This window comes from Scyliorhinus torazame, chromosome 8, assembly GCF_047496885.1.
Source record: "Scyliorhinus torazame isolate Kashiwa2021f chromosome 8, sScyTor2.1, whole genome shotgun sequence".
Classification (NCBI taxonomy): domain Eukaryota; kingdom Metazoa; phylum Chordata; class Chondrichthyes; order Carcharhiniformes; family Scyliorhinidae; genus Scyliorhinus; species Scyliorhinus torazame.
Window position 1 is genome coordinate 51,979,637 of NC_092714.1, and position 72,089 is coordinate 52,051,725.

At 49.1% G+C, this 72,089-nt stretch overlaps 1 protein-coding gene across 3 annotated transcripts; it reads right to left on the reverse strand.

Moving 5' to 3' along the window:
• Positions 1 to 12,852: 12,852 nt before the first annotated feature.
• Positions 12,853 to 59,435, reverse strand: LOC140427842 (NXPE family member 3-like). Of its 3 annotated transcripts, XM_072513607.1 has the most exons (7): positions 59,229 to 59,435; positions 48,426 to 48,481; positions 45,173 to 45,349; positions 26,226 to 27,016; positions 22,624 to 22,697; positions 17,571 to 17,780; positions 12,853 to 13,503 (listed from the first exon to the last, which is right to left on the reverse strand). In XM_072513607.1, the coding sequence occupies exons 3-7, from the start codon at positions 45,284 to 45,286 to the stop codon at positions 12,950 to 12,952; spliced, it is 1,743 nt and encodes a 580-aa protein (XP_072369708.1). In that variant the 5' UTR covers positions 45,287 to 45,349; positions 48,426 to 48,481; positions 59,229 to 59,435; the 3' UTR covers positions 12,853 to 12,949. The 3 variants fall into 3 exon arrangements, with proteins under 3 accessions (XP_072369708.1, XP_072369709.1, XP_072369710.1); XM_072513608.1 differs by lacking the exon at positions 45,173 to 45,349; XM_072513609.1 differs by lacking the exon at positions 17,571 to 17,780.
• Positions 59,436 to 72,089: the final 12,654 nt, after the last annotated feature.

Consider the following 72,089-nt stretch of genomic DNA (forward strand, 5'->3'; position numbering starts at 1 on the left):
CTGGAGTTTGGAAAGATAAGGGGGGATCTTATTCAAACTTCCAGGATACTGTGAGGCCTGGATATAGTGGACGTGGAGAGGATGTTTCCACTTGTAGGAAAAACTAGAACCAGAGGGCACGTTCTCAGACTAAAGGGATGATCCTTCAAAACAGAGATGAGGAGGAAGTTCTTCAGCAAGAGGGTGTTGAATCTGTGGAACTCTTTGCCGCAGAAGGCTGTGGAGGCCAAATCACTGAGTGTCTTTAAGACAGAGATAGATAGGTTCTTGATTAATAAGGGGATATGGGGTTATGGGGAGAAGGCAGGAGAATGGGGATGCGAAAAATATCAGCCATGATTGAATGGCGGAGCAGACTCGATGGGCCGAGTGGCCTAATCCTGCTCCTGTGTCTTATAGTCTTATGGTCAAGTAAGTACAACCAGATTGTGCCATCCAACCCAAAGGTTTTTCAATCCACCGGATGGACCGCACGATGGCCTCAGGCAAGTCCAAGGGTGAGGTGTTTGCCTCCTCATCAACACCTCCTGATGCTCGGATGTGGTGTCCCGAGCGTGCCATTGCTCCCAGACCTGGAATACCTGACCGTGAAGTGTCACCCCTTCTACCTCCCATGTGAATTCACCTCTGTAGTCATCACAGCAGTCTACATCCCAGCCCAGACAGAAAGCACTTGACGAACTACATTCCAACATCAACAACCAAGAAACAAATCACCCTGAAGCCCTGACAATCGTGGCTGGAGACTTCAACCAGGCCAACCTCAGGGAGGTCCTACCCAAACTCCATCAACATATCTCCTGCTCCACCAGAGGTGCAAACACGCTGGACCACTGCTACACGAGCATCAAAGGAGCCTGCCGCTCCATTCCCCAACCTCACTTTGGCAAATCCGACCACAAGTTGATATTCCTACTTCCGGCTTACAAACAGCAACTCAGGCGTGCTGAGACAGTCAAGAAAACCGTGCAGTGCTGGTCCGAGGAATCTGAGGACATCATCCACGACTGCTTGGAGACTGTGCACTGGTCAATATTCAAGGCCGCGGCAGCTAACCTGGACGAGTACGCAACCACCGTCACAGGCTTCATCAGTGTGTGTCGAGGACTGTGTACCAAAGAAGACAATACGGGTATTCCCCAATCGGAAACCCTGGCTCAACCAAAAGGTTCACTCCCTGCTAAAGTACCGGACGGAGGCGTTCAAGTCTGACGACCCTGACCTATATAAGAAATCCAAGTACGACATACGGAGAGCCATCAGGGATGCAAAAAGACAATACCGCATCAAACTTGAGTCCCAGGCTAATGACACTAACCCATGACGACTATGGCAGGGCCTACACAAGATCACAGGCTATAAAGCAAGGCCAGGCGGAATATCTGGGGCTGGAACATCCCTACCCGATGATCTGAGCAAGTTCTTTGCCCGCTTTGAGCAGTCAGCCAATGTATCAGTGCCACCCGCCCCAACAGCCCTGGACACACCCATACCCACTATTACAGCCTCAGAGGTAAGAGCTGCCTTCTTGAAAGTGAATCCACGGAAAGCGACGGGCCCCGGAGGAATCCCTGGGCGAGCACTCAGAGCCTGCGCAGACCAGCTGGAGAGTGTATTCGCAGATATCTTCACCACCTCCCTCCACCTCCTTCAAGAAGACCACCATAATACCAGTACCAAGGAAGAACAATGTAGCCTGTCTCAATGACTACCGACCGGTGGTCCTGACGTCTGTTATCATGAAATGTTTCGAGCGGCTAGTCATAAGACAGATCACTGCCAGCCTCCCAGGCAGTCTCGATCCACTGCAGTTTGCTTATCACCGCAATCGGTCCACAGCAGACGCTATCTCACTGGCTCTGTAATCAACACTCGAACACCTCGACAACAAGAACACCCATGTAAGACTGCTGTTCATCGACTACAGCTCCGCCTTCAACACCATTATCCCGACAAGACTAATAACCAAACTCCGCAATCTTGGACTTGACCCCTCCCTGTGCAGCTGGATGCCCGACTTCCTCACCAACAGACCGCAATCTGTCAGGATAGGCAACAGCACCTCCTCCACAATAGTCCTCAACACTGGAGCCCTGCAAGGATGTGAGCTCAGTCCTCTACTGTACTCCCTATGCACACATAACTGTGTGGCAAGATTTAACTCCAACTCAATCTACAAGTTTGCGGATGATACGACTGTGCTGGGCTGTATCTCAAACAACGACGAATCAGACTACAGGAGGAAGGTAAATCACTTGGTTGCATGGTGTACCGAAAACAACCTCTCTCTAAATGTTGGAAAGACCAAGGAACTGACTTCAGGAAGCGTAGCGCGACACACACTCCCGTCTGCATCAATGGCTCCAAAGTGGAGATGGTCGATACCTTTAAGTTCCTGGGGGGCACCATCACAAACAGTCTGCCCTGGTCAACTCACGTTGATGCAACAGTCAAGAAAGCCCAACAACGTCTCTACTTCTTACGGAAGCTAAAGAAATTTGGCATGTCTGCATCGACTCTCACAAACTTCTACAGGTGTGCGATAGAGAGCATCCTATCCGGCTGCATCACAGCTTGGTATGGCAACTGCTCGGTCCAAGATCGCAAGAAACAGCAGACTGTGGTGAACTCAGCCCAATGCATCACACAAATTTGCAACACCCACATTGATTCTGTATACACCTCCCATGCCTCAGGAAGGCAGTCAGCATTATCAGAGACCCCTCCCTCGCAGGCATTGCCTTTTTCCAGACCCTTCCATCAGGCAGAAGGTACAGAAGTCTGAAGACTCGCACATCCAGGCATAGGAACAGCTTCTTCCCCACAGCTACAAGACTCCTCAATGACTCCCCCTCGGACTGATCTGTTCCCTGAAAGAATACTATTCATGACGCCCTTGTTCCGCACTGTAACCAATCACTGTTCTGTCAATGTACCATTTGTCAATGTTATCTGTTGATTATTCTTGTGTCTGTGGTGATGTGCATCCATGTAAATGCATGTAGGCTAGCTAGACACTAGAGGGAGCACAAGAGACATCACACACACACACTCAACCAATAGATCAGTTAGATAGGACACGACCAATGGACATTCACGATACACACAGAGGTGACACCACCACAGGAGGGCATGACACCAACCCATACATAAAGTACACCACACACATGATCTGCCTCTTTCCAGTGGAGACAGTCAGTGAGTAGAGACACAGGGTTGATTCAATATTACACCCACCACGTGGATTGCAGCAACTGGTTAGTCAGTCTGGGTAGCTATAGTAGGATTAGCAGTAGTGTCGAACCCGAGTAATAGAAGTGTAAATAGTTTAATAAACGTGTTGAAGTTATCTCCACGTCTGAACCTTCCTTTGTCAAGTGCACCACAAGGAAGCCGCTTATGTTACTCCTACAACATAACAAATCAGTGTCTACTATGTATGTGACGTGTACGTTCCTCGGCCACAGAAAAATACTTTTCACTGTACTTCGGTATATGAGACAATAAATCAAATCAAACATGAAACAAGAGGAGCAAATCAACACAGCATTAGTAGAGTACAGAAAGCGCAGGGTGGAGCTTAAGAAAGCAATTAGGAGAGCAAAGAGGGGATATGAGAAATCTCTAGCTGGTAAAAGTAGAGAAAATCCCAAGATAGTCTATAAGTATTTCAATGGGAAGAGGATAAAATGAAAGGAAATGAAAATCGCATATTGTCACAAGTAGGCTTCAAATGAAGTTACTGTGAAAAGCCCCTAGTCGCCACATTCCCGTACCAGCCTCCCGAACAGGCGCCGGAATGTGGCGACTAGGGGCTTTTCACAGTAACTTCATTTGAAGCCTACTTGTGACAATATGCGATATTCATTTCATTTCATTTTCATAACCAGGGAAAGCTCGGGCCCATTCGGGACCTAGCGGGAATCTGTGGGTGAAGCCAGAGTACATTGGTAGAGTGTTGAATGAATATTTGAATGTAGCTTGCTGACGGTATGATACGGCTCAGTGCCGAGTCTCAGATGAGGTTCAGGCACTGTCATTCTATTTCAAACCAGGAGACAGGGCAAAACAGAAAACGCTGTGTCTGAACAGAAAATGCAGGAATGAATCCTGTTGTAAAGGTTGTTTGGTGTTTCACAGAGAGGTCTGGACATAAACTGTTTATGAGCAACCCAGAGCTCTTTCTGTATCCAAGGTGCTGCCATGCATGGGTGCTGTCCGCAGGCTGCCTCCTTCCACACTCTACCCCCCAGTCTGATATCATGTGACCCTCTAATACCATATCATGGATGGGCCTGTTCTCCAGTCTCACAGTTAACCCTTTCTCTGCTGAACACTCTTTTTGTCCAATGGCTGGCTGCTATCACTTAACGGCATCTTACAACAAATCCCATCAAATAAACATAACTTTCAGATTCAGCACTCCCAGCAAGGAACCAAGAACGCAGATCGGAAACTCTGGTAGATGAGTAACATCGGTTTCTGGCTGCTTTTTCAATTAGTTAGAAAATGGTGCGAGTGCGCACTGGGCTATCTAACAAGAGCTAAGTGGGCTCCTGGTGCATACACAAAGCTGGAACACAACACTTCACATGTTAATTTGATATATCTGTTCAAGCATATGAATTACCTTCTTCGGAAACCCCAGAAGCAACACGATTGCCCATGCACAATACTAAGCTGAACACTTTTGAAAGATACAGTCAGAAAGAACACACGGTAATAACTATTGTCACTGATTAAGAAACAACAAAGATTCTGCCTCCAAAATATCAATGTTTTAATGGGATTGAACAGCACACCCAGTTCCTGACCTCTGCCTAGTGACCCAAACAGCAAGATTCATTCAGGTAAAAAAAGAATCCTGGGACATTGTGAACCAGCCATAATACAACATAATGTCGAATTCAAGTTGCCAATGCAGAGACATGTCATTTGGTCAAAGATTACACACTGTAAGATTCAATGGACTGTTGCACTGCCTCATTTAATATTTAGTCAGGGAGTTCACATCATGGTTGATATGACCACAGCAGCACGGTAGCATTGTGGATAGCACAATTGCTTCACAGCTCCAGGGTCCCAGGTTCGATTCCGGCTTGGGTCGCTGTCTGTGAGGAGTCTGCACATCGTCCACGTGTGTGCGTGGGTTTCCTCCGGGTGCTCCGGTTTCCTCCCACAGTCCAAAGATGTGCAGGTTAGGTGGATTGGCTATGATAAATTGCCCCTAGTGTCCAAAATTGCCCTTAGTGTTGGGCGGGGTTGCTGGGTTCTGGGGATAGGGTGGAGGTGTGGATCTTGGGTAGGGTGCTCTTTTCAAGAGCCGGTGCAGACTCGATGGGCCGAATGGCCTCCTTCTGCACTGTAAATTCTATGATGATAACTCACCCATACCCACCATCACAGCATCACAGGAGATTCACGCTCCTCACCGACCAACGGTCGGTAGCTTTCATGTTCAATAACACACAGCGGGGCAAGATCAAGAATGATAAGATCTTGAGGTGGAGGATCGAGCTCTCCACCTACAATTACGAGATTTTGTATCGCCCCGGTAAGCTCAATGAGCCCCCAGACGCCCTATCCCGAGGTACATGTGCCAGCGCACAGGTAGACCGACGCCGGACCCTGCACGACAGTCTTTGTCACCCGGGAGTCACACGGTTGTACCATTTCATAAAGGCCGGCAACCTGCCCTACTCCGTCGAGGAAGTACGGACAATCACCAGGGACTGCCAGGTCTGTGCGGAGTGCAATCCGCACTTCTACCGGCCGGACCTTGCGTGCCTGGTGAAGGCCTCCCGCTCCTTTTAGTGCCTCAGTGTGGATTTCAAAGGGCCCCTCCCCTCCACCGACCGTAACACGTATTTTCTCAGTGTGGTCGATGAGTACTCCAGCTTCCCCCTTCGCCATCCCCTGCCCCGATATGATGTCTGCCACCGTCATCAAAGCCCTCAACACAATCTTCGCTCTGTTCGGTTTCCCCACCTACATCCACAGTGACAGGGGATCCTCCTTCATGAGTGATGAGCTGCATCAGTTCTTGCTCAGCAGGGGTATCGCCTCCAGCAGAACGACAAGCTACAACCCCTGGGGAAATGGACAGGTAGAGAGGGAGAACGGGACGGTATGGAAGGCCGTCCAACTGGCCCTACGGTCCAGTAAACTCCCGGCCTCCCGCTGGCAGGAGGTCCTCCCTGATGCACTACACTCCATTCGGTCACTGCTGTGCACCGCCACTAACAACACACCCCATGAACGCCTTTTTGCCTTCCCCAGGAAGTCCACATCCGGGGTGGCGCTCCCAACTTGGCTCGCAGCTCCAGGACCCGTCCTGCTCCGTAGGCACGTCCGACTCCACAAGGCGGACCCGTTGGTGGAGAGGGTGCAGTTGCTCCATGCGAACCCCCCATATGCCTACGTGGCGTACCCTGACAGCCGCCAGGATACTGTCTCCCTCAGGGACCTGGCGCCAGCTGGTCACACACACAATCCCCCGCTCAGCACCACCCTCCCCTCCCCTGGTCTTCCCAACAGCAACCCCCCCGGGACAATCCGTCCTCCCCCTGCCCACGCCCGAGGGTGAAGAGGATTCCGGAACGCTCCCGGAGGCTCCAGACATCAGACCAGCATCGGCATCGCCACCACCACTACGTCGCTTCCAGCGGCACATCAAGGCCCCAGACCAGTTGAACCTCTAACTGGTCCTCTGGACTTCAAAAGACATTTTTTTCCCTCGCTATCAAAAATTTTAACGTAAATGTAAAAAGAAAACCATTTGTTGTATATAGTTCTCCACCACCCCGCCTAACTCAATTTTAACAGGGGGTGAATGTGGTAAACCACTGTTGCACCTCTATTAGGTGCTGTATGGTAGGACCTGTACTACAGGTACGTCGGTAGTCCCTTCCTGCTGGCTCCGCCCAGTAGGCGGAGTATAAATATGTGTGTCCTCCATGCTGCAGCAATTTCGCCAGCTGTTGTGGGAGGCCACATATCTTAGAGCAATAAAGCCTCAGTTGTACCCAACTCAATTGTGCAATTGATCGTGCATCACCTCCATTGCGTTATGTGGCAGGATCAACATGATAAATGGGATAGACTTCGAACAGATCTTGCAACTCAAGACTGGGCATCCATGAGGCACTGTGGGCCATTAGCAGCAGCAGAATTGTACTCGACTATAATCCACAACCTCATGGCCCGGCATATCCACCACTCTACCATTACCACCAAGCCAGGGGATCAACCCTGGTTTAATGAAGAGTGCAAGTGGGCATACCAGGAACAATTCTAGGCATACCTAAAAATGACATGCCAACCTGGTGAAGCGACAACATCGGACTACTTACATACCAAACAGCATAAGCAGCGATTAATACACAGAGCTAAGCAATTCCACAACCAACGGATCAGATCTAAGCTCTACAGTTCTGCCACATCCAGTTGTGAGTGGTGGTGGACAATTAAACAACTCACTGGAGGAGGTGGTCTTTTGCGGCAGGATAAAAACTAAAATTTGCCAACAGTTTTGCCTCTGGCAGTCTCGATCAATCTGAACCAAGGATAACCTAAGCTAAAACCCACAATGTTGGTAACAGAGTTACCAGGTCAAAGGCAGCAGTGTAGCTGCAGTAATTAAGTCACATTCTGTGGGATAAAGGAGGAAAAGTGGAGTTTCTTGTTACGATCCATGTTTCCTTCAAACACTTTGGAGTCGCATTCACAACAATAGGGCAGTGTCCACGAGTTCCCGGGTTGTTCCGTTCTACTTATTATGAATGTTCAAGTGTTCCTTGTGTAGGATTGATGTTTTTGTGACAATATTGTGAGTTGCTGAGCAACTGGACTCTGTATGCTTACCTGCTTGTCCATTAGAAATCTCCCAAATATTACACCGTTACACTGTCAAATTCAGGATAAAACTTTATTTGCAAATAGAATAATTACACGGACATTGAAGAATGCATTTTTTAAAACCAGGAACATTAAATCTTAGTTAAACCAGATTCAAAAATTGAATAACGCCGCCTGGAATATGTGCTGTTTTGTTCTCAGCGACATGTTGCTGAGAGCCTGAATAAATGTTTCACAAACAATGTTTCCATAAACCACCCATTAGCTTCTGTTGATGGATGAAGAAAAATGGTACAGGAGTCTGAAAATAGACCCATTCGCAGACTATATGTTTGTTCTGTTGTAAGACCATAAGACATAGGAGCAAAATTAGGCCACTCAGCCCATCTAGTCTGCTCCACCATTCAATCATGGCTGATATTTTTCTCATCCCCATTCTCCTGCCTTCTCCCCATAACCCCTGATCCTCTTATTAATCAAGAACCCATCTACCTCTGTCTTAAAGACACTGTGATTTGGCCTCTACAGCCTTTTGCGGCAAAGAGTTCCACAGATTCATCACCCTCTGGCTGAAGAAATTCCTCCTCATCTCTGTTTTAAAGGATCATCCCTTTAGTCTGAGAACGTGCCCTCTGGTTCTAGTTTTTCCTACAAGTGGAAACATCCTCTCCACGTCCACTCTATCCAGGCCTCACAGTATCCTGTAAGTTTGAATAAGATCCCCCCTTATCCTTCTGAACTCCAGCGAGTACAGACCCAGAGTCCTCAACCATTCCTCATACGACAAGCTCTTTATTCCAGGGATAATCCTTGTGAACCTCCTCTGGACCCTTTCCAAGGCCAGCACATCCTTCCTTAGATACGGGACCCAAAACTGTTCACAATATTCCAAATGGGTTATAACCAGAGCCTTATACAGACTCTAAAGTATATCCCTGCTCTTGTATTCTAGCCCTGTCGACAGAATGCTAACATTGCATTTGCCTTCTTAACTGCTGACTGAACCTATACGTTAACCTTAAGAGAACCTTAAACAAGGACTCCCAAGTCCCTTTGTGCTTCTGTTTCCCTAAGCATTTCTCCATTTAGAAAATAGTCTATGCCTCCATTCCTCCTTCCAAAGTGCATAACCTCACACTTTTCCACATTGTTTTCTATCTGCCACTTCATTGCCCACTCTCCTAGCCTGTCCAAGCCTTTCTGCATCCCCCCTGCTTCCTCAATACTACCTGTCCCTCTACATATATTGGTATTACCTGCAAACTTAGCAACCGTGCCTACAGTTCCTTCCAGATCGTTAATGTCTGAGAGATGTAACTGTTTGAAGATTTGAGTAGATTTAAGATGAATAATCTCATGGCCATCTGGTACGCTGCCTGTTATGGTTAGAAAGCCCAGTGGTGCCTTGTGTGTGCAGAAATAGGCTGTGATTACTGCCCAGCTGTCTGTCTTCGCGAGTATGGAGCTGAGCAATGACAGAACCTCGGCGAAAACAGACAATGGGGGGGAGGGGGGCGATTTTCTGCTTTTGGGCATGCACCTGATGAGCAGAACTTGCTCAGGAGGGAGAGTGTCCCAGCACTGCCCAAGCGCTGCCCTCTGACAGTGCCCCTGGCACAGCCCGAAGCATTGCCCAGGTATTACCTCCTGGGGTGAAGTGCAGGGCAGTGCTGAGGGATAATGCCGGGGGGGGGGGGGGGTGCGTTTTCCTTGGGGTGTTCCGTGGTGGGAGGGTGGGTGGGGGTTGCATGATGGAGGTGTGTTCTGGGTGGGGGGGGGGAGGGGTTCTGTTTTTAATTTCTTTCATTGAGGTGCATTTAATCTTTTAAAACCGAGTTACTGGCAGGATGGACAGAAACGGAGCACTTTTCGCCAACGTTGCGCCTTGGGACCCGGTTCTTCATTTTCTTTCAGTTGTGTGCCGAACGATACGTCGGGGAAAAGCGCTTCCGGGGTTGGGGGCCTCTTCTCTGCTCCACCCCCCCCCCCCACGCTGCACCACTCGGCCTTTGTCTGGGATAATTCCGCCCTCTTGCCCCTCAATTTCCTTGTCCTCCACTGCCACAGCATCAGAATTTTCTCCCATAAAAGGGTCTGTGATCTCTTTCCCAGCTCTTGTGCACCTGCAGCGTTTTTAAGCAGCCGAAGGATTCAGACAGTGGAAAGAATGAAACAAGACATTTGCGGAAGCTGGCAGCCATTCACAGCCTGCGACGAAGGAGCTGCACATAAAATGTCAAGTTGTGTCCAAATGTTAACTTTTCGCTCTCTAGGTGCTGACTGCTTCAAACGTTTTTCTGTTTCGTGATTCGGAATAAATGGCGTGAATTTCCGCAGGAATTCTTCTGCTTACTCACTGTACCTGATTTTCTGCCGGCCGGATTCTCACGAAGGATTCATCCCTATATAATTTGCCTACTTCATGCTTGTAACAGGTTAAATGGTAAAAAATTCCCAAATGTCCAAAAACCAAATGTCCAAAATCCTGCTGATTTTCTCATTTCATTTAACTCGAGCACATGTAGGAGCGTGTGGGAAACCCCAATGTGGTATTACCATACCTGGAAGAACAGCAAGCATTAGTGAAGTGACTAGAGTAGCCACTGGAGGAAGCTACAGTTATAACTATATAAGGCAGTGTGGGGGAGTGTAGGCAGGAGTTAACTAGAGAGAGATAGAAGTACAAATAGTGTAAGTGAGAGCAGATCATTGTTTATATCAATAGTAAGATTAGCTGAAGATGAGTGTAGTTTAAATGTTAATAATCAACTGTGTATTCATTAGGAGAACGTGTCAAATTCAAATTAGTAGTGTTAATAAATTTAAGCTTTGTTTCAGTTCAAGCTATTTTGTGGTCTTTTAATTCGAATTAAAAATCTGTCTATCTTCTCCTTTAATTTACTCACTGTCCCAGAATCCACCGGACTCTGGGGTAGTGAATTCCACAGATTCACGGCCCTTTGAGAGAAGTAGGGCTGGATTTTCCGCTCCCCGGTGCCAAAATCGCGTTCGGCGACGGGACGGAGAATCTGTTTTGGCGCCGAAATCAGGAGCGGCGTCAGGTTCTGAATTCTCCGCCCACTGAAAAGCAGTGTGCTCTAGGAGTACGCTGATTATCCACTGCCTCAGGCCATTGCCTGAGGCCCGCCCCACAATGCTCTGTCACCGACCGGCCGAGTTGCCGATGGCGTGGGTTACGTGTGCTCACACCGTTCGTGAACTCGGCGTGGTGGCTGTGGACTCAGTTCGGGGCCGCCACAGTCGGGGGAGGGCTGATTGGCGGGCAGGAGAGGCTTCATTTAGGGTTGGGGGACTGTGGCCGGGAGGTCCGGGGCGCACGGGCGGCCGCTGGGGGGCACTACTTTGGCGGGTCCAGGTCCGTGGGCTGCGTCTGCCATGGAACACGAGTTGTTGGGGGCCGTATCGGCAGCTAGAGTTGCGAGCTCTATGCTGCCTCCCTGCTCGCCTTTGGCAAAACTGCTCAATCTCTCTTCAGAAGACAAACCCTTTGGGCGGGACTCTCCACCTGCCGATGCCGGAACTGTGGCGGGCGCCAGGTTCATGCCAAATCGCAATTCTCCGGTGACTCAACAGCAGCGTTCCACTTCACACATACCGCAAACACCATTTGCATATCATTAACTGGACTGGCTGAGGGGGGACTCTGCCAGTGCTGGGGGGCTATCAGGGACATGGGCCATGGGGCCGGGGGCCAGTGTGCCAGAGTGACTCCCCATGGGACTAGGGCGGTGACCAGGCATGCACCGCCATTACCCTGGCCTGCAAGGCAAACACCTTGTGGCACACCCCACTGACCATCGACATTGGACCCTGGTTCTGCAGACTGCCACCGGCAATATGGGTGCCCCCATCCCGTCACCCTCGCACCCCTGCTACCACTCCCGCACCCCACCCCCATCTATACACCTTCCAAACTGGCCGCAACCCGCCGGCGGGGTATCACGCGTCCCACCCAAGGGCAACTACCACAGTAGCCCCGACAGGGTGGCGCATGACTGGTGCAAACCATGCCCCTAGATTCTCTGTGCACTGAGTGCCAGAAAATCTGTAGTGAAAAGTCGGCTGTGCGTCTGGGGAGATACACACCCGTTTTCAGTCTGAAACTGCCTCTTGCAAACTTTGCGAAAATTCCGCCCACTGACAAGCAGGCAGTGAGAGACCCTGGGCAGGATTCTCTGGATCCCTCGCCACGTGTTTCTCAGCGGCCTACCGTTCGCTGTTGGCGGGATTCTCTCCTCCCACCCGCTTGTCAATGGGATTTCCCATTGAAGCCACCCCATGCCGCCAGGAAACCTGTGGGCGGGGGATGCACTACCATTGGGAAAAGAGAATCCCAACAGCCGGAGAATTCTGGCCCTTATATCATCGCGAGTCTGGGGTCACATTTCCGTGCTACCAGGAAGCTGCGCACACCCAGAAAGATTGTCCTGTCATCCACTCCCCAGCCTTGGGCTAATGCAGTATCAAGCGACTTGAATGCAGCACCAGCCTACAGATATGTCCCGAGGCGAAATGTGGGATGGGGCGGTTATGCTGGTGGTGTATGCCTGGGTCTGCAGCAGCCCACAATGTTTGTGAAGCCAAGGAGGAAACCTCTCAAAAATATGATTAGAAAGTCTTTTGCGTATCCCATCACACCAGTCTATCCCTTTAAGGGCCATGTGTAAGTTTGGTCATTCCACCAATATGTCCCTTAAAATTCAATTGGGGCTGAACTGTATCCTGGCTGCCTGATTTGAATAGTAGAGTGGTTAACTACCTGAAACAAGTGGACAATTTAAAAAGTCGTTCAAGACTGTTGGACTGAGTGTTCCCTCCAGTTGTGGTGTTGCTCCAGGCTGAAACATCCACTCACAATTCTAACATTCTTGGCTGAAAGGATTTGTTCCTTATTTACAATGAGCCCTCATTGGCGATCATGCCACCAAGGGAGAACGGCAATGCTTGTATGTTGAGCTAAAGCAGTTCCATAAATTAGAATTTTGATAACATTGTTATTTTACTTTGTAATTTAAATAATTTGATATTCCATAATTCCCCAAAAGCAGCTGGTACGAATCTAAAATGGCATTTATCTTTTTTTCAAAGGACACACATAAGAAAGAAACACATCTACTTCATTCTTTATAATGACCCTTTCAGGGTGCAGGTTATGTGGCAGGTAATGTGCAATGGTCATCTCCCAGGCATCCACAAACGCCACATTGATGCCCTCAAACATCTTTCTCATCACTAAATCAAGTTGGTAGGAATACCAGTCACTATTGTAGAGACTGACATCCCGTGGGAGATCCTGGACATTGGCCGTCTTTATTACAACCAGTGTGTCTGGACTCCTATCCAGCAATCGCAGGATTGACCTGCGGATGTTCTGGACCCTTCGGATGTACGGTTCCACTGGGAAAGTGTTGAAATGACACCATATGGTGAAGGCTATAATTGTGCTCCTTCCTCCTTTAATCTCATCCAGTTTGTTTGCAACAAAAGGCAGATCCTGAGTCGCAATGGGGGCGATTCGGATTGGTTTGCCATGGGCGTAATACTCCACTTTGATCTTGTTGTCTATATCCAAAGCGAGGTGAGGGCCGGTTTTTTGAGAATTTCCAAGGTCAAACTTCCTCAGTCCTAAAACAGATAATGCAATTATCTGTAATTAATACCAAGTCATATTTATTGCAGATGATAATTAACAGGAATTAAGTCAGAGGGCATATTTGAACAAAAGAACATCAAAATGGAACCTTTTCAATCATCTTACACTACCCAACCTGAAGAAGTTTCATTAAATAATGGGATTGCTCATGCACCACAATGCATTATACCTTCACAATCAACCCACACTGATATTTTCAATATACACAGAAAAATCTTTGCAACCAGTAGACTCTAAGGTCCTACTCAATTTGCTCAAGCATATATCTTTTTGTGATAGATTTATGTGATGCAGTATAAATGCTCTGCTATTTTCGACTATCACCAATGAGCAATAATGGCTTAATCTTTCCATAGTTCCTCCCTGTTGAGGGATTTGAATGTGATACTGTATGATTTCCATCTATTCCCTAAAAACATCAAGGATGCCAATTTTCTGTGTTTATCACAAAGGATCTTATGGTTCCTGTTGATGCTCATTTAATATTGTCCAGTAATAAATCATCGCCACATTTAATTTGAGAGAGTGAGCAGCAGATGTTCGGCCCCATGTTTACCTTCATCCAACTCCTTCCTTTTAAAGTTTCTTTCTATAATCCATTATAAGGAGATAACAAGAAAGATTCTAAGATTCTTCCTAAAAATCTATTTGTCAAACATGGGCCAGAATGTTCCGACCGTTGGGATTCTCTTTGCCCGCTGGCAGTGCACCCTGCCCATGGGGTGGCTTCAATGGGAAATCCCATTGCCAAGCAGCGGGAAGGCAGAATCCCACCTCCATGCACACCACCGAGAGACACAGACTGTACGACCGGAGAATTCTGTCCATGGTCTTTGTAATTTAATTTCATTCTGAGGTTGTGTCCAATAAAGACTGATGACTATTTTTCTTAAATTAGCTTTCACTGATACCTCTTACTATGTGTCAGTAATGCAATCAGGATGGATGAACAAGAAGAATAAAACCTAAATTAGACATTTAAAAAGGATGCAGAAATAGAGATATCTAGTGATTGACATACACAAATTTTTGAAGGTGGCAGAACAAGTTGATGAAACTAGCATATTGGATCCTTTACTTTTTACATTGCAGTACAGAGTGCAAAGGCAATAAGTTATGCTAACCTTTTATAAAGCAATGGTTAAGCCCCAGTTGGAGTATTATAGATGGGACATGCAAGGGAGAAAAATGGGAATTGAGTCCAGAAATGAGATTGAAGATGTAGCAGGCAATTTGGGGGTTAAACTGACTGAGGGAAAACCCTGCTAGCACAGAATCAAAGGGATGTGGCTGCACCTGGCTGAGTTACATTGTCCAAGTCAGACTTAAACCCGTTAGTGGGAATATACAGGTTGCCTCAGGTCCATTGTTCTCTGGGTCACTTCTGTCTGACCAGCTATTAGCCCATTACTGAGTTTGATGGACTCTTTGTCTGTCAATGGGAGGTTAGTTGCATATCAATAGCATGGCTCTGTTCTCTTGTATAAATGGGAATGGGCAATCAGACAGCCCAATTGGTCAATTGGCTAGGCTAAATAGAGTGTTCAAAATCTTTTTTAAAAGTTGTGTTGTGTGATGTATAAGTAATTCCCCTTTAGAACTGGGTTTCTCGCGTATTTTCTTTGTATGTTTTCTTTTTTGAGGGTGGGTATAAAGGATCCACGATTGGTTCCTGCAGGGTGCAGACGGGTCTGGTATTCGAGGTGAACAGGCTGTGGGGTGTCAGTGCCCCTTGCACTGCTGGAGTTGAGGGAGATATTTACTGCTGCACACCAAAACATGATGCAGAAGCCTTAACCTGAACACTCGTGGTAATTGTGAGCAATCACTGCATGTGAAGGTGTGCACCATTTTACCATTTTCTCATGGCCTCATCCTGTTTCTGCCTTGGTCTCTGGTGGGGCTATAGAGGTATCTAGCTATGTTTAATGATTGTATCGAGCCAGTTACACTGCTGTTACCCTGTCCCTCTCTGTATTCATGTACGTTGAGCCCTTTTCCCTTGCTTGCTGTGCTGTATCCTTTTTGTAGTATTGTTGTTTGTTAAAATGAAAAACCTCAATAAACATGTCTTTAAAAAAAAACTTGAGTTATATTTTTGCGACAAGACTTTCCTATTCTCAATTTCTTTTGGGGTGCTAATCTGGCACTGCCAGGGTGTCAGGGGTACTCCCAGGTGCCAGGCTGGCAGTGCCAGAGTTACACTGCCAAGGGTCAGGGCCTGAAGGGGGGCCAGGGCCATGAAATGGGGGTGAAAGGGGGTTATGAAGGGTGTGAGGGGTGAAGGGGAGGTATGAAGGGGCTTCATAAAGGTTGTGGGAGGTGTGAGGAGGGCCTGAAAGGGGGGGCCCTCAGAGACCCCCTCGCAGGGTGTGCCCACTTGGGGGGGGGGGGTTGGGGTGGTAATACCCAATGTGGGTGTGGGGGACTCTCAAGCTCACATAGAGATTGGGCACCCTTTCAAAATGATGCCCTGATCTCTAAGAAGTCGGTTTCACTGGCGAGTTCTGCTCCCACTCATGAAAATATTTCTATGCGTGCGATTCTTAGGCCTCATTGCGCTCTCGTTCGAGCGAAACAAGGCCGGTGAATAGCGGGAGAGGCCAAAAATGAGAACCACGCCAGGCGTCACACAATCTGCGATGCAACCGGCCACTCCCATAAGCAAAATCGGGATCTTGCCGTAGTTTGGTGAGAAACCAATTATCACCGTTTAAGTCCTATTTCCATACAATTAATGGAAGCCACCCCATATCCAACAGCCTTCCGTCATTCATTCCACCACCGCGCACTAGAGTGGCACGTCCACCGTCCCGGGCTCTTTACCTGTGAGCAAATATGTCTACTCCCCTCCTCGGCTCCCCACAGAAGCCCTTCCACCAGGTTCACGTTTTTCAAAAGGAGTACTAATCGGCGCCAGCGTGACCACTTGCTGGGGAGGCCGCTGAATCATGGGAGGCCATTGGATATGGGGTGGCTCTCATTAGTTGTATGGAAATAGGGCTTAAATAGTGATAATTGGTTTCTCACTACGCTACGATGAGATCCCGATTTCGCCTATGGGAGCAGACCGGTTTCATCGCAAACTGTTTGGTGCCTGGCGCGGTTCTACATTTTGGCCTCCTCCCGTGATTCACCGGCCGTGTTTCGCTTGAGCGAGAGTGCAACGAGGCCAGAGAATCGCGGCCAGGGAAGCTACGCCATGTACCACAAGCGCTCCATATTTAACCCCATACAATGAGTATTCTTCTTTTCATATAATCTAATCTTTTTTTATTGTCACAAGTAGGTTTACATTAACACTGCAATGAAGTGACTGTGAAAAGCCCCTGTCGCCACATTCCGACGCCTGTTCAGGTACACAGAGGGAGAATTCAGAATGTCCAAATTACCTAACAGCACTTCTTTCGGGACTTTTGGGAGGAAACCGGAGCACCCGGAGGAAACCCACACAGACACAAGGAGAACGTGCAGACTCTGAACAGACAGTGACCCAAGCCGGGAATTGAACCTGGGACACTGGAGCTGTGAAGCAACAGTGCTAACCTCTGTGCTACCGTGCTGCCCAGTACTCATCATATAATTATGGATATTGCAGTGCAGAAGTCATATTTTGCAGGTCATATTTGAGGGGTTTATTTATAGATCTTCCAACTATAATTACTCATCCGGAATTTCCTCAGGGATTTTCACAATTAGGTTCAATGGAAGTAAAAATCGGGAGAAATGTACAACAGGTTGGTGATAAGCTGTTTTACATTATCTCGCCAAATCAATGTTACCCACATTGTGTTCAATAGTTATTCTGCTCAATTCAAAAATATTTAATTTGGACACACACCCTATTTACGAATTGTGGCACATGGATTCTGGTTTAAAATGTGGCATGCATGAATGACAATCTGTCAAACCCATGGCTTAATACATCCAGATAAGTGGATGGTGACTGAGGAGTTGTTGAAAATTAGTTTGAGGCTGAGTTATAATTAAAACGTAAAGCAGATTTTGCCAAAATACACAAGCAATGGTTAAATCTAACCTGGCAAAAATTCTGTCAAATATTCAAACCACTGACGTATGGTGGAATCTCCGAAAATGTACACATTTTTCCCACGGAGACAGTTTGTAATACTTTCATGAGTGTAATAGTGCTGAATGTTACAGCTTGTTGACACCCACTGGTCCTGATAATAAAACCCAGATGGCGAAAGCAGACGTTTTCCAGGGATGCATTCGCCATGATCTTTACCTGCAAATAAAAGATGCTAGGCTGAAAAATAAGCTGGATATGGAAGCGCTGGTGCAGAGTATCATCCCCTTCCTTCCCACCATTTGGAAATTTTTTTAAAAAGCTGCCTTCTCCCACCTGAGGGCCCATGCCAACTGTTTCATGGCATGGGCAGCATATTATGTGGGTCAATTGACTTAGTAAAAAGCCCAATTGATCCTTGATTACCTACTTAAATATGGTGCGCACAGTAAGAAGTCTTACAACACCAGGTTAAAGTCTAACAGGTTTGTTTCGATGTCACTAGCTTTCGGAGCACTGCTCCTTCCTCAGGCTCCTTCCTTCACCTGAGGAAGGAGCTGTGCTCCAAAAGCTAGTGACATCGAAACAAACCTGTTGGACTTTAACCTGGTGTTGTAAGACTTCTTACTGTGCTCACCCCAGTCCACATCATTAAATATGGTGAGCAGACGGCTGATTTCAGTGCCTGCCCAGCCCCCACCTTTTAGGAGTGAGGTCAGGGGTGGGCAGGACAGTGGTGGGGTGGGCACACACCCGGTGAGCACCTGTCTGGTGTCCACCCGTCCAGGGTGCACCTGCCCCATTTTATGTGCACCCCACCAAAAACACACACAGTGGGTGCATGTAAAATGCAGTCTCTTCGCTGTAATTTGGGTTCTGGACCTTTTATGACACCTGAGTACATGGGGCGATGGTTAGCAATGCTGCCTTTCAGCGCACGGGACCCAGGTTCGATTCTGCCCTTGGCTGACTGCGTGGAGTTTACACTTTCTCCCCGTGTCTGCATGGGCTTCCTCCGGGTGCTCCAGCTTCCTCCCACAGTCCAAAGATGTGTAGGTAGGTGGATTGGCCAAGCTAAATTGCCCCTTAGTGACAAAGATGTGCAGGTTAGTTGGAGTTAGGGGGATAGGGTGGGGAAGTAGGCCTTGATAGGGTAGGGTCTTAGTCGGGTTGATGTAGACTCGATGGATCGAATAGCCTCCTTCTGCACTGTAGGGATTCTGTGGATCATCTTGAATCTCTGTGCCTATGATAGGTCAAACATGGCTGAGTCCTTTGTCAACCACAGTGTGAGGGAAACTTCAGTTGAGGAAAAAGGCAGATATGTCAGAAGTGATGTTTTCGAAGGTGGCATCATCAGACCAGATGTGGCACATTCACACGGTCTATCTCCAACACCTCTCTACATTTCCTTGACTTCTCAGTCTCCATTTCTGGCAATTGACTGCCCACCAGCATTCATTACAAACCCACCAACTTCCTTCATGGAAGGTGGTGGCATAGTGGCGCTGTCAGTGGCTAGTGACCCAGAGACCCAGGATAATGCTTGGGGACTCAGGTTCGAATCCCACACAGCAGATGGTGGTATTTGAATTCAATTTTTTTTAAATCTGGAATTAGGGGCGGGATTCTCTGACCCCCCCCCCCCCCCCCGCCGGGTCAGAGAATCGCCGGGGGCTGGCGTGAATCCCGCCCCTGCCGGTTGCCGAATTCTCCAGCACCGGATATTCGGTGGGGGTGGGAATCGCGCCGCGCCGGTTGGCGGGCCCCCCCTGGCGATTCTCCGGCCCACGATGGGCCGAAGTCCCGCTGCTGGAATGCCTGTCCCGCCGGTGAGAATCAAAACACCTCTCTTACCGGCGGGACAAGGCGGCACGGGCGGGCTCCGGGGTCCTGGGGGGGGGGGGCGCGAGGTGATCTGGCCCCGGGGGGTGCCCCCACGGTGGCCTGGCCCTCGATCGGGGCCCACCGATCCGCGGGCGGGCCTGTGCCGCGGGGGCACTCTTTTCCTTCCGCCTTCGCCACGGTCTCCACTATGGTGGGGGCGGAAGAGAACCCCTCCAATGCGCATGCGCGGGGATGCCGTGAGCGGCCGCTGACGCTCCCGCGCATGCGCCGCACGGCAAAGTAATTTCCCCGCCAGCTGGCGGGGCGCCAAAGGCCTTTCCCGCCAGCTGGCGGGGCGGAAATCAGTCCGGCGCGGGCCTAGCCCCTCAAGGTGATGGCTCGGACCCTCAAGATGCGGAGAATTCCGCACCTTTGGGGCGGCGCGATGCCGGACTGATTCGCGCCGTTCTTAGCGCCGGTCGGCGGACATCGCGCCGATTGCGGAGAATCCCGCCCTAGAAGTCTAATGATGACCATGAATTGCTGATTGTCATAAAAGAGCATAACTGGTTGAATTAATGCCCTTTAGGGAAGGAAACCTGTCATTTTAGTCTGGTCTACATGTGGCCCCAGACTCACAGCAATGTGGTTGACTCTTAAATACCCTGAGCACAAGGGCAATTAGGGATGTGCAATAAACACGGGCCAAGCCAGCGATGCCCACATTTCAAGTATGTCCCTCCTTAGACAAAAAGACTGAAACTGCAGATAGTGATGTAGGAATATCCTCACCAATACCCTGCATAAATGTAGTAGGATGTCTTTCCTCTTATTCTGCAATCCCTTTGTAACGAAAGCAAACATATCATTTGCCTTCCTAAATGTTTGCTGTACTTACATCTCTTTCTGTGTTTCATGAGCAAGGACACCATTTCCCAATCTCTCACTTTTAAAAAATATTCTGTTTTTTCATTTTTCCCACCAGAACTAACAATTATGCACTCGCCACATTGTATTCCAAATTCTTCTGCACTCACTCAACCTCCCTATATCTTTCTGCAGCCTCTTCACACTCCCTTTAATGCTTACTTCCCACTTAACTTTTTTATCACCAGCAAAACTTCACACATTATACTCAGTTCCCTCAACTAGGTCAGTACTATAGATTGCAAATCAATAGGTGAGGCCTATGCTCCTCGTGCACAGCGCTAGTTATAACCTGCTAGTCTGAATATGACCCGTTTATTCCTACCCTCTGTCTTCTGCCCAATCCAATCCAGGTCAATGTATTACCCCCAATCCAATATGTTGTTCCCCCATCCACAAGAGTCTCACAGACATACTTGATTTCGTACTTTGCGGGCGATTTAACGGAAAGGTTTCTAAAAGTGTCAGGTTTTTCAGTGAATTTCCCGGCGGCTCTGCGAGCTTCCCACCTCTATCTAATGACACTGGGGAGTTTCTCACTGGTTTAACCCACACGTTGGGCAGGATTCTCCGGCGCGTCTGCCCGGCAACCGGAGAATCCCACTCGAGGTCAATGGATTTCTCCATTGTCTGCCTCTCGCCCGTGGCGTTCTAGCGGCTGGCGGGGCGGAAGAATCCAGCCCGTAGAATTATTTTCATCACTGGGGAGCGGAACTCAGAGATTGGACCGCTATTTTGAAATGGTGCACAGATCTCTAAGTGAGCTTGTGGGTGCCCCGACACCCCCCACCCATAGACAATGTCACCCCTCACATACATGGGCAATTCTCACCCCCTCCCCACAAGTGAGGATACCTTAATAAGGGGTCCCTGTGGCCCCCCTGCTTCAGGACCCCCCCCGACATCCCCTTACAGGCTCCCCTTTCCAGGACCCCTACCGGGGGTGAGCAGGGCCAAAGGTTAAAAGCCTAACCGCTTTCCTTATCAGAACAATTATTGTCTTGCTGTAATAAAATTGCCAATTTGTTGTAATTCTGTGCAGCAGTTTTGATGTAACTGTGCTCACAGAGGCTGCATGGGTGGGCAGGCTGGAGTTGTGGTAGTGTAGCCTGAACAGCTCCAGGGTGGTATAAAGTAGAGCACCAGAGGAGAGGAGTCGGATGCTGCAGGTGAGTCAGCAGAAGAGGCCAAAGAGGTTGCCCTGTGATTACTTTGTGGATGAGTTTGCTTGAATGACCAGATCACCTGTGTGGGACTCACGGGGAAGAGGAGCTTGAACTAAGAAGGGTCAATTACAGGGCATCAAGAGAAGGCAAAGGTGCCATGGACATAGTTCACTCTGATAGAGCCTCCTCCAGTGAGGTAGAGGGAGGGAGAAGGAGGAAGAGTAAGCAAGCAACTATATGAGTCAATGTAGTGAGTGTCATAGTGATGCTGACCCCCTTGCCAGAAGGCTAGTGAGGGTAAATACACCCAAGGAGGAGTCAGTATATTAAAGGAAAAAGGCCAGCAGTGATGTGAAGAGGCACTTAATTGGCCATGTAAGTCACTCCAATGGCCTCTTGAAGGGAGGGTTCTATTCCACCTTCCCTGACACTGGTAGAATTCCATGGAGTTGGGAAGAAGATGAACACTCTGGTCTCCACCTTCTCTCACTATTTTCCACCCCCACACCCCAGCTGTGTCTGGAGGGCTGGTAAAATTCAAAGCATTGTGTGTGATGTCATAAGAAGTTCAACCAATGCATGAGTTTGACATTGGAACAATATTAACCAAATGAACGAAAACTTGTGAACAGAAAAAACATTTGGTCAGAAAGAAATCTTACTCCCTCTGAACATGCTAACTGTATTCAAAATGCTATTCAACTCAGTAAATAATTAGAAGCATCTGTTGTACCATCAATTCACAGCAAGACGATGAGAACGAGTGAACAGAGGCTTTATTAACCGAGAACTTGCCTGCCTGTGAGTTCAGTAACAATGAGTGCCGCCCACAGGCGGAGCCAGAGGCGGAGCCCACCGGGTCTCCTGTACAATACATGGTGGTAGATCGTATCACTATTTCCTGGTCATAGACCGTAGTACTATACAGACAGGGTAAATCATATTACCATTTCCTGGCCATAGGCACAGTACTAAACAGACAGTTTATACTATGGTGAATACATTCACCACAGCATCTAATGACACTTTATTCAAAAAGAGATCTAGAAATTTTTGAGTGTTGTTGGCATGGAAGAGTTACTTGATATTCCACCCTAGTGTATGAATTTGCCAATCGTCGCAGCAATATATATTTCTCTTACCTGTATGAGGTGAAGACTCCACAGTTATATAACCCGGACCATTGGGCAATATATGCTTCTTGACATTGGTCCCACTGAAAATATATTATTAATGTTGCAAGTCACTGTATTATATCCAAGGATGGAGTGGAATAGCTCATACAGTTCGAGGTTTGAATTTCACATGGGCGGCACAGTAGCACAGTGGTTAGCACTGTTGCTTCACAGCGCCGGGTTCGATTCCCGGCTTGGGTCACTGTCCATGCGGAGTCTGCACATTCTCCCCATGTCTGCGTGGGTTTCCTCCGAGAGCTCCGGTTTCCTACCACAAGTCCCGAAAGACATGCTATTAGGTGAATTGGACATTTTGAATTCTCCCTCTGTGTACCCGAACAGGCGCCGGAGTGTGGCGACTAGGGGATTTTCACAGTAACTTCATTGCAGTGTTAATGTAAGCCTACTTGTGACAATAATAAAGATTATTATTATTATTGTTCCATTCCTCAAGATTCAGATGCCAAAGCTTTGGTTTGAAGTTATTTTAGTAGAATGGTTTTATACATCACTCAAATTCTTGGATGATCAGCTTTGAGGCTCATCAAAGTAGAATTGCAACCTTCCACTAGTTGTGTGCATTTGCAGGGCATGACCCATGAAGGAGATGAATCCTTAAACTAAGTTAACTTTAGGGCCATTACTATACCCTAAACTTAGCCTGTACCAGGGAATCCTGCCAAAAGGAAGATGAAGACCTGACATTGTAGGACACATTGCATTGATGTTAAAATTAATTATAACCTCAGTGCTGACAGTAAAATTGAATTTTGTTTTCTTCAAAAATTGTGGGCCAGATTCTCCATTCCTGAGACTAAATGTTGATGCCAGGTCAGGGTCAGTGACAGCAAAACTGCGCCACACCTGGACCAAATCACCGACCGTTAAGGTGCTAGCACCGGTGTCACGTGCAACACGATTGATTCCAATGAAACATGGTGTTGGATTCGCCGAGGTCAGAATTGGCACTCGAGGGGCTGAAAAGCTGCAGTCACAAATGAATGCTCTACTCCCCACACACACCATCCACACAAACCATTCCAACCAACAAGATGGCTCTGGTTGCTCTGGAGTGCACCCATTCCGTTTGTGGGTGGGCTGGGGCAGAGGGTACCTGGGGGGAGGGAGGAGGCCTGGGGGGAACACCCATACGACCCATGTCACTAAGCCATAGACAGTCAGCGGTGTGCGCAACCGCATGGCTGCCTTGCAGACTGCAGCAATGGTGTTCCATGCCCATCCACCCTGACCCCACAGCCCACCACGGCCAGCTGCATAACTGTCAGTACACTACGGTGAAGTGATGCTGGACACTTTCCATACCCCTTCTTTACCTCTCGCCAAACACGTCGCCTGTTTCACGATTTTTAAAAGCACAAGTGAACCTTGCCATCAGGAATTACCCTCAGTGGAGGCAAAGCGTCACGGAGGCCCGGACAATATGGGGTCAGGCCCACTAATCATATGCCAACAGCATTTATTGTACGTGCGGAGTGAAACGCATTGACACGACTGTGGAGGCATTGGATAATAGCGATTTGGCGTGAACCCGGCAGCCGCTATGATTTTGGTGTCGAAACCGATTCTCTGCCCAATCGTGTTTTGCAATCCCAGCATCGGCCGATGGAGAGACCCGCCCTGCATTTTTCCCTCCTTGGTCTGAAGCTGGTTGTGCTTATTTCATGATTCCGTTGCTGTAGGTGCCATGGGAGCACTCCTGCTCTGAGTCAAGAATTTGTCTGCATGACTTGCGCAGAGGCTGTTCCTTTCATGATGAGACATTGAACCAAGGCCCCTCCAGTGAAACAAAATGGGAGAATAGGGCATCTCTCTCTCTCCCTGTGCTTGTCATTTATTCCTCACTGACCTTCAATAAAACATTATCTGGCCTCATTGTGCTCACATTTATCATAGAATCCCTACTGTGCAGAAGGAGGCCCTTCGGCCCATCCAGTCTACACCGACCCTGTAAATGAGCACCCTCCCAAGGCCCACTCCCCCACCCTAACCCTGTAACTCCATAACCTCACCTAACCTTTTGGACACTAAGGGTCAATTTATCATGGCTAACCCACCTAACCTGCACGTCTTTGGACTGTGGGAGGAAACCGGGGGCACCGGAGGAAACCCACACAGACACAGGGAGAACGTACGGACTCCACACAGACAGTGACCCGAGGCTGGAATTGAACCCGGGTCCCTGGCACTGTGAGGCAGCAGTGCTAATCACTATGCCATTGTGCTGCCCCTAGGCATCTCATTTCCCTACATTGCAACAATAACTTCAACAGTAAAATGTCAAAAATGTTTAATTACTTGTTAAGCAATTCAAGATGTCCTGGGGATTCGGAAAGTGTTATATCAGAGCAAGTTCTTTCCCCCTAATAATAATGATACTGAACGAGGAAGATTTGAGTTCAAATTCACTGCAAGTTGCAAAATTGTATTCCAAAAATCTGTTGATTTTTGACCAGAAAAACAATCGAGAGCTGCTTGTTGTTACTCAGTCGAACTCAACTTTGTCAACTAATGCTTTTGTAAGGAAGGGCATATGTCACTGCTGTCAACACATGACATGTTCATTTTATTTTAAAAATTTAATGTCTGGAATTTTCCCCCGTGGTGAGGGGTGCATTCAACTGGAAATCCCATTGACACCAGCTGGACCAGTAGACCCTGCTGCTGGTCAATGGTGGCCCACCACTGCTGGTGTGAAACACACCGCGGCTTGTGTGGAAAATCCCACCACATGTCTTCAGAAGTGCCCGGAAGCTAATGAACTATAGAATCAATCGCTAGGTGAATGCTCACCACGGTCCCATGGAATCAAAAATGAGTAATAAACATGTCCATGCCAGTACTATCCTCATTCGGAGTGCAAAGAGAAATGAGCTGTGAGGATAAAGTCAAGAATGGCAATGAGAACTGGGCCAAGGTGTTAGAGGAGAGAGTTGAGGAGGGAGGTGGTTAGAGGGGAGAGTTGAGAAGGGAGATAATTAGAGGGGAGAGTTGAGAAAGGAGATGGTTAGAGGGGAGAATTGAGGAGGGAGATTGTTAGAGGGGAGAGTTGAGGAGAGACATGGTTAGGAGGAGAGTTTAAGAGGGAGATGGTGATTGGGGAAAGTTGATAATAGAGGTGGTTCGGGGCAGAGTTGAGGAGGGAAATGGTTAGAGGGGAGAGTTGAGGAGGCAGATAGTTAGAGGTGAGAGTTGAGGAGGGAGATAGAGGGGAGAGTTGAGAAGGGGGATAGCTAGAGGGAAGAGTTTAGGAGGGAGTGGCAAACAAAGTTTCTGATTACTTTCACCCATTCTATCAGTGCAGTGATCTAAGGTGACTTGTAGTTAGACATCTCTTTTTTCACTTGCACAAAATACTGCCATGTCCCTTAGATCAATGAAAGTTCCAATCAAATGGTCAAAAATGGTTTAAATACACTAATTTTAAGAACATCAATATCAAAATGTTTGAATTGACATTTCAGTGTCTGGTTCTGTAATGTGCACAAAACTCACAATTGTAGGCAGAATGGATGATGCAAACTTTTTAAAAAGATCATTGAATGACATACCTTTGAAAATAATGTATTTCTTCACCTATTAAGAGGTTATGCTCATAACCCCCCACCATATGGTTGACACGGGCATAGCAGGGAAGCTTCTTTGGTTTATAACAGAACCAAGGCTCCCCGGTCCTGGGATCAGTAAAGTTACAGAGCGGTTTAGTTTGAGGCAAACAGAGATTACACACAGTGGTCTCTGAAATCCCCCGATATTTGAAGGTACTTTTAAAATACACCCTTTCTGGCCGTTCATTGCGAAGTCTTTCAAGTGCTTGGATTCCTTCACTGGGATGAACCAGGGAAACAGACACTTCAACTTTCCCCGGCCAAGATAAATTAAAATTTAGATAGTAAAATCCATTTTGGTTATCTATAACTGTTCCGGCTGAACCAGCTTTTAAAGCTGGAGTGTGGATCCGGCCTTGGAGATAGTCACCCCCATATTGCTTTGGGTGTCCTTCCAAATCTTTCATTTGCAGCATCACTTGTAACTGATCCCCAACATAGAAAGTCTTTGTAGAATTTAAAATTACAAAGCGAACATGTGCTGGGTCGCTGCTTTTCACAAAGGGCACAGAAACGTTGGGTGGTTTTGGCCATTCGATCATTTTCATAATGGACGTCCCCTCTGACCTTTCTTCAGGGGTGAAGCTGTGATTCTGGTAGCCACATTGCAACAGTTTGTCTGTCCATTGAATCCTCTCTGGCTCCATTTGTTGCTTTATTGTGGAATTAAACTTCGGAACGGGGTAAAAAATCCTCCATTTTCTTTCCATTCCATAGATTGAATAGTTTTGATACTGTGAAAAGGAACAAGCTTTTAATGAAGTGCATTTTTTAATTTCCAAGTTCTATTGGCTACTTTTCTATCCACCATCTACTTCAGTCAAGAAATAAGCATGAAAGCTGCTTTCAAATAAAGATTCACCTCACAGTTAAAGATTATTCCACTCAACGATTAATGGATATAGAGTTAAATACAACAGTCTGTATTTGATGCATCATATTCTCACTAAACAAAGAAATCAAAGGCAGTGACATCTGATTTGCTCTTATATCATGGTGTTGTGGAGACTCCGTGTCAGTAGCAGGAGCTCGAAAGATCAGTTCCATGCTGTCCATCTTCTTTGGTGTTTTATGGAGCATATTCATCACTTGTCCTCCCCTCTTAGATTTTTATTTTTTATATGTGCAATTCATCAGGTTGGAAAACTTAGCCATAATGCCAATTTACCCAATTAACTAGCAATTAATTAAATGCAAGGAGCACAGGAGCTTGCAAGGGTTGATTGGAGTAGCTTGTTTGAGGGCTAAGGGACCTCCGGCAAGTGGGAGGCCTTTCAAAGTGAAATAGCTAGAGTTCAGCGTCTGTCTGTTCCTGTTAGGGTGAAGGACAATGCTGGCAGGAGTTGGGAATCCTGGATGACAAAACATATTGAGGTTTTGGCCAGGAAAAAAAAGGAAGCATGGATCAGGTTCAAGCAGCTGGAATCAAGGGATTTCCTGGAGGTGGACAGGGGATACAGAAGAATACTCAAGAAGGAAATTAGGAGGACAAAAAGGGGGCATGAGCTTGCTTTGGCTGAGAGGATTAAAGTGAATCCAAAGGGATTGTTCAAGTATGTTAAAGGGAAAAGAATAACTAGAGAAAGAATAAAACCCCTCAAGAACCAAGTGGGCACATATGTGTGGAACCGCAGGAGATTGGCGAGGTTCTCAATGAATATTTCTCCTCTGTCTTTACTGTGGAGAAAGACATAAAGACTTGGGAACCTGGAAAGGTTAGTGGCAATATATTGGGGACAGTTCTCATTACAGTAGGGGAGGTGATGGACGTATTAAAATGTATGAAGATGTATGGCTCTGACCAGGTATATCCAAGAATACTGCCTGAGGCTAGAGAAGAATTTGCGGGAGCCCTGGCTGAGATATTTGCATCATCATTACCACGGGTGAGGTACCAGAAAACTGGAGGATATCAAATATTGTGCCCTTACTTAAGAAGGGCTGTAAAGAAAAACCTGGGAATTATAGACCGGTAAGTCTAACATCTGTGCTGGGTAAGTTACTGGAGAGGATTCTGAGGGATAAGATATAAAGGCATTTGGGAAAACAGGGTTTGATTAGGAGCAGTCAGCATGGCTTTGAGCATGGGACACCACACCTTACAAATTTGTTAGAGTTCTTTGACAAAGTGACCAGGAAGGTTGATGAGGGCAGGGCGGTAGATGGAGTCTATATGGATTTCAGTAAGGCTTTTGATAAAGTTCCACATGGTAGGTTGCTCTGGAAGGTTAGATCACATGGGATCCAGGGAGAGCTGGCAAATTGGATATATAATTAGCTTGCTGGTAGGAAGCAGAGGGTAATGCTTGTCGGAGTGGAGGCCTGTGACTAATGGTGCGCCTCAGGAGTCAGTGCTGCTTTTTATCTATATCAATGATTTGGATGAGAATGTACAAGGCATGATCAGTAAGTTTGCAGATGATACTAAAATAGGTGGCAGACAGTGAGGAAGTTAATATCAAAAGAAATCTCAACCGGATGTCTCTGCACATTCAGAGGTTGATGATGAAGTTACAATGCTATGTCTTCAATCCCATCTACACTCCAGGCAAATATTTGTTCTTAGCACATGCATCGTCAAGAGCACTGATGCAAAGTAATGGTGGTGAGATTGCTGAGAATGTGGCTCTGCATGTCAATCTTATTTCCACACTACCACCAGTATCCGATACAAAACTTGTGTGATCCAAGAGACCAGGAAGGAACAAACTCTAGAAGAGGTGATGAGGAATATCAACTCACACTGACCCAGAGGTCCATGTATGGAGTTCTACAATATAAGGTCTGAACTCAGTATCATTAATGGATTGGGACTTCGTTTGAACACTATAGTCATACCTCAATCTCTTCGCAAGGACATACTACAGAGGATACACAAAGGACATCTAGGGATTGAAAAATGTAAACGGAGAGCTCGTAAATTTGTTTACTGGGAAGATATAAGCCAGGATATTGACAGGATGGTCAGTTGTTGTGACACATGCCAGACACATCGTTGCCAGTAAACAAGCGAACCTATACAAATATCTGATTTACCTACAGCACCATGGCAGAAAGTTGCTCTTGATCTCTTTCACTTCCAAAAGATTTTTTCATGATCATAGACTATTTTTCAAACTATCCCAAAATGGCTCCAATGTCAAGTATAACGGCAAGCAGTGTAAAACTGTATATCAAGTCAATTTTTTGCTCGACAAGGAATTCCGCAAGTCGTCGTGAGTGATAATGGTCCTTGTTTTAGCTGCAAAGAGTTGCAACATTTCGCAGTCACGTATAATTTCAATCACGTCACATCCAGTCCATTGTACCCTCAAGCCAATGGAAAAGCTGAAAAGATGTACATACAGCCAATCTGATCCATATCTCACACTATTGAGTTACAGAGCGTCATCATTGTCACATGGTAGATCGCCAGCAGAGTTGCTCATGAATAGAAGGTTGCGTACCACACTTCCATATTTGGCAAAGAAGGAGGAGAATGCAGTGGTGACTGCAGGATATGCAAAACATTAAAGCAAAACAAAAGCAGTTATATGATAGAGTGTCTAGAACTTTATCACCTCTTGAGTAGGGATGACATTGTGAGACTAGAAGATTCAGGCAATTGGTCATAAAAAGCCATTGTATTTGAAGAAGTAGCACCTCGTTCCTACAATGTACTGACAGAGGATGAGTTGGTTGAAAACCAGAGAAGACTTTGGATGACAAATCTACGTCAGAGTCAACGCAAGCTGCAGAGGCAGATAGTTCAGCAGTTCCTGAGCATGAGAATTTACGGGATGTGGACGTGGACATCGCTGGTTGGCCAGCATTTATCGCCCATCCCTAGTTGCCCTCCATTAGGTTGTGGTGAGTTGCCTTCTTGAACCGCTGCAGTCCTTGAGGTGTAGGTGCACTCACTGTGCTGTTAGGGAGGGAGTTCCAGGATTCTGCCCCAGCAGAAGGAACGCAATATATTTCCAAGTCAGGGTCGTGAGTGACTTGGAGGAGAACCTCCAAGTCGTGGAGTTCCCAGGTCCCTGCTGCTCTTGCCCTTCTAGATGGTAGTGGTCGTGGGTTTGGAAGGTGTTGTCTACGGAACCTTGGCGAGTTATTGCAGTGCATCTTGTAGATGGTACACATGGCTGCCACTGTTTGTCGGTGGTGGAGGGTTTGAATGTTTGTGGAAGGAGGAGCAATCACGCGGGCTGCTTTGTCCTGGAGGGTGTCAAGCTTCCTGAGTGTTGTTGGAGCTGTACTCATCCATGCAATTGGAGAGTATTCTATTCCACTCCTAACTTGTGCCTTACAGATGTTGGACAAGCTTTGGGGGGTCAGGAAGTGAGTTACTCACCGTAGGATTTCTAGCCTTTGACCTGCCCTGGTAGCCATAGTATTAATGTGGCTCGTCCAGTTCAGTTTCTGATCAATGGTAACCCCCAGGATGTTGATTGTGGGAGATTCAGCGATGGTAATGCCATTGAATGTCATGGGGTGGTGGATAGATCCTCTCTTGTAGGAGATGCCTGGCACTTGAGTGGCGCAAATGTAACTTTCCACTTGTCAGCCCAAGCCTGGATATTGTCCACGTCTTGCTGCATTTAGACATTGACTGCTTCATTTTTTTTTTAAATTTAGTTGTTAGCCAGACCTTGGTAGAAAGTTAGAGGGATGGCAGGGAAGGGAGTGCAATGTTCCTCCTGCAGGATGTTTGAGGTGAGGGATGCCGTTAGTGTCCCTGCTGATTTTACCTGCAGGAAGTGCTCCCAGCTCCTGCTCCTCCAAGACCGAGTTAGGGAACTGGAGCTGGAGTTGGATGAACTTCGGATCATTCAGGAGGCAGAGGGGGGTCATAGATAGCAGCTTTAGAGAATTAGTTTCACCAAAGATTGGAGATAGATGGGTAACTGTAAGAGGGACTGGGAAGAAGCAGTCAGTGCAGGGATCCCCTGCGGTCGTTCCCCTGAGAAACAAGTATACCGCTTTGGATACTTGTGGGGGGGGGGGACTTACCAGGGGTAAGCCATGGGGTACGGGCCTCTGGCACAGAGTCTGTCCCTGTTGCTCAGAAGGGAAGGGGGGAGAGGAGCAGAGCATTAGTAATTGGGGACTCGATAGTCAGGGGCACAGATAGGAGATTTTGTGGGAGCGTGAAAGACTCACGTTTGGTATGTTGCCTCCCAGGTGCAAGGGTACGTGATGTCTCGGATCGTGTTTTCCGGGTCCTTAAGGGGGAGGGGGAGCAGCCCCAAGTCGTGGTCCACATTGGCACTAACAACATAGGTAGGAAAGGGGACAAGGATGTCAGGCAGACTTTCAGGGAGCTAGCATAGAAGCTCAGAACTAGAACAAACAGAGTTGTTATCTCTGGGTTGTTGCCTGTGCCACGTGATAGTGAGATGAGGAATAGGGAGAGAGAGCAATTAAACACGTTGCTACAGGGATGGTGCAGGTGGGAGGGATTCAGATTTCTGGATAACTGGGGCTCTTTCTGGGGAAGGTGGGACCTCTACAGACAGGATGGTCTACATCTGAACCTGAGGGGCACAAATATCCTGGGGGGGGAGATTTGTTAGTGCTCTTTGGGGGGGTTTAAACTAATGCAGCAGGGGCATGGGAACCTGGATTGTAGTTTTAGGGTACGGGAGAATGAGAGTATAGAGGTCAGGAGCACAGATTTGACGTCGCAGGAGGGGGCCAGTGTTCAGGTAGGTGGTTTGAAGTGTGTCTACTTCAATGCCAGGAGTATACGAAATAAGGTAGGGGAACTGGCAGCATGGGTTGGTACCTGGGACTTCGATGTTGTGGCCATTTCGGAGACATGGATAGAGCAGGGACAGGAATGGATGTTGCAGCTTCCGGGGTTTAGGTGTTTTAGTAAGCTCAGAGAAGGAGGCAAAAGAGGGGGAGGTGTGGCACTGCTAGTCAAGAGCAGTATTACGGTGGCGGAGAGGATGCTAGATGGGGATGCATCTTCCGAGGTAGTATGGGCTGAGGTTAGAAACAGGAAAGGAGAGGTCACTCTGTTGGGAGTTTTCTATAGGCCTCCAAATAGTTCTAGGGATGTAGAGGAAAGGATGGCGAGGATGATCCTGGATAAGAGCGAAAGTAACAGGGTAGTTATTATGGGAGACTTTAACTTTCCAAATATTGACTGGAAAAGATATAGTTCGAGTACATTAGATGGGTCGTTTTTGGTACAATATGTGCAGGAGGGTTTCCTGACACAATATGTTGACAGGCCAACAAGAGGAGAGGCCACATTGGATTTGGATTTGGGTAATGAACCAGGCCAGGTGTTAGATTTGGAGGTAGGTGAGCACTTTGGGGACAGTGACCACAATTCGGTGACGTTTACGTTAGTGATGGAAAGGGATAAGTATACCCCGCAGGGCAAGAGTTATAGCTGGGGGAAGGGCAATTATGGTGCCATTAGACATGACTTGGGGGGGGGATAGGTTGGAGAAGTAGGCTGCAAGTGTTGGGCACACTGGATATGTGGAGCTTGTTCAAGGAACAGCTACTGCGTGTTCTTCATAAGTACGTACCGGTCAGGCAGGCAGGAAGGCGTAGAGCGAGGGAACCGTGGTTTACCAAAGAAGTGGAATCTCTTGTTAAGAGGAAGAAGGAGGCCTATGTGAAGATGAGGTGTGAAGTTTCAGTTGGGGCGATGGATAGTTACAAGGTAGCAAGGAAGGATCTAAAGAGAGAGCTAAGACGAGCAAGGAGGGGACATGAGAAGTATTTGGCAGGTATGATCAAGGAAAACCCAAAAGCTTTCTATAGGTATGTCAGGAATAAGCGAATGACTAGGGTAAGAGTAGGACCAGTCAAGGACAGGGATGGGAAGTTGTGTGTGGAGTCTGAAGAGATAGGCGGGATACTAAATGAATATTTTTCGTCAGTATTCACTCAGGAAAAGGATAATGTTGTGGAGGAGAATGCTGAGGCCCAGGCTATTAGAATAGATGGCATTGAGGTACGTAGGGAAGAGGTGTTGGCAATTCTGGACAGGCTGGAAATAGATAAGTCCCCGGGGCCTGATGGGATTTATCCTAGAATTCTCTGGGAGGCCAGGGAAGAGATTGCTGGACCTTTGGCTTTGATTTTATGTCATCATTGGTACAGGAATAGTGCCAGAGGACTGGAGGATAGCAAATGTGGTCCCTTTGTTCAAAAAGGGGAGCAGAGACAACCCCGGCAATTATAGACCGGTGAGCCTCACGTCTGTAGTGAGTAAAGTCTTGGAGGGGATTATAAGAGACAAGATTTATAATCATCTAGATCGGAATAATATGATCAGGGATAGTCAGCATGGCTTTGTGAAGGGTAGGTCATGCCTCACAAACCTTATCGAGTTCTTTGAGAAGGTGACTGAACAGGTAGACGAGGGTAGAGCAGTTGATGTGGTGTATATGGAGTTCAGCAAAGCGTTTGATAAGGTTCCCCACGGTAGGCTATTGCAGAAAATACGGAGGCTGGAGATTGAGGGTGATTTAGAGATGTGGATCAGAAATTGGCTAGCTGAAAGAAGACAGAGGGTGGTGGTTGATGGGAAATGTTCAGAATGGAGTTCAGTTACAAGTGGAGTACCACAAGGATCTGTTCTGGGGCCGTTGCTGTTTGTCATTTTTATCAATGACCTAGAGGAAGGCACAGAAGGGTGGGTGAGTAAATTTGCAGACGACACTAAAGTCGGTGGTGTTGTCGACAGTGTGGAAGGATGTAGCAGGTTACAGAGGGACATAGATAAGCTGCAGAGCTGGGCTGAGAGGTGGCAAATGGAGTTTAATGTAGAGAAGTGTGAGGTGATTCACTTTGGAAGGAATAACAGGAATGCGGAATATTTGGCTAATGGTAAAGTTCTTGGAAGTGTGGATGAGCAGAGGGATCTAGGTGTCCATGTACATAGATCCCTGAAAGTTGCCACCCAGGTTGATATGGTTGTGAAGAAGGCCTTTGGAGTGTTGGCCTTTATTGGTAGAGGGATTGAGTTCCGGAGTCAGGAGGTCATGTTGCAGCTGTACAAAACTCTGGTACGGCCGCATTTGGAGTATTGCGTACAGTTCTGGTCACCGCATTATAGGAAGGACGTGGAGGCTTTGGAGCGGGTGCAGAGGAGACTTACCAGGATGTTGCCTGGTATGGAGGGAAAATGTTATGAGGAAAGGCTGATGGACTTGAGGTTGTTTTCATTGGAGAGAAGAAGGTTAAGAGGAGACTTAATAGAGGCATACAAAATGATCAGGGGGTTAGATAGGGTGGACAGTGAGAGTCTTCTCCCGCGGATGGAAATGGCTGGCACGAGGGGACATAGCTTTAAACTGTGGGGTAATAGATATAGGACAGAGGTCAGAGGTAGGTTCTTTACGCAAAGAGTGGTGAGGCCGTGGAATGCCCTACCTGCAACAGTAGTGAACTCGCCAACATTGAGGGCATTTAAAAGTTTATTGGATAAGTATATGGATGATAATGGCATAGTGTAGGTTAGATGGCTTTTGTTTCGGTGCAACATCGTGGGCCGAAGGGCCTGTACTGCGCTGTATCGTTCTATGTTCTATTATCTGAGGAGTCGCGAATTGTGCTGAAATTGTGCAGTCATCTGGAACCATTCCCACTTCTGACCTTATGATGGAAGGTCATTGATGAAACAGCTTAAGATGGTTGGCCAAGGACACTATGCTGAGGAACTCCTGCAGGTTGTCCTGGAGCTGAGAAAATTGACCTCCAACCACTACAACCATTTTCCTTTGTGTCGGGTATGACTCCAACCAGCGGAAGGTTTTCCCCTGATTCCCATTGACTCCAGTTTAACTAGGGCTCTTTGATGCCATGCTCAGTCAAATGCTGCCCTGATGACAAGGGCAGTCACTCTCACCTCACCTCTGGCATTCAGCTCTTTTGTCCATGTTTGAACCAAGGCTGTAATGAGGTCAGGAGCTGTGTGACTTCGGCAGAACCCAAACTGAGCATCCGCGAGCAGGTTATCGTCAAGTAAGTGCCGCATGATACCACTGTTGATGTCTCCTTCCATCAATTTGCTGGTGATGGAGAGTAGACTGATCTGGCGGCAATTAGCTGGGTTACATTTGTCCTGTTTCTTGTGTACAAGATACGCCTGGGCAATTTTCCACATTGCCGCGTAAATGCCAGTGTTGTAGCTGTACTGGAACAGCTTGGCTAGGGGTGCGGCAAGTGCTTGAGCACAGGTCTTCAGTCCTATTGCTGGAATATTATCAGGCCACATAGCCTTTGCAGTATCCAATGCCTTCAGCCATTTCTTGATATCACGCGGAGTGAATCGTATTGGCTGAAGACTGACATCTGTGACGCGGTAGACCTCCGGAGGAGACCGAGATGGATCATCTACTCGGCACTTCTGGCTGAAGATTGTTGCAAATGCCTTGCCTTGTCTTTTGCACATACATGCTGGGCTCCTCCATCATTGAGGTTGGGGATATTTGTGGAGCCTCCTCCCCCAATGAGTTGTTTAGTTGTCCACCACCATTAACGGCTGGATGTGACAGCCTCTTAAGTTCACAGTTTGATTTACAGCTCAAAGAGGTTAATAATGTAATATTCCCGTACCAGCCTCCCCGAACAGGCGCCGGAATGTGGCGACTAGGGGCTTTTCACAGTAACTTCATTTGAAGCCTACTTGTGACAATAAGCGATTTTCATTTCATTTCATGTGGCTGGACTGCAGGGCTTAGATCTGATGCGCTTGTTGTGGAATATTGTCCATCAGGTATTATTCTGTGAGTATCACTATGTCAGGCTGTTGCTTTAGCAGTCTGTGAGACAGCTCTCCCAACTTTGACACAAGCCCTCGGATGTCAGTGAGGAAGATTTTGCAGGGTTAACAGGGCTGGGTTTGCCATTGTCATTTCCGGTGCCTGGTTCGATGCCGGGTGGTCCGTCCTGTTTCATTCCTTTTTCGTGTTTTCGTAACGATTGAATACAACTAAGTGACTTGCTAGGCCATTTCAGAGGGAGTTTAAGAGTCAACCACATTGCTGTCGGTCTGGAGTTACATGTGGGCCAGACCAGGTAATGATGGCAAATTTCCTTTCCTAAAGGACATTAGTGAACCAGGTGTGTTTTTACGACAATCGACATGGTCATCGTTAGCCTTGTATTTCCAGATATTTTATTGAGTTTAAATTTGACCACCTGCCATGGTGGGATTTGAACCCGGGTATACAAACATATATATTTGTTAAACCAGTTTTATAAATTTAAAAAAATTAGTGCTGTTAGACTCATAGGCTCATCGTGTCACATGTAAATATACTGATGATAACGTATCAATTTATTCCTTCAAAGGAAAGAGGATGTAGTGATATCATGGTTGTGTTGTTATCACCGACTGATCACTGGAAGTCTCATGAGTATTTCAGTGAATTTTAGAGTCAGGTGACTCCTCGGACTGGCTGGAGGAAGCTGAAGAGAGGTTGCTTGTGCTTGATCTTACTATTATTACTCTGTTTTTTTTGGATATGATTTACCCACATTTAATGGTAATAAATTGTTTATAGCTTTAGCTACAATTGTTCTTGTAGTATAAATCAGGGCATCCGACAAGAACATTACATTAATAACCTCTTTGAGCTGTAAATCAAACTGTGAACTTAAGAACCCATGCTTATGTAATTATATTGATAGCCCTTATGGAAACAGAAACAAACAGCTATTGTAACTTCTAGAGCAGTGATTTTTCAACTCTCACTGATACAGGCAGGCTGTTTTGTAATCCTTGAAGGACTGGATTTTAAAAAACCTTGCGTCATGATAGTTTTACAAATATTTATGTCTACCTGAAATATCGACGACTCCCACACTATGGCAGCACGGTAGCACAGTGAATAGCATTGTGGCTTCACAGCGCCAGGGTCCCAGATTCGATTCCCTGCTGGGTCAATGTCTGTGCAGGTTCTGCACGTTCTCCCCGTGACTGCGTGGGTTTCCTACGGGTGCTCCGGTTTCCTCCCACAGTCGAAAGACATGCAGGTTAGGTGGTTTGGCCATCCTAAATTGCCCTTAGCGTCCAAAAAAGTTTAAGAGCGGTTATTGGGGAACAGGGATAGGGTGGAATTGAGGGCTTAAGCGGGTCGGTGCAGACTCGATGGGCTGAATGACCTCCTCCTGCACTGTATGTTCTATGTTCTATGGCTTAAGGCACTTGCTATCCCAAAAATGGGATGCATTTGACCTCAGCACTGTCAAATGGCCCTGCTGTAATTGGGTTCCCCTCATCAATGTCCACCACTGGCGAAAATGGGATGTATTGGAATGGGATGTATTCCATATCTGAGTCCTGCTCACTATTTTTAAAGGACACCGGAGTCTCCAGGACCCTCAGGAGTTTGGGTGTGGGTACAGGCAGAATGGAAACTATGGTGCCAAGTAAATACTGGCGTAATGATTTACTTGGGACTTCACTGCTGTGAAATAAATCTGGTGCCACAAATATGTCATTTCAATGGCATCGAACCATAAATTCCCTACAGTGCAGAAGGAGGTCATTCAGCTCATCAAGTCTGCATCAACTCTCTGAAAGAACACCTTACCTAGGCCCCTGCTCTATCTCCACAACCCTGTAACCCTGCCTAACCTACACATCTTTGGACATTAACGGGCAATTTTTCTTTTAACATGGCCAATCCACCGAACCCAATACATCTTCAGACTGTTGGAGGAAACACAGGCATCCGGAGGAAATTCACACAGACACAGAACAGACATGCAAACTCCACACAGTCACTCAAGGCCAGAATTGAACCCAGGTCCCTGGCGCTGTGAGGCAGCAGTACTAACCACTGTGCCACCGTGCCACCCATGAAAGTAAACCGACCACTCTGGACAAGAAAATAGAGTGAGGTATTGTGGTAAACCACCGTGTTCTTATATTTAAGGGTTGTACGGTAGAACCGGCACTACAGATTCACCTGTGGCCCCTGCGTGCTAGCTCCGCCCAGGAGCCGGGTTATAAATATGCGTGGCCTCCAGCTCGCAGCCATTTCGTCAGCTGCTGTGGGAGGCCACACATCTGATGCTAATAAAGCCTCAGTTTGGATTCAACTTCGTCCCCAGTCAAATTGATCGTGCCTCAATTTATTAGTATCAGATTCAGAAGATGGACCTCCGGACTAAACCAGATCGACTGCAGTTGGATCCACACGCAAGCGACGCCAGAAAGGACTTCCAGCACTGGCCAGCTTGTTTTGAAGCGTATATCAACGCGGCACCGACCCCTGTTCCAGAGGCTCAGAAGATTCAAATATTGTACTCCAGACTCAGCTCCAAAGTCTTCCCGCTGATCCAGGATGCGCCCAATTACACTGATGCCATGACTCGATTCAAAGAAAATTATGAGCAGAAGACGAACACGCTCTTCACCAGACACGCGCTCGCAAGGCGTACTCAACTATCTGGTGAGTCAACCGAGGACTTCTGGAGGGCCCTGATCCCGCTAGTGCGGGACTGTGACTGCCAGGACGTCACAGCTAAGGAGCACTCAGATCTCCTTATGCGGGGCGCTTTTGTAACTAGGACTGGGTCTGATGTTATCAGGCAGTGGCTCCTAGAAGGGGCCACGCGCGACCTCGCAGAGACTAAAACACTAGCGCTTTCCATGACGGTCGCCCTGCGCAATGTCCAGTCCTGCGCCCCCAACCGCGCGGCCCACTCCTCCTATGCTTCATGGGCCCCACAGGCAGCCGCCCCAGCGGGGGCGCTACCCACCCAATACGCCTGCGCTACGTGCCAGCCAGTGATCTCCGGGGGGGCCCCGATGCTATTTTTACGGCCAGCAAAGACACCCCCGCCAACGCTGCCTGGCTCACGCTGCCCTTTGTAAGGCCTGTGGGAAGAAGGGCCACTAGGCAGCGGTGTGTCAGGCCTGCTCAGCGCCTCCCCACCCCCGGTCATGGACAATGGGCGCCGCTATCCTCCTCTCCTCCCCAGGCCATGTGCGAGCAATAGGCGCCGCCATCTTCTCCCCCGCACAACACGTGCGTTTCATGGGCGCCGCCATCTTGCTCCACCCCCGCAATGTGCGTTCCATGGGCGCCGCCATTTTGTAATCCCCAGGACCTCCGGGCGCCGCCGTCTTGTCCACCCCGCAGCACATGGACACCAACGGCGTTCCAGGACCCCAACTCAACGGCCGCCTCACTACCCGACGATCAACCACGGCTCGCATCTATGGCAATCGACCAGTCCCAACCATATATGCTGACCAGCGCATCCACCAGCGTGAAAGTCAACGGCCATGTGACCTCCTGCCTACTGGACTCCGGGGGCACCGAGAGCTTTGTACACCCGAATACGGTAAGGCGCTGCTTCCTTAAGGTACACCCTACCAATCAAAGTATCTCCCTGGCCTCTGGATCCCATGACGTAGTGATCCGGGGGTACTGCACAGTCATGCTCACAGTCCAAGGCATAGAGTTCCACGGTTTTCGCCTCTATGTCCTCCCTACCCTCTGCGCTGCATTTATCCTCGGCCTGGACTTCCAGTGCAACCTCCAGAGCCTGACCCTTAAATTCGTCGGACCCTTACCATCCCTCACTGTGTGTGGCCTCGCAACCCTAAAGGTCGATCCTCCTTCCCTCTTTGCCAATCTAACTCCAGATTGCAAACCCATCGCCACCAGGAGCAGACGGTACAGCACCCAGGATAAGGCCTTCATCAGGTCCGAGGTCCAGCGGTTGCTTCGGTAGGGAGTCATCGAGGCCAGCAACAACCCCTGGAGAGCTCAAGTGGTAGTGGTTAAGTCTGGGGAGAAAAAACGAATGGTCGTGGATTACAGCCAGACCATCAACAGGTACACGCAGCTCGACGCGTACCCCCTCCCACGCATATCTGACATGGTTAACCAGATTGCACATTACCGGGTCTTCTGAACGGTGGACCTGAAATCCGCTTACCACCAGCTCCCCATCCGTAAATCAGACTGGCCATATATCGCCTTCGAGGCAGACGGCCGTCTATATGGCATGGTTAGGGACCCCTTCGGCGTCACCAATGGGGTTTTGGTCTTCCAAAGGGAGATGGGCCGAATGGTCGAACGGTACGGCTTGTGGGCCACGTTTCCATATCTAGACAATGTGACCATCTGCGGCCATGATCAGCAGGACCACGACGCCAACCTCGCTAAATTTCTCCACACCGCCACTCTCCTTAACCTCACGTATAACAAGGAGAAGTGTGTGTTCCGTACAAACCGCCTAGCCATCCTCGGCTACGTAGTCCAGAACGGGGTTCTGGGGCCCGATCCGACCGCATGCGCCCCCTCATGGAGCTCCCCCTCCCCCCACTGCCCCAAGGCCCTCAAACGCTGCCTGGGGCTCTCCTCATATTATGCACAGTGGGTCCCAAATTATGCGGACAAGGCCGCCCACTCACACAGTCCACTCACTTCCCCCTGACGGCCGAAGCCCAACAGGCTTTCGCCTGGATCAGAGCTGATATTGCTAAAGCTGGAATGCACGCTGTAGACGAAACACTTCCTCTCCAAGTAGAAAGTGATGCATCGGACGTCGCCCTTGCCGCCACCCTCAACCAGGCAGGCAGGTCCATGGCATTCTTTTCCCGCACCCTCCATGCCTCCGAAATTCGGCACTCATCCATCGAAAAAGAGGCCCAGGTTATCGTTGAGGCTGTGCGACATTGGAGGCATTACCTGGCCGGCAGGAGATTCACTCTCCTCACTGACCAACGATCCTTCATGTTCAACAACACACAGCGGGGCAAGATCAAAAATGATAAAATCTTGCGGTTGATAATCGAGCTCTCCACCTATAATTACGAGATTAAGTATCGCCCTGGAAAACTCAACGAGCCCCCAGACGCCCTATCCCGAGGTAAATGTGCCAGCGCACAGGTAGACCAACTCCGGGCCCTGCACGACAGCCTTTGTCACCCAGGGGTCACTCGGTTGTACCACTTCATTAAGGCACAAAACTTGCCCTACTCCGTCGAGGAAGTAAGGACGATCACCAAGGACTGCCAGGTCTGTGCGGAGTGCAAACCGCACTTCAACCGGCCGGACGGCGCGCACCTGGTGAAGGCCTCCCGCCCCTTTGAACGCCTCCACGTGGATTTCAAAGGCCCCCTCCCCTCCTCTGACCGACACACGTATTTCCTCAGTGTGATCGATGAATACACCCGTTTTCCCTTCGCCATCCCATGCCCCGACATGACGTCTGCCACCATCATTAAAGCCCTTAATTCTATCTTCACTCTGTTCGACTTCCCCGCCTACATCCACAGTGACAGGGCATCCTCATTCATGAGTGATGAGCTACGTCAGTTCCTGCTCAGCAGGGGTATCGCCTCCAGCAGAACGACGAGCTACAACCCCCGGGGAAATGGACTGGTAGAAAGGGATAATGGGACGGTATGGAGGGCCGTCCAGCTGGCCCTACAGTCCAGAAATCTCCCGGCCTCCCGCTGGCAAGAGGTCCTCCCTTATGCAGTACATTCCATTCGCTCATTCCTCTGCACTGCTACTAACAGTACACCGCATGAACGTCTTTTTGCCTTCCCCAGGAAGTCCACATCCGGGATATCGCTCCCAACTTGGCTCACAGCTCTGAGAACCATGTTTCTCCGTAAACATGTGCTGCTCCACAAGGCGGATCCGTTGGTGGAAAGGGTGCACCTGCTCCATGCAAACCCACAGTACGCCTACGTGGCATTCCCCGATGGCCGCCAGGATACCATCTCCCTCAGGGACCTGGCACCAGTATGTTCCACCCCCACACCACCCCCGTCGCCCCCGCGCCACCCTCCCCTCCCCTGCCACCTCCATCACCCCCCCTAGGACCGTCCATCCTCCCCCTGCCCACCCCCGTTGATGAAGAGGTTTTCGTCACGCACCCAGAGTCAACTTCGACCATGACAGCACCAACATCGCCGGCTCCACTTCGTCGATCTCAAAGGACCATCAAGGCACTGGACCGGCTGAACCTCTGACCGGCCGCCGGATGACCAGAGTCATTTTTATACTGCTCTGTAAATATTAAAGATTGCTAATTGTATATAGTTCTCCACCACCCCCGCCGGACTCAATTTTAACAGGGGGTGAATGTGGTAAACATTTGTGTTCTTATATTAAGGGTTGTACGGTAGAACCTGCACTACAGGTTCACCTGGGACCCTGCATGCTAGCTCCACCCAGGAGCCGGGTTATAAATATGCGTGGCCTCCAGCTCGCAGCCATTTTGTCAGCTGCTGTGGGAGGCCACACATCTGATGCTAATAAAGCCTCAGTTTGGAATCAACTTCGTCTCCAGTCAAATTGATCGTGCCTCGGGTATCAAATGGGCTGCGGGTTCACTTTGAGCCAGTTTCCTGCTACTGGTGAAGAGCAATTTCAATCCCAAGTGCCCTTGTTACATCACCACTGAGCACCTTTTCACACCTCACCAATGTGGGTTCAGGCAGAAATCTCCTAACATATGGCACTGTTCATATACAAAAGCAGGAAGGAAATATGGCCCTCACTTAAAAATATAAAACATGGTTCCTCCGATGGCTTGGTGTTAAACATACAGATGAGAATGTTCACCTCCTCCAACTCCAAACTGAGCCTGGATAGGTGGGCAGTTAAATTAGAATTGGTGAAATTCACTCTCTTTTCCTCCTCATCAGGCAGCAACTTGAATCATGCACCCCTGAGTCATTCTATTTCATCGGTAGGACCCCAATGACACTTCAACATGGAAATGGGGTTGCTGTGGCAGCTGGCTCGACAGCTGAAATATGGTCAGTTTAAAACTTGTCTCTCTGAGGTCAGGAGGAGATCTTTCTCTGGCCAGCTAGAAGTAAAGTGTACACCTCCCTGGCTGGACTCCAGCACCCCTTTGTAAACTGTTGACTGGCCCAGAAGCCTTGTTACCCTCACCCCGAATTGGGTCCAGTGCAGGACCTCAATGTAGATCAGTTAGCTGGCCATCCACTGGGGCCCCTGCTGCCACTTTAGTATCAATTATGTACGAGTCCCTCAACAAGAATGAATATAGCTTTGTGCGATGACATTAATAGGTCTAGCGATGGTAAGGCAAAAGCAGTTTGTGAATTGACAGTCATCAGAAATGAGCCGAACTTCACATCCCAGGAACCAGCGGAACTATTAACTGAACTTTTACAACACACGGGGGACTGAAGTGAAGCTATTTGCACAAAGACACAGGCACATTGGATTGACTTCATGAACATTTAAACCAGAAACAGCTGGAGAAATCAGGGGTGAAATTCTGTGACCCCCCCGCCGGGTCGGAGAATTGCCGGGGGCTGGCGTGAATCCCGCCCCCGGCAGTTGCCGAATTCTCCGGCACCGGAGATTCGGCGGGGGCGGGAATCGCGCCGCGCCGGTTGGCGGGCCCACCCCGCGATTCTCCGGCCCGGATGGGCCGAAGTCCTGCCGCTAAAATGCCTGTCCCGCCGACGTAGATTAAACCACCTACCTTACCGGCGGGACAAGGCGGCGCGGGCGGGCCCCGGGGTCCTGGATGGGGACGCGGGGCGATCTGGCCCCGGGGGATGCCCCCACGGTGGCCTGGCCCACGATTGGGGCCCACCAATCCGCGGGCGGGCCTGTGCCCTGGGGGCACTCTTTCCCTTCCGCCTCCGCCACGGTCTCCACCATGGCGGTGGTGGAAGAGACTCCCTCCACAGCGCATGCGCGGGAATGCCGTCAGCAGCCGCTAACGCTCCCGCTCATGCGCCGCCCGGAGATGTCATTTCCGCGCCAGGTGGCGGGGCACCAAAGGCCTTTTCCGCCAGCTGGCGGGGCGGAAATTCGTCCGGCGCCAACCTAGCCCCTTAAGGTTGGGGCTCAGCCCCCAAAGTTGCGGAGCATTCCGCACCTTTGGGGCGGCGCGATGCCCGACTGATTTGCGCCGTTTTGGGCGTCAGTCGGCAGACATCGCGCCGATACCGGAGAATTTTGCCCCAGACCACACAATGGAGCTTTGACAAAGGGTCATCTGGACTCAAAATGGTAGCTCTTTTCTCTCCCTACAGATGCTGCCACCCTGCTGAGATTTTCCAGCAATTTCTCTTTGGTCACACAATGGTGGGCTGCGCTTACCCAGATTTAAGTGACTGCCCTGTGGCCAAGCTGTTTACGGGATTTAAAAAAGTAACAGCTGGGCTCCATTGCTGGTTCAGTCCCTGCAACCCTCGGAGATTTTAATCCCCAAACTGTTACCGACTGTTACAGAATGTAAAACCTGTCCATCAGCTTCTTGATGCTGATAAGCACAAAGTTTGCTAAATGAAAACCTGTGCATGTTGATAACAATTCACCAAACCCCCTGATCTGGAATTGAGATCAGATTTAATAATGAGCGGTATCAATCATTGCACGGGTGTATGTAAAAAGTGTGCATTTAGAGATGGGGAGGGGGGGGGTGACTTGCAAGGATAACCAGGTGGGGGGGCTGATCACCCGTACAGATGGGAAGATACTTTCCTGGGCGATCATTAGGGTGAATGCTGTTCGAAATTGGGAGAGTAAAAGTCAACATGATTGAATGGAAAGGGGGCAATGATGTAGGTTGCAGTGCTCAATGTCCCTATGTTCTGTCAACTTGTTGGGTGACAGTGCCAAGACTCACTCATGGAAGACGGCTACTTGGGTGAGGTACTGGTGGGAGATTGCTGCCCAGGCAACAGGATCACAGCGCAGGAGAGAAGGGCCGAAAATTAGTGTAAAACGTTGAAGAGAAAATGAAAGGTGGAAGAGAAAATCACGTGGGAAATAAACCCGAAAGAAAACATGGAGATCCTCTAGATGTTTTCCATTTGGAATGCACATTTAACACACATTTTCAACCACTTCAAGCCTTGTTTGGCACATCGGTTTACTCTGAACAGACAGTTTTATTACTTTACACACCTTTATCCAATGGAAGTTCATGATCTGATCTAACAATGCAATCGCAGCCAACAGAATGAAAAGGCACCAGAGTATGGAACAGGGAAGCAATGGCTTTGTGGGTTTTTGATCCATATTTGAAGCTCACAGAGTGTCCGAATTATCAGAGTTTGACCAACCCCTTGCTGTTTCTGAAATCTGTAAAAAGAAATCACAACCGAACTCTGCACCAGAGCAATCTGAGGCCATTCATATAACTCCTCTATTGTTTTATATTTTACTCACATAGTATTTTGCCAAGCGAGCGTGCATTTGTCTATTAATGTCAGGAACTGTGAGATGGTAGAGAGAAAAATATGATGAGAGCTGAAAGCAGAGAGACTGACAATTTTCTGTGGTAAAATAGAGATTACAGTCAAGGTGAGTAATCTCTATTTGTCGTCAATGAAAGTTCGGATTGGATTGGATTGGATTTGTTTATTGTCACGTGTACCGAGGTACAGTGAAAGGTATTTTTCTGCGAGCAGCTCAACAGATTAAGTACATGGGAAGAAAAGGGAAGAAAAGAAAATACATAATAGGGCAACACAACATATACAATGTAACTACATAAGCACTGGCATCGGATGAAGCATACAGGGTGTAGTGTTAATGATGTCAGTCCATAAGAGGGTAATTTAGGAGTGTGGCGACAGTGGGGATGAAGCTGGTTTTGAGTCTGTTCGTGCGTGTTCTCAGACCTCTGTATCTCCTGCCCGATGGAAGAAGTTGGAAGAGTGAGTAAGCCGGGTGGGAGGGGTCTTTGATTATGCTGCCCGCTTTTCCCAGGCAGCGGGAGGTGTAGATGGAGTCAATGGATGGGGGGCAGGTTCGTGTGATGGACTGGGCGGTGTTCATGACTCTCTGAGGTTTCTTGCGGTCCTGGACCGAGCAGTTGCCAGACCAGGCTGTGATGCAGCCCGATAGGATGCTTTCTGTGGTGCATCTGTAAAAGTTGGTCAGGGTTAATGTGGACATGTCGAATTTCCTTAGTTTCCTGAGGAAGTATAGGTGCTGTTTGTGCTTTCTTGGTGGTAGCGTCGACGTGGGTGGACCAGGACAGATTTTTGGAGATGTGCACCCCTAGGAATTTGAAACTCCACCTCCACCATCTCCACCTCGACCTGGTTGATGCTGACAGGGGTGTGTAAAGTACTTTGCTTCCTGAAGTCAATTACCAGCTCTTTAGTTTTGCTGGCATTGAGGGTGAGATTGTTGTTGCTACACCACTCCACTAGGTTCTCTATCTGATAAGTTTTACACTTATCAAGAAAATTAAAAACAAATTAACAACATTGAAAGTTAAAGGCCCGACTTTTCCACGCCTGTTTGCAGCAGGCATCATAGCCAAAGTCAAATAATTGGTTTTATGGTGTTGATATTGATTGAATAATAGGAAAGAGAGGATAATCGTCAATGCATATTTTCAGACTGGACCAAGGTTCTTAGTGGTGTTCCCCAGGGGTCAGTATTGTGACCCTTTGCTTTTCTGATATATATTAATAATCTAGATTCTTGATGTGAAGAGGACAGTTTCAAAGTTTGCGGATGATACGCAACTTGCAAGCCTTATAAACTGTGAAGAGAACAGTATAGAACTTCAAAAGGATGTAGACAGGTTGATGGAGTGGGCAGAAGGTGGCAGATGAAGTTCAATGCGGAGAAGTGATGCATTTTGGTAGGAAGAAAATGGAGAGACAATATAAAATAAGGGGCAAAATTCTAAAAGGGGTGCAGGAGCAGAGGGACCTGGGTGTACATGTACATAGATCATTGTAGATGGCAAGACATGTGGAGAGAGCAGTTAATAAAGCATAAAGTATTCTGGACTTCATGAATAGCGACAGAGAATACAAGAGCAACCAGGTTATGCTGACATGCTTACACAAGACAGTAGTTTGACCTCAGCTGGAATATTGCGTACAGTTCTGGGCACCACAATATAGGAAGGATGTGAACACATTGGAGAGGGGGATGAGAAACTTCAGTTTTGAGGCTAGATTGGAGAGGTTGAGAGTGTGCTCGTTGAAGAGAGGAAAGCTAAGAGAAGAATTGATAGAGATGTTCAAAATCATGAGAGGGCTGGACAGAGGTTACAGAGAGAAACTGTTCCCGCTTGTCGAAGGATCGAGAATAAGAGGGGATAGATTTAAAGCGATTTGCAGAAGACGCAAGTGTGATGTGAGGGAAAACCTTTTCACACAGCGAGTGGCTGGGATCTGGAATGCACTTCCTAGAAGTGTGGTGGAGGCAGGTTCAATTGAGGCAGTCAAGAAGGCATTGGATGACTATTTGAATAGAAACAACATACAGGGATGTGGAGAAAAAGCAGGAGAATGGCCCTAAAACTGAGAGTTCGGTTTAGTGTTGAGTTTGGAGAGCTGGTGCAGACATAATGAGCCAAATGGCTTCCTTCTACACAGTAACAATTCTTTGATTCTGCGATTCTGTAAGCCAGGTCATGATTGGACACTCCAGCCAACAATGGTGGACCATATATCCTTCCCCGGCACATCTGCAACATCTCCGTGTCAGAATAATCCCCCCACGAGAATCATCAGGCCATGTCGCTGTGAAATCAGAACAACCTTTTTTACAACACCGCATAAGCTATGCACACCTGGTAACCTGCATTTTACCCATCACTTCGAGATTAGTTGTCCTGTGGCACATTGCAGGAATCGGTGCCTGGCTTCGCCGGCAACATCACGTTGCATTCAAGGGCTTGTCACAGGCAAGTCTCTGCCTACCAGAGCAGTAGTGAGGCAGTGTTGGCTTCTCATGGGCTGCAGGGCTAGGCCTGCATTGGGGTAGGGGGGGACATGTGGTCTCGGGCAGGTGATAGGACTACAGGGTACAAGCTGTCATGGGGAATGTGCGCATGTGCCCAGTCAGGAAAGAGGTTTCAGGGTTGGCCTGTATGTGGAGGTTACAAGTGGCGAAGTTTGCCCCCAGACACATGATTGGGGGGAGGGTGCGGGGAGGGTGCGGGGGTGGGGGGGGGGGGGTGGAGGGGTATATGTTGAACAGTGTAAGTGGCCTCAAGGTGGGGAGTGGTGAGGTCCACATGGGCCATTGTGGCATCCACTTTAAAATGTTCAGGTGCAAACAAATGGGTATGCACCAGAAGCACAGCGGGATCAAGGAATATAGGAGGTGGATAGAAACGTCTGTTAGGAATGGAAACCTGAACACTCAGCACCTCTGGAATGATGGAAGGGGTTTCCATACTCACACAGAGAAGGTCCAACCTGGTTTAGCAGTGAGGGATCAGCGCCACCATCGTCCAACCTGCAGTAATGGCACAGTGTAACATTAAAATTAGGGAAGCTCAGTTGCTGAGTGCGAGTGAAGCCAAGATGCCCAATAATACAATACTAATCTCGCAAAGTGGCACTCATCATTCTTTGTTTTAACCCCTTGCCCACAGTGTGGAATTTCCCCAGAGTCATAGCAACTCACACTAAAGACATTGATAGATATACAGATAGTGTGGGAAAGTGGCATTGAGATAGATGATCAGCCATGATTAAATTGAATGGTGGAGCAGGCTTGATGGGGTTAATGGCTTACTCCTGCTCTTATATTCCTATATTCCTATGTTTCTAATGCACAATGAAGCTTGGATGAGAGTCCAGATGCCCATTGCACTGTTTAAACAGATGTGCTCAAGGAAAAAAAAATGCCTGACAGCTTTCTATGTTCGACCTATTTTACACAAGATAAAGAGGCATCAAGTGGTTTTAGTTTCTGCCATTGCTACTTTATAGTTTTGGTTGTTTGACACTTCTCCAGGGCGGAATTAAAAGCAGTTGTTTTTTTAAAGAAAGTTCTGAATGAATGACTTTTTAAAATCTTGTCCACAGCTGCCATTGATACCATCGGTTTCATTAGTTCTGAACAGAGTGTACACTCTGGGCATGGAGGTGCCATAGGTTGGCATGGTGGCTAGGAGGGGGCAGAAGGGTGGATCGGTAGAGGGGCATAGGTTGGCATGGTGGGTATGGGAGTGGGTGAAGGCTGGGATGGAGGGCATGGGAAAGACCGTTTGAAATTACCTTCTGAAGGATTCCATCATCAAGACTTCACGAGACCTCTGAGAGGCTGTGAATCAAGGTTCCTTGGAAAGCTGGCCTTGCAAATCAACATTTACGGGGGCCTGCCCCTACAATGGAGTTGGACAAGTTGGGAGTGAAGGTTGTGGGCTCATGACCCACACCAGCCCATACCCTTATCCCATATTGACAAAAATTAGGGGTGCCAGGAATGTGGGCTGGAATCGTGGAATTGGGCCCCGTCTGCCATTTTTAACGATCCGCAGAGTCCGCCTCACTTTGCCAAAATACAGCTCATTAAGGCCTTTTAAAGGGTGATGATCATTTGATTTATAAAACAGGGATTGCTGGGACACTGGGTGTTAGTGGGTAAGAGGCAGACATATGTAATGCTGAACTCTGTAAATAAACCAACCATGAAGAAAAGGACCGAATAATAATAATCGCTTATTGTCACAAGTAGGCTTCAATGAAGTTACTATGAAAAGCCCCTAGTCGCCACATTCCGGTGCCTGTTCGGGGAGGCCGGTATGGGAATTGAACCCGCGCTGCTGGCCTTGTTCTGCATTACAAGCCAGCTATTTAGCCCACTATGCTAAACCAGCCTCTATATCTATATGTTTGGATCTATATCTAACAATAATATAATCTTTATTATTGTCACATGTATGCTTACATTAACACTGCTATGAAGTTACTGTGAAAATCTAATTTCATACTTCATCATCTCACTTTGGGTCCATTTTCCCGTCCAGCCTCCCCGAACAGGCGCCGGAATGTGGCGACTAGGGGCTTTTCACAGTAACTTCATTGAAGCCTACTTGTGACAATAAGCGATTTTCATTTCATTTCATTTCCAGTGCCAACTGGAGATACCGTGTAGCCCGTTGAAATTGGTCGGGGTACTTGTCATGATATTCAAACACACACATCATGATAGACAGACCAACAGACAAATCAGCACACATAACACGACAGCCAATCACAGACAAGGACAAAGACAGTATAAGAGAAGAAACACGACACCTGGTGGCCAGTAGATCTGGAGACGAAGACAAGGCCAGGACCTGATTAACATCACACACAGGGAGTCACCACGTGCTGAGTACCAGGACAGATCTGTAAATAACAAGTTGAAATAAAACTGCGTTGTACCAAATACAACCGTGTTGGTTCATCTGTACCTCAGAGCACCCAACACCACATGATACCAGTGAGTGGATCGATACCCGCCGCCATACCTCAGCGTACAGAGACAACCAGCAATACCCAGGCACGATGAACGAGCTCCCGGTTCCGCAGCCGCTCCAGTGCCACGGCGATCTCCGTGAAAACTGGCAGCGATTCCGGCAAGCGTTTGAATTGTTCCTGGTGGCAGCCGAACTCAAAGACCTGGCCGATGATGAAAAAATAGAGTTTCTCCTCCCCATCGCCGCCGGTGCAAGAGCAGAAGAAATCTTTTAAGAATCCAAGTTCTCCAAGGGGCAAAACAGGTACGATTTCCAGGCAGTCCTGGACAAATTCGCCAAATACTGTGAGGAAAACACACTCCAATCGGCGAGGAAAGGTAAGAAAAGCGGCAGTACTCACCTCGTGGCCGGAATCCCGGAGGCCGAATTCCCAGAGGCCGAAATCCCGGAGCTGAGAGAGATTTGGGTCGAGGTCGGCGGCCATCTTGCTAAAGGTATTACACTAGCGCAGTTGCGCGAGAAGGGCGCAGAACCAGCAGCTTCGTCTGCGCATGCGCGGGATGCAGCGCATGCGCAATCAAGAAAACGGCCATCGGTAAAGGAACAGCGATCCGTGCATGCGCAATCGCTTCCTACGTGTCACGTCACGCGCGTCATGACGTCAGAGGCCCCGACCGCACCAATTCAAAGGGGAAACGTCCCAAAGCCAATTTAAAGGGGAAACGTCCCAAATCAAAAAAACAAAAATCTTTTAAAGCTGTAAAACAACCTTCCTTTTAAGCTGTAAAACAACCTGGAATGACAGCACATTGCCTCAAATTGAACCAGGGAATGAATTTAACCTCCGAAGAACCCTGCAACAAGCAGTTACCTACGCACAAACCGATGATTCCGACCTCGAATACTTCGATACCGATCTTTACATTTTTTCTGGACCTCGCGAGCCCAATGACAGCTCCGTGGTCCTATACGACTACGACTCGGACGAACCCATCGTGTTGAACATTGGCGACCCCCACATTGAATCCGACGCAGATGCGGATTCACTTTTCGGATCTGAGGATCTTCAACCCAGCAGATATGACGTCGCAACTTATCAGTGCAGGATGATGCTGCAGCCTGAAATTAAGAGACAGAGAGTGGTGCAAGCCCACAGAGAGCGGCCTGCTGACACACAGAGCATGGTCCACGTCCCGCCCAGCGTTCCCGACTCTATGAAAGAAGACATGCAAGACTCCACACCCCAGTCCTTGCATGCACAAGAAGTGACTCCAGTATCACAAGACTCCACAGCAAGCTCGTGGACAGACTCCACAGTGGCAGAAACGCATGACTCCGATGCGCAGTCCTTGCAGGAACAAGACCATGAGGGTCTAGCAACCTCCTCTGACCAACTAGCGGCAGACGATGCAAGTCTGCCATGCTCAAGTAAACAGCAAGAAGACTATAACAGTCTACCATGGTCCACTGCACAGCAGGACGACCATGACGGTCTCTCATGCTACAATGAAGGGCACAGCACTGATGACTGTTCAAGCCCAAATGAAGACAAGCCAAAGGAACCGCCTCTTCCAAGCCCGAAGAAAAAAGGATTATGCGCTGACCTTCAGGATCATTATAGCCGAAGAGATATTAATAATGCTGCACAGTCACAGAAGGATGCTGAGGATTTGCTAAAGAAATTACTTGTATGTCTAACTTGCAAGGAGCAGACTGAGAATTGCCATTGTTTTAGTACGGATCGAAAAAATGGACAAATCATTGATCCTCATTTAATGGAAATAACACAAACTGAATCATATCTACAGCAGGGACAACTGTCTCCCTTCAACACAAAACCGCAAAATCCCAACTTCAGAGACCAGCAGTTAGTCAGTAATGACTCTTCAAACCCTGAGGGGAATATTAATCGCATTGAACCTATGCACACTCCACTGATAAATGAGCGGAACATTGGAGCAAGAATCCTGAGGACACCAACATCGAGTAGCCAGACAAAGCACTCAAAACCCGCAGCAGTTTCAAGTGAACCAATTGTGCTTTCCAGTGATGGTAAATATGCAGATAAGGTCGACCCGATTATCCATTGTACCACATTAACTCCAGAGAGTAAGCATTTATGTGTGGGGAGTAGAATGTGGGCAATTGAGAACAGTAAAAGAGAGACTGTGACTATGCCAGTCCCAGCAAAATCAGAGCCAGAGACTATGAAGGCATGTGCATTAGAAAAAGATACATATGAAGTAACTGAGAAGAAAATTTAAACGGACTGTTCTTTGGAAACTAGTACAATGACAAAAGAAACATTGGATCCAACATTTGATGCCCTACATATGGGAGAAATTGAGGGAAATGAACAAGGTTCTGCAATGTCTGGGGGAAGATTTAAAATTCCAAAGAAGAAAAGCCCAAATGAAGGACAACGGCCAGACAATGACAGTCCACCGACATGGTTTGCACCACCAGATGAAAACTCTGACAATTTACCCAACCCTAGTGAACAGCAAGCAGCTACTGAGGATCTATCCACGGTATGTGAAACGAGTGACGACAGCATCCCACTTCCCATGCAAAAGGTGCAAAGTGACAGACCTCAGCTAGTGCGTACAGAGGCACTCGACGATCATGGTGAGACCACTGGTAACTACGGTGACACCACACTACTTCCACCCTCAATTGCTCGAACCTCTCCACTAGTTAACGCATTCCTGCATGTTCCGACTCCAGAAGTGCAGCTTCAAGAAATCTCAGCTGACTCCAGTGAACCTGCTAAGACTCCAGACGGGGAGCATCAACAAAAAACAGACCAGACTCCAGATGGGGAGCAACCAAACGCCGACTCTGATTCACGTAAGCCAGACTTTACTCCAGACAGGCAGTGTCGCAACCTCAGTGATGGCACGCTCAGGGTGACAGCAGATGCCACAACGACAGGAGATGGATCACGTGACAATCACACTGGGTCAGCAATAACAAGCAGCAGGGACAGTCCAAGAGGAATACACCAATTTACACCACAGCTATGTCCACACATTTGTTCCACACCGACAGTGCGGCCAATGACAGCTCATGCTGGACAGACCCAGTATTCAAGCCTGCAGCAGCCAGCAGTCTATGCAGCATATTCTCAAACAGGCCAGCACTGCGGATTGCCCACTAATGGAATCAAGACCGAAGGAGGACTACCGCCAGCGCAATCTGCACTACAGACTGGATGCCTTAGTTACTACCCAGGATTTGCTGCACCACAGCCTGGCCAGATAGCGTTTTCCTATCAGATGCAAGGTTCTAGCTTCACACCATCACCAGACATTGATGTGAGCAGCAATTCTGTCTCCAAAACGACATGCTTCAACGCTTCTCAGCAGAATCACCCTTCCAGCACAGCATGTGGCCAGAACCAGCAGGCACAGTCTCATCCGACTTCAACATCTGCCACATTCATCACCTTGAATGATACTGTTGATGGTACCTCTTCAATGTCAACGACCCATCAGCTACAAGATGCCATCCGACGGCACCACCACAAACATAAAAAGAAAAAAGACTCCACCTCGTTCCTGGTATGCATAATGGATGGATCGGTGCGTAGGTGCCATTGGCGAGCCTTTCGCCTACTTCCACGCTCGCAACGGAACCACACACAGACGCCACGTCCTCCAATGGTTCCTGATAGCGACTTCGTGGAGCTGCCATATACCATGCCCCTTCTGTCGCCGCCCGTGGCCAGGCTCGCACCTCAGCCGGTGGTTCTCGACCCACCCTTGAGGCGGTCAACCCGAATCCGTCACCCACCTACTAGACTGGACTTATGAGACTGTTCACACGTTAAAGTTTAGAAACTATTGTCTTGTAACATGTTACTGTTTTATCATTCCAGATCTCGTTTGACCGGACCACACTTCAAAGTTTTTTCTTCTTGTTTTGTTATGGTACAACCTCGTTAGCATGACACACCCGACATCGCCCCATGTATATAGTTACGCCACATGTACCTGCTGTAAATATCACGCACACACACTTTTAGCTGCACTCAGGACACATTCATATTTATAACCACGTAGGCACATAATCTTGTAAAAAAAGGGGGATGTCATGATATTCAAACACACACATCATGATAGACAGACCAACAGACAAATCAGCACACATAACACGACAGCCAATCACAGACAAGGACAGAGACAGTATAAGAGAAGAAACACGACACCTGGTGGCCAGTAGATCTGGAGACCAGGACAAGGACAGGACCTGATTAACAACACACTCAGAGAGTCACCACGTGCTGAGTATCAAGACAGAACTGTAAATAACAAGTTGAAATAAAACAGCGTTGTACCAAATACAACCGTGTTGGTTCATCTGTACCTCAGAACACCCAACACCACAGTACTCACCATGCTAACATGTTGGCCTTTCAACCCCTGCAGACAGTGGATATTGGAATTAAACCAGCAATGATGGCCATCCTCCTAGTCACCGCAGCCTGAGGGATGCATTGTGGCATTACGACCTGGAGCTGCCCGAGGAAGAGGGAGCTGCAGCAGCTGAACCTGCCCAGAGAATCAGAAGGCAGCCGGTGAGCTTGGAGAGCCAGCTACCCAACAGGCCGAGGAGGAGGAGGTGCAAAGGAGGTGCCGCAGAAGGCCTCGTGAGTACCGGCAGCGTCTGTCATTCAAGGACCTGCCGGACCAGGCATGCTGTCAAAGACTCCAGCTGAGCAGAGAAGAGTCTAACATATCTGCCAGATCATGGTGCATCTGGTACCGCGGGGGAATGGGGGAGGACACCCACTCCCAGTGGCCGCCAAGGTGATGGTCGCCCTGAACATTTATGCCACGGGCTCCTTCCAGGCGTTGAGTGGGGATCTCTTTGTGATCTCACAGACCTCAATGCACAGGTGCATCTGCAGCATCACAGAGGCCCTATAGGCCCATTGGCACAACACAACAATTTTTATGTGGTCCAAGCCGACTAGGGCAACCGGACAGCGTGTTTGCCATGATTGCCAAGAGCCCCGGGTCCAGGGGTGATCAACGGGGTGCATGTCGCCCGACAAACATCTGCAGATGACAGACCGCTCTACACAAACCGAAAGGGGTTTCACCAGATGAATGTGCAGCTTGTGTGTGACCATCAGATGCGTGTCATGCCGTCTGCACCCGATACCCGGGCAATGTGCACGACGCCTTCATTCTGACACACTCGATGGTTCCAGGTTTCTTTGAGGTGCACCCCGGGTGGGGGATTCGCTCCTGGGTGATGGGAGTTATCCGCTGTGGTCGTGGCTGATGACACTTATTCAGAGTCCAGTGACCGAGGCGGAGACCTGCTAGAATGACGCCCATGCAGCGACCAGGGGCGTGATCGAGAGGTGCTTCGACCTCCTGAAGATGCGGCTCAGATGCCTGGACAGCCCTGGGGGCCCTCCAGTATGGCGCTGGGAGGGTCACTCGCAACGTGGCGGCCTGTTGCGTCCTCCACAACATTGTGCAGCAGAGGGGCAGCGTGTTGGAGGAGGAGGATGAACGTCAGGCCTCGTCCGCCGAGAAGTGTGGGAGAGGGGGAGGTTGGACAGGATATGGGGCCCAGGCAGGCAAGGGAGGCCGCACAACAAGTGTGCCAGGGCCAACGCACAAGTGTTATTTGTAAGGAAATATCGGCAAATGAAAGTTTAAAACTCTCAAAACTTCAAAGGCATTTGAAGACTAAGCATGGCGAGTTAAAGGACAAACCTCTTGATTTTTTTCGAAGGATGCAGCGAGAACTTAAATCATCAGCTGAAGTCCTGAGCAGGAATTGAGCATTGAATGACAAAGCAAGTGAGATGGTGAGGAACAAGCAGGCTCACCTGTCGCAGCAAAGGTAAGCAGTAATGGTGTGACATGAAGGTCAGCCACGTGAGTCGTGAAGGTCGGCTGGCATGGGTCCCGAAGGTCGGCCAGTGTGGGTCCCAAAGGTCGGCTGGCGTGGGTCCCGAAGGTCAGCCGGCGTGGGTCACGAAGGTCGGCCGGCGCGGGTCCCAAAGGTCAGCCGGCATGGGTCACGAAGGCCGGATGGCGTGGGTCGCGAAGGTCGGCCGGCGCGGGTCCCGAAGGTCGGCCAGTGTGGGTCCCAAAGGTCGGCTGGCGTGGGTCCCGAAGGTCGGCCGGCGCGGATCCCGAAGGTCGGCCAGTGTGGGTCCCAAAGGTCGGCTGGCATGGGTCACAAAGGTCGGCCGGCGTGGATCACGAAGGCCGGCCGGCGCGGGTCGCGAAGGTCGGCCGGGCGCGGGTCGCGAAGGTCGGCCCGCATGGGTCCCAAAGGTCAGCCGGTGTGGATCACGAAGGTCAGCCGGCGTGGATCACGAAGGTCGGCCGGCGCGGGTCGCGAAGGTCGGCCCGCATGGGTCCCGAAGGTCAGCCGGTGTGGATCACGAAGGTCAGCCGGCGCGGGTCCCGAAGGTCGGCCAGTGTGGGTCCCAAAGGTCGGCTGGCGTGGGTCCCGAAGGTCGGCCGGCGCGGATCCCGAAGGTCGGCCAGTGTGGGTCCCAAAGGTCGGCTGGCGTGGGTCCCGAAGGTCGGCCGGCGCGGATCCCGAAGGTCGGCCAGTGTGGGTCCCAAAGGTCGGCTGGCATGGGTCACAAAGGTCGGCCGGCGTTGATCACGAAGGCCGGCCGGCGCGGGTCGCGAAGGTCGGCCGGGCGCGGGTCGCGAAGGTCGGCCCGCATGGGTCCCGAAGGTCAGCCGGTGTGGATCACGAAGGTCAGCCGGCGTGGATCACGAAGGTCGGCCGGCGCGGGTCGCGAAGGTCGGCCCGCATGGGTCCCGAAGGTTAGCCGGTGTGGATCACGAAGGTCAGCCGGCGCCGGTCCCGAAGGTCGGCCCACATAGGTTCCAAAGGTCAGCCGGCGTGGATCACGAAGGTCAGCCGGCGCCGGTCCCGAAGGTCGGCCCGCATAGGTTCCAAAGGTCAGCCGGCGTGGATCACGAAGGTCGGCCGGCGCGGGTCGCGAAGGTCGGCCCGCATGGGTCCCGAAGGTCAGCCGGTGTGGATCACGAAGGTCAGCCGGCGCCGGTCCCGAAGGTCGGCCCGCATAGGTTCCAAAGGTCAGCCGGCGTGGATCACGAAGGTCGGCCGGCGCGGGCCGCGAAGGTCGGCCCGCATGGGTTCCAAGGGTCAGCCGGCGTGGAGCACGAAGGTCGGCCGGCGCGGGCCGCGAAGGTTGGCCCGCATGGGTCCCGAAGGTCGGCCGGCGCGGGCCGCGAAGGTTGGCCCGCATGGGTCCCGAAGGTCGGCCGGCGCGGGCCGCGAAGGTTGGCCCGCATGGGTCCCGAAGGTCGGCCGGCGCGGGCCGCGAAGGTTGGCCCGCATGGGTCCTGAAGGTCGGCCGGCGCGGGTCGCGAAGTTTGGCCCGCATGGGTCCTGAAGGTCGGCCGGCGCGGGTCGCGAAGGTTGGCCCGCGTGGGTCCCGAAGGTCAGCCGGCGTGGATCACGAAGGTCGGCCGGCCCGGGTTGCGAAGGTCGGCCGGTCGCGAAGGTCGGCCCGCATAAGTCCCGAAGGTCAGCCGGCGTGGATCACGAAGGTCGGCCGGCGCCGGTCGCGAAGGTCGGCCCGCATAGGTCCCGCATGTCAGCCGGCGTGGATCACGAAGGTCGGCCCGCATGGGTCCCGAAGGTCAGCCGGCGTGGATCACGAATGTCAGCCGGCGCGGGTCGCGAAGGTCGCCCGGCGTGTGTCCCAAAGGTCAGCCGGTGTGGATCACGAAGGTCGGCCCGCATGGGTCGCGAAGGTCGGCCCGCATTGGTCCCGAAGGTCAGCCGGCATAGATCACGAAGGTCGGCCGGCACGGGTCGCGAAGGTCGGCCCGCAAGGGTCCCGAAGGTCAGCCGGCGTGGATCACGAAGGTCGGCTGGCGCGGGTCCCGAATGTCGGCCGGCGTGGGTCCCGAAGGCCGGGCGGCGTGGGTCCCGAAGGCCGGGCGGCGTGGGTCGTGAAGGTTGGCCGGTGTGGGTCCCAATGGTCGGCCGGCATGGGTTCTGAAGGCCGGACGGCGTGGGTCCCAAAGGTCAGTCGGCGCGGGTCCCGAAGGTCAGTCGGTTGGTAAAAGAGGGCCCCGGGGAGAGAAAGTTTGAAAACACTGGGCTAAGATCACAAATGAAACTGGATGAACCATTCTGCTTTAAATCTGCAGGGGGAAAAGCATGATAAAAAGCACTAAGTGAACTCGGGGACAGTCGTGTTATCAGAGTTTGCATACAGTTTATATCTTTCTCCCAGAGCAATATGAAAACAAGTAAGCAGTCAGCGTAGGAAACAATCTGTTCACATCAAACCACAATGGGCCGCTTTTTTTTGTTTTACCTTTTGTTGTAACCGACACGGGACCCACGTGGGTAGGCCGTTTAGGTTTGCCGTGAGTCTCGTGGAGTACGGGCTTCCCCGCTAAGGGGAGGAGACCCTTGTCAGCAGGAGAGAAAACCAAACTCTAAAAACCTGACCCCAGTGTGAGCCAGACGCGGGGGTAGCTCCTTCTGGGTCCTGCGTACATAGTGTTTCCATACCTCCATAAATAAACCTTCCCGTTTGGCTGCTTCTGTCAACTCAACACGTTTTTAAACAGTAAATAATGTTAACGAGATTTTAAAAGATGCCCATAACCATAACAGGACAGGATTCCACTCCAAGCTACCTTGTTCCTCATTAAAGCTGAATTCATCAGTCATATTTCTTTGGTACATTTATTCACATTGATTATTATTTATTTGTACAAACACAGATGCCAATATATTTTGCAATGCTAATCAACTTACGGTTAATCTCTTCATACTCGGATTGTTTATATTCAGCAGCAGAATTGACTCGAAAATGTCTGTCCACAAACTCCGCAACTCCGTGTTTTATATCTCATCCTATTGTTGGAAACAAAAGTTTTGCTGAAATTTGCTGGTATCTCTTAAGTGACCCTGTTTTCTTTTAAGTTTCATTACTCGATTATATTCTTGCATTCCTTCGAACTTTAGTTAATATATGACCCAAAATGGTGGATTTCAAGTATTTCTAGCTGTGTGGGACAAATGCCTGGGTTCCTGCTCACAGTATTACGATCAGTTAACTGTCACACTGCCAGTCATGCACTGACTGCACAAGAAGACACTACTCCGACTGTTCTGTACTTTAATACTTGAGCAGCAAAATATAGTTATCGTAAATTGTGGCAGCTAATAAACATGCAAATGAATTACAAAATCAATAGAATCACAACAACAAAAAATTAAAGCTGTCAACTGAACAATAGAAACACACCACACTCTCCTTGCTTTGCAAACACCAAAACCGTACACATTTCAAAGTGTATTGTACAATGCTGCCAGGAAAGTTCTAGTGTCTTCATAAAATTGCGAATGCTTCCGGGCCAACACTGGGTAAGGACTAGCAAAATCAGCTGACCAATTATATTGGAAAAGCTTTGCCTAAAGTAGCAGGTTGGGGAACATTTAGTTTATGTGTTGAGATGCACATTTTTACAGTAATGCTTAAAGTTAAAATTGCATCCAACATGTCTAGTTTAAGTTGTTAATATTCTCGAACAGTGTCAATGTTTAACAAGAAGAATTGCATTTATATAGTACCTTTCACAACCCTGTGGATGCCCTAAAGAGCTTTACAGCCATTAAAGTACTTTTGAAGTGTAGTCACTGTTGAAGGAAGTGTGGCCGCCCAGTTGTGCACCGCAAAGTTCCCCATCAGCATGTTGACAATGGCCAGATGATCTGTTTTTGGTTCAGCATTGTTAACGCTGAGATAAATATTGGCCAAGATACCAGGAAGAGTGCCTTAGTTATTCTTCAAACATCAATGGGATCTTATACACCGAACAGAGTGAGTAGGTTTAATGTCTCATCCAAGATGTTGCACCTGTGACAGCACAACACTCTATCACTACTGCAGTGCGGTGGCATCCTAAATTTCATCCTCATGTGTCTGGAGTAGAACTTGAAACCTTGACCTCGGAATCAAGGCTATCTTTCCTTTTCAAAGTCATCAACATTCTATGTGAATGTCTCCCACCTTCCAGTTGGAGTGAAGCAAGCTTTGTGCATGTGAAATGGGAGGCGGCCTGAGTGGGATTCAAACTTGGTCATTTGATTCAGTATGGTAATTCAGTACAGAGTGGGAGGAGGTGCTTTTTCCCTTTATTTTTTGTTTTCTTTCTTCTTGCTTTGTAACTGTTAATCTCTAATCAGATTCAGAGAGCATCCTGGGAAGGTAAGTGATATAAAGACCTACCACGGGTATCTGCAGCGATAAGTGAAGGTAAGAGTTTAATAAATTTTCTAAAATAATTTAATTGGTGATTGAAATGTCAGTTAGTGGGGTGAAGTGCTGCACTTGTGAGATGTGGGAGATCCGTGACGCTTTCAGTGCCTTAGACGCCTACATCTGTAGGAAGTGCACCCAATTGCAGTTCCTCACAGACCGCATGGATAGGTTGGAGCAGCAGTTGCATGCATGTAGGAGCATGAAGGTGGTGGAAAGCATCAGAGACAGGAATTTTAGGGATGTGGTGAAACCCAAGGTGCAGGCAGATAGATGGGTGACTGCCAGAAGGGGCAGGCATCCAGTGCAGGAATCCCCTGTGGTCGTTCCCCCTCTCTAACAAGTATACCGCTTTGGATACTGTTGGGGGGGGGGGGGGGGCGGGGATGGCCTATCAGGGGATAACAGCAGCAGCAGCCAGAGCAGTAGCATCATTACTGGCCCAATTGTTAAGCAGGGAGGGACAAAGAGCACTTGAGCGATAGTTATAGGGGATTCTATAGTAAGGGGCCCAGATAGGCACTCCTGTGGATGTGAAAGAGACTCCAGGATGGTATGTTGCCTTCTGGTGTCAGGATGCCTGTGAACAGGCAGAAAGCATTCTGAAGGGAGAGAGTGAACAGCCAGAGGTTCATGGTACATAACGGCATAGGTAGGAAGAGTGATGAGGCCCTGCAGCAGCAGTTTAGGGAGTTAGGTAGCAAGTTAAAAAGCAGGACCTCCAGGGTTGTAAGCTCAGGATTAATCCCTGTGCCGCATGCCAGTGAGGCTAGGAATAGGAAGATAGTACAGCTAAACAGCTGGTGTAGGAGGGAGGGTTTCAGATATCTGGAACACTGGGATCTCTTCCGGGGCAGATTGGACCTGTACAAGAAGGATGGGTTGCATCTACACTGGAGGGATATAAATATTCTGGCTGGGAGGTTTGCTCGGGTCACAAGGGTGGATTTAAACAAGTTTGGCAGGGGGCTGGGAATCAAACCAAAGCTGAATTAACTGAAGGGGAATCATCATAGAATCAACAATGCAGAAGAAGGCCTTTCGGCCCATCGAGTCTACACTGGTCCTTAAAAGAGCACCCTAATTAAGCCCACACCTCCACCCCATCCCCATAACCCAGTAACTCCACCTCACCTTTGGGACACTAAGGGGCAAATTAGTGTGGACAATCCACCTAACCTGCACATCTTTGGACTGTGGGAGGAAACTAGAGCAACCGGAGGAAACTCACGCAGACACGGGAGAACGTGAAGACCCCGCACAGACAATGACCCAAGCCGAAAATCAAACCCGGATCCCTGGCTCTGTGCAGCAACAGTGCTAACAATGGTGCCGCCCATACCGGGGAACTAGAGTGTAGGGCCAGTAAGACCCTACTGCAATGCAAGAAGTGAAACAGGTAAGGCAGAAGAACTTCAAACTTGTATTATTACTTGGAACTATGATGCTGTTGCCATTACAGAGACTTGATTAAGGGAAGGACAGGATTGGCAGCTTAACGTTCCAGGATACAGATGTTTCAGGCAGGATATAGGGGGATGTAAAAGGGGTGGGGTTAAGGGTGCACTGCAGGAGGATACCGTGGAGGGCTCGTGCAGTGAGGCAATATGGGTAGAGCTCAGGAAGAGGAAGGGTGTAATCACAATGTTGGGGGTTACTGTCAGCCTCCCAACAGCCAGTGGGAGAAAGAGGAACAGGTATGTCGGCAGATTTTAGAAAGGTGCAAAAGTAACGGTTGCTGTGGTGGGTGGTTTTAACTAAGTGGGACTCACTTAGTGCTAGGGCTATGTTAGGGGCAAAGTTTGTAGGGAGCATTCAGGAGGGCTTTTTGAAACAGTATGTAGATAGTCCAAATAGAGAAGGGGTTGTACTGGACCTGGTATTGGGGAATGAGCCTAGCCTGGTGGTTGATGTTTCAGTCGGGGAGCAGTTTGGGAACAGTGACCATAATTCAGTAAGATTTAAGGTACTGATGGATAAAGATAAGTGTAGTCCTCAGATGAAGGAGCTAAATTGGGGGAAGGCTAATTTCAACAATATTAGGCAGGAACTGAAGAATGTAGATTGGGGGCAGATGTTTGAGGGCAAATCAACATCTGGCATGTGGGAGGCTTTCAAGTCTAAATTGATAGGAATTCAGGACCGGCTTGTTCCTGATTAAGGATAAATATGGCAAGTTTTGGGAACCCTGGGTAACAAGAGATATTGTGAGCCTAGTCAAAAAGGAAAAGGAAGCACCAATCAAGGCTAGGAGGCTGGGAACACACGAAACAGGTGTGCAATGCAAGGAAAGTAGAAATATAATTAAGCAAGCAGCCAGGAGGGCGAAAGGGGGGTCACTAAAAGTCATTGGCCAGAAGAATTAAGAAAAATCCCAAAGCTTTTCATACATATATAAAGAGTAAGAGGGTAGCCAGGGAGAGGGTTGGCACACTCAAGGACAGGGGAGGGAATCTATTCATGGAGCCAGAGGAAATGTGTGAGGTATTAAATGAGTACTTTGCGTAGTATTCACTAAAGAGAAGGACTTGGTGGGTGATGAGTCTGGGGAAGGGTGTGTAGATAGTCTGGGTCATGTTGAGACAAAAAACAGGAGGTATTGGGAGTCTTGAAAAGCATTAAGGCTGACAAGTCCCCAGAGCCTGATGGGATCTATCCCAGAATACTGAGAGAGGCAAGGGAGGAAATTGCTGGGGCCCTGAAAAAAATCTTTGTATCCTTACTGGCTACAGGGGAGGTCCCAGAGGATTGGAGAATAGCCAATGTTGTTCCTTTGTTTAGGAAGGGTAGCAAGGATAATCCAGGTAATTACAGGCTGGTGAGCCTTACGTCAGCGGTAGGGAAATTATTGGAGAGGATCCTTCAAGACAGGATTTACTCCCACTTGGAAATAAGTGGACATATTAGTGAGAGGCAACATGGTTTTGTGAAGGGGAGGCTGTGTCTCACTAACTTAATTGAGTTTTTTGAGGAAGTGACGAAGATGATTGATGCGATTAGGGCAGTAGATGTTGTCTACATGGACTTCAGTATGGCCTTTGACAAGGTCACTCATGGCAGACTGGTACAGAAGATGAAGTCGCATGGGCTCAGAGGTGAGCTGGCAAGATGGATACATAACTGATTCGGTCATAGAAGAAAGAGGATAGCAGTGGAAGAGTGCGTTTCTGAATGGAAGGCTGTGAACAGTGGCGTTCCTCAGGGATCAGTGCTAGGACCTTTGCTGTTTGTAATATATATAAATGATTTGGAGGAAAATGTAACTGGTTTGATTAGTAGGTTTGCGGATGACACAAAGGTTGGTGGAATTACAGATAGTGACCATCAGAGGATACATCAGGATATAGATCGGTTGGAGGCTTGGGCGGGGAGATGGCAGATGGAGTTTAATCTGGACAAATGTGAGGTAATGCATTTTGGAAGGTCTAATACAGATGGGAAATATACAGTAAATGGCAGAACCCTTAAGAGTATTGATAGGCAGAGGGATCTGGATGTCACTGAAAGTGGCAACGCTTGTGGAGAAAGTAGTCAAGAAAGCATACGCCATGCTTGCCTTCATCGGCCAAGGGAATTGAGTTTAAAAATTGGCAAGTCAGAATGCAGCTTTACAGGACCTTAGTTAGGCCGCACTTGGAATATAGTGTTCATTTATGGTATCCACACTACCAGAAGGATGTGTAGGTTTTGGAGAGGGCACAGACAGGATTTACCAGGGTTTTGCCTGATATGGAGGGCACTAGCTATGAGGAGAGTTTGGAGAAGCTTGGTTTGTTCTCCCTGGAATGACGGATGTTGAGGGGCGACCTGAAAGAAGCCTACAAGATTATCAGGGGCATGGTCATAATGGGTAGTCAGAAGCTTTTTCCCAGGATGGAAGAGTCAATTACTATGGGGCACAGTAAGAAGTCTTACACCACTAGGTTAAAGTTCACCATGTTTATTTGGAATCACTAGATTTCGGAGTGCAGCTCCTTCATCAGGTGAGTGAAGATGTAGGTTACACAAACACAGCTTATAAAGCCAAAGTCAATGATGCAAGACGATACTTTGAATGCGAGTCTTTGCAAGTTATTAAGTCTTTACAGGTCCAGGCGGTGCGACTGGAGAGAGAGATAATCACAGGTCAATTGTCTCAAGCCAGGGCAGTTCGTAGGATTTCGCAAGCTCAAGCCAGATGGCGGGGGGGGTTAAATGTTGTGAGACATAAATCCGAGGTCCGGGTTGAGGCCATACTGTGTTGCAGGTTGACTTGAGAGGGTTTGTGATCTGTAGTCCTTTCGGATCTTGTCTGCTTTCTTGCACCTTTGTAGAAACTTGATGTCAGTGTCTATATGCGCGATCTTCTTGGAGATACTCTCCACTTTGATCCGGCACTTTGCGCTGTCAATTGTAGCCATGATGAGGAGATGCCAGCGTTGGACTGGGGTGGGCACAGTAAGAAGAGGGCACAGGTTTAAGGTGCGAGGGGCAAGGTTTAAAGGAGATGTACGAGCACGTTTTTTACACAGAGGGTGGTGGCAGCCTGGAACTCGTTGCCGGGGGAAACATAGAATCATAGCATTTACAGCGCAGAAGGAGGCCATTCGGCCCATCGTGTCTGCCCCGGCCCTTGGAAAGAGCACCCTACTAAAGCCCACACCTCCACCCTATCCCCGTAACCCCAACTAACTTTTTTGTACAGCTCCCTCAGGTAGTGGAAGCAGATACAATAATGACTTTTAAGGGGCGTCTTGACAAATACATGAATAGAATGGAAATAGAGGGATATGGTTCCCGGAGGCATAGGGGTTTTTAGTTCAGACGGGCAACATGGTTTGGAGGGCCGAAGGGCCTGTTCCCATGCTGTAATTATCTTTGTTCTTTGTATCTATGGCTCCATGCAGCCACATGCTGGTGGAGTAGCAAATATAACACAGGGATCACATGACAATAATCTCATAATTGATGAACTCAGAGCAGGACATTGGATTTTGCTTATGCACACATTGTGTTTGAGACGCGGAGTTATGAACTATTTTCAGTACGCTTTTGGATTTCAAGGATACATGCATTTTTTAGCCAAGGAAAAGAATAGAAGAGAGGGAGGTTATGAGGGAGCTGTATAAAACACTTGTTGTCACAGTCAGAGTAATGCCTGCAGTTCTGGTCACCACATACAGGAAGGAAGTGATTGCACGAGAGAGGACTGTGGAAGGAAACTGGAGCACCTGGAGGAAACCTGCGCGGGCATGGGGAGAATGTGCAAACTCCACACAGACAAGGTTGGAATTGAACCCAGGCCCCTGGCGCTGTGAGGCAACAGTACTAACAACTGTGCCACCATGCCGCCTGGATAGGGTAGGATAGGGTAGATGGGACAAAACCTTTCCCCTCAGTGGAGGGGTCAATAACCTGATTTAAGGTAAGCGGCAGGAGATTTAGAGGGGATTCGAGGAAAACATTTTTCACCCAAAGGATGTTTGGAATCTGGAACTCACTGCTTGAAAGGGTGGCCGAGGCGGGACCCTCACAACAGTTAAGAAGCATTTTGATCAGCGTTTAAAACACCACAGCACACAAGGGTACGGACCAAGTGCTGGAAAATGGGATTCAAATAAATAGGTGCTTGATGGCAGATGCAGACACGATGGGCCGAAGGGCCGCTTTTTGTGCTGTAAATCTCTATGACCCGAGCAAATCAAGATTGGGCAACCATGAGGCTCTGTGGACCATCAGCAGCAGCAGAACTGTACTCAACCCCAATCTGTAACCTCATGGCCCTGCATATCCCCCACTCTACCATTACCACCAAGCCAGAGGATCAAAGCTGGTTCAATGAAGAGTACAGCAGGGATGTACCCCATCCCAGGGCTGTTGCAGACGATATTCAGGAGGGGGTGTCAGCACATTCCGGCAACTGCAAGGCCAATTGGAGGAGTCCCAAAGGCTTCAGGTGCAGGAAATGGTGCCGACAATGCGTGGCACCCAGGCCAACACCGCTAGGGTGGTGACCACAGTGGAAAAACTGGAGCGCGACATCGGTACTGTAAGTGGTGGTGTCCAAGGCGTTGCTCAGTCTGTGACGACCATGGCTGAGGGCCTCGACATCATGTCCCAGTCGATGAGAGACGTGTCCTAAACACAGGACTGATAGCACCAGGTGACTCAAAGGCCTCTGGAGCTCACTCCAGGCCTCTGAATCATCTGGCCTATGGAGTCATCTGGTCCATGGAATCCCCCAGGGCCTTACGAGCACCCTCAGGGAGGAAGAAGCGCTGGAGGCCAACCCAGGTTCTGCCATCAAGGAAACTAAGGTGGTCTCCAGTTCTGAATCCCCCCTTCCTGACACTGACGCATCTCAAGGGCAGCAGGCAGCACAGGGTGGCACAGCGAAGCCAGTGACACTGGTAAGTCGGCCGGGCCCTCTGGCTTCAGGCCCTCCAGAGGACGTCCGCCAAGGTCATCAAAGGCCACAGGGCGTGGAAAGCAGCAGGCTGCCTCCAGCTCTGATGTGTATCCTGGGGACACACCTTGACATAGCAGTAGACCACCAAGAGTGAGGTCACTGCTTGTAGTTAGGGGGGAATGGAAATCTGTCACAGTAAAATGTTCACCATTAGAACATCTCATACCTTATACATGTGAAGCCTCTGGTACTTTAATCTTCACAGTGGGCCTGCCTGCATCACCATCCCCTGTTCCCCCCGCTCCCACCCCCCCCCCCTTCTCTGTTGAAATGCAATCTTCTGCGGCATTTTCTTTCCTCAGCTCATTGAAGGACCAACAGCTCCTGTACACCTTGGTGCATCGCTGGGCTCCCCTTCTGGCCCCCTCCACAGCCTGATGGGCAGCACGGTCTTGAGGGTGTGCGACGGCACCCTGCACATGTGGTGCACTTCTCGCCTGCTTTGATCTTGTTGTCTTCGTTAGTGTCTGCCACCTCGGCTGCCACAAGCACAAGGCGGACAGCCTCCTCGGGATCGACACCAACAATCAGTTTTATATTTGGAAGGAATTGGACAAGACGACTAACAGTCAGGGCTGTCAGGGCTTCCATGCCAGGCCACTCATATCTCCCAGGCCTCCCCACCATGACTGTCCCGCCTGCTCTCAGAGTGTCATCCAGTGAAACAGCTGTGCTGGCAAAACTTGCTCTGCACACTCACTTCTGGCCAGGAGTGACTCCATAGGCCAGGAAGCCCTAGACTCCAGACCTCTGCCAACAACATTAGGGAAGCCGTGCTCAGCTGACCTTCACTCATTCATATACTAACCCTTTGGCAGTGAGAGGGTCCTCAGTGGTGAAGCCCTGTTCCTTATTGTTTAATTGTTGGCAGCTACATCTATGGTGCAGATGCTCTGAGAGTACAGGCACATGGTTCAGGAATCAAAGGTTTCAGGACATGCAGACCACAAATCATTCTCTCAGATAGGGCACCTATTCCTTTGAGAAGGCACTTGAGAGTTCCCCCAAAGAGTGCTAAGTGCTATAACAACTAACAAGGCTAACCCCCTCATTTGAAATAGCCTTCAGGTGTGAAGCTAGAGGCTGCTCATAGTCAAAGGAAGTGAAAGTGACTTACATGAGAGAAGCTACAGTTGGACTCTGTCCTGTAAGTGTCTGGTAGGATCGACAGGCAGCAACTGGGGTTGCCCCTGTTATGGGTCTCCACAATATTTAAAGATAGTTTGGCAGCCTCACAGACGCAAAGTCCCGTCCGCCTCTCGGCCCAGGGGCAACCCCCGACTTTGCCTCCTCAGGCCCCCAGACAACCTCAACTCCCCTGTAGGCCCCCCCCCCCCCCCCATCTCCGCGCCCCCCCAAGACTCCCCCCCCCGCTCCCGTCTCCGCCCCCCCCCCCCCCCCACCCCAACCAACTAGGGCAGAAGGTCCAGTGCCCTTGAACTGCATGCCGGTAAATGGAGTGGGTTACTCATTTCCTCACTTTCCCTCAGTAGCCATTGTGCCAGGTCCCCGTTTTTTGTAGAGGAGCACTAAACAAAGCCCGCATGACATCTCCCTGGGGAGTCGGGTGACTCCCAGGAGGCCACTGCATTTGACTTCAATCTCGCCAATGAGATTGAAATGAATACAGATTAGGTTTAATGGCCTTCTTGCCATTTTTGGATGAGATCTGATCTCGCCATTGGGAGCAGGATGGGTGAATTACAAAATGGTTTGCACCCAACACGATTCTCATTTCTGGCCTTTCCCACAATTTACCTGCGCAACGGGATGGGAAAATTGTGCCTGAGGTGTCAACTTGGTGAAGCTACAACACAGGACTACTTGCATGCCAAACAGCATAAGCAGCAAGTAATGACACAGCTGTGCAATTCCACAAAGGACACATCGAATCTAAGCTCTGCTGTCCTGCGGCATCCATCCGTGAGTGGCGGTGGACAATTAAACAATTCACTGGAGGAGGAAGCTTCGCAAATATCCCCATCTTCAATGATGGAGGAGCCCAGCACATCAGTGGAAAAGATAAGGCTGAGGAATTGGCTACATTCTTCAGCCAGAAGTGTGAGTGAATGATCCATCTTGACCTCCTCCAGAGGTGCCTAGCATCACAATTAAATTCACCCCATGAGATACTGCAAAATGACTGAAGGCACTGGATACTGGAAAGGCTATGGGCCCTGATAATATTCCGGCAATAGTGTTGAAGATTTGTCTTCCAGAGTTTGCCACACTCCTAGCCAAGCTGTTCTAGTACAGCTACAATGTTGCATCTAACCAGCAATGTGGAAAATTGCCCAGGTATGTTCTGTACTCAAAAAGCAGGACAAACCAACCCAGCCTTCACTGCCTCATCAGTCTACTCTCAATCTTCAGTAAAATGATGAAAGCCGACATCAACAATGCAGCCAAGCGGCACTTAGTTAGCAATAACTGTAATGGTCTCTGTTGGGTCAATCAGGATGTCTTGAGAATGTAGTGTTGACAAAGAACATCAAGCTGAATTATTGGACAAAGCTGATTAATTTACACTACTAAATTATGGATTCTAACCAGTCAGCAAGGCATAAGTTATTAAATAAAACAATACGATATCTCTTACCACTGAACTCTATGTTATGCAACTAAATCTATCTCACACCTAACCACCTTCTCCCAGAATCCCAGGAGTCACATGATATTGATACGACTGCTCCTCATCTCCATCTGGTAGTGAGGAGTATTAACATCTTATTGTTAACCCTTTGTATTCCTTACAATACACATATTGTTGCAATAATCTGATCATTGATCCTCAGTTTCGGTTCCGCCAGGGCCATTCAGCTGCTGACCTCATTATAGCCTTGGTTCAAACATGGACAAAAGAGCTGAACTCCAGGGGTGAAGTGAGAGTGACTGCCCTTGATATTAAGGGGGCGATTCTGAGGCCTTGTTACGCTCGTGCTCAAGCGTAATGAGGTCGGTGAATAGCGGGAAGAGGCCAAAAACCGCGGCATGTGCCAAACAGTTTGCGATGAAACCAGCCCACTCCCATTGGCAAAATCGGGATCTCGCGGTAGTGTAGCAAGAAACCAATTAGCACCACCGAAGCCCTATTTCCATACAATTAATTGGAGTGACCCCATATCCAACGGCCTCCCGTCATTCAGCGGCCTCCCCAACAAGTGGTCACGCTGGCGCCGATTAGAACTCCTTTTGAAAAACGTGAACACGGCAGAAGGGCTTCTGTGGGGAACCGAGGAGGTGAGTAGCCATCTTTGCTCACAGGCAAAGAGCCCGGGCCGCTGGCCTTCCGCCTTGCTGAGGGAGGGGGGGGGGGGGGATCAGCCTCCACAGTGGTGGGGAGGGGGGGGAGGCACTGGGGACGCAATCGTATGCGGCACCACTATGCCAACCCATGGATCGTGTGTACTCATTCCGGGCACCTCCCTAGCCCCTGCCCATCTGCCCCACCGACCATCCATAACCCCCATTGATTGGCGAGGCCTCTGCCGTGCGGCTCAAGGCTATTGTGAATAGCAAATTGGCAATCGTGGTGAAGTGAGCACTTTGCACAAGTGGATTCCCGTGGGTGGGCGGGCCATGTAGCAAGTGGGAGTCACCGCAAAGCACCCCAATCACACCTTGATGCATTGGCATTGTGCTTGAACACCACACACACAGCAGTCAAATTCAAACACCCAGGGGATGGGACACAGCTCTGAGGACATATCCATGGTCCGGAGGGTAGGTAAGTGCTACGGGGAGGGGGGGTGCCTGGAGAGATGGGTCAAGGGTTCAGAAGTCTGGCCGCATTGCGGAAGAAAGTGACAGAGGCATCATACTGCTTATGGTCAAGGGTTTTTAATTTGTCACAGGTGTCCGACAATGCTCCACTCTCCCGATGGTGCCGCCCCACACTCCAGACCACTCCCTCACCCCCCCCACCCCCTTCCTACCTAAACCTCCCTCGGTGCCCGAAGTAATTGTCAACGTGCTTAACCCTCCTTGCTCTACAGCTATGTCTATGTTTGTCCCCAAGATACACATTGGAGGTTGAGGCAGCCAGCTGCTTACCTCGTCCCGTAGTCTTTGGGGCCCCTGGCTGGCAACCTATGGGGGTTCCGGAGCCGGAGGGCCCCAGAGCATTTGTCATCAGCACATGTCCCGTGTGCTGACTTTGAGACGTAGCCTCATCAGTGGGGTGGAACTCGGGGGACTGGTGGTCACCACTCCATGGGACGGGTCCGGGTTGCTCCCCCGGTCCCCTCTCCGCCCGCTTGGTGCCCTGGCTACCCCTGCATCATCTGGCTCTGCCAGCCCTGGTAGCTCCCCGATGTCTGCACCATGGTATCGGCGCCCTCGGCGATGCTCCTCAGTGACTGGGCCATTCTCTGCAGCAATTCCCACCTGCCTCGGCAATTCCCACCTGCGACTGGGATAAGAACAGCAACACCTCGGCCAGTCCCACCTGAGAGTGGGATATGTCCCGCATCACCTCATCAAGGTCAGCCTTGACATCCCCACGTGAGTCGGGCATTCTGCCGAGGCCCTCAGCCTTGGCTGTCACCGACTGCACCACGCCTTGGACACCTTCACTCCTGATACTGACATTGTGCACCAGGATCTCCACTGCGGTCGCCACCCGGGCAGTGTTGGCCTCGGTGCCACGCATTGGCGGCAATATTACAAATTCAGGCGGTCCGGTGCCTTGATCTGTCGTTGAGAGCGCCGCTGTGTTGCTGGCAACTCCAGCGGCGGCTTGGTCTTCGATGACTCCGGGAGCGTGTCGAAATCCTCTTCATCCCCGGGTGTGAGCAAGGGTAGGACGGATTGTCCTGGAGCGGGGGCTGCAGTGGGGTGCGTCGGGGGAATGGAGGGTGGCGCCGGGGCAGGGGGGGGGTGGAACCAGCTGGTGCCAGGTCCCTGA

Excerpts from the sequence above, each read along its gene's own strand:
- LOC140427842 (XM_072513607.1), bottom strand. The coding sequence starts at position 45,286 with ATGGATCAAAAACCCACAAAGCCATTGCTTCCCTGTTCCATACTCTGG. Across the intron at positions 27,017-45,172 it reads TGAACTTCCATTGGATAAAG|TATCAAAACTATTCAATCTA; the intron begins GTGTGTAAAGTA and ends TCCTTTTCACAG. Across the intron at positions 17,781-22,623 it reads GGAGTCTTCACCTCATACAG|GTAAAGATCATGGCGAATGC; the intron begins GTAAGAGAAATA and ends TTTTATTTGCAG.